Genomic DNA, 72,089 nt, shown 5'->3' with positions numbered 1-72,089 from the left:
ATGGGGCAGCGGTCCACACCTTTTTAGTGGTCGACGTAGGTATTTCTAGGATTTCCATAAGACAGGCAAACAATACAAGTTAAGAAATATGTTTAGAAACAAAGAATTACAACATAGAAGCTTTTGGCTGGACAGTTAAACACCCATCCCCAATTGGCGAGGGCTCCAAGCTTTAAACATGCGTACAACCTGATAGACATTAACAAAATAAAAATGCCCGCTTATAGCCTCATCCTATACGGAGATAAACTCAATGAGATGAGGAGCTGAGAGAGTGCGGTAAGTTGGGAGCGCCGAGCCCTGATTGGAAGGAGAGTTAGTTGAGTCAAAGGCTAGATCCCTTTATCTCTACGTCCTGTCCCCCTCCAATCGGAGCGAACAAAAGTGCATCTGCTCCTCTATCGGGCCTTGCTTTCAAACACCGGACGCCGGCGTTCTGCTTTCGAACGCCAGACAGTGCGCTAGGAGCACACGTCGCTCTTTCTGGCTTTGATTGGAGGAAGACAGTAGGTAGGGAAAAAGTCAGCTAGCCTTTGACCCTAATAACTGTCCTTCTCAGTAAGACTCAGTGCTCTCATATCGACGCACTCTTTCATCTGATTCTCTTTTTAGTTTCTTTCCTTAGGTAGCCGTGTTTTCAGTCCTGGTACCATCCCATCATTCTCCCCAGCATATCATTATGAAATTATACGACGCTTCCTCAACACGTCGAATGCAAACTCATTATAAGCTTTGTGCATACGTGCGGTAAACCCGATATCCTATCAGCTTCAATTTCACACGTCGCAGGCTGGTGCTGCGGTGTCAGGCTCCTAGGGATCTGCGTTCTCGACATCTGTCGAGGCACGGGAAACACGGCGCTGCCTCTATACATGTTCTCCATAATGTAACTTTATAGAGTGCCTTCTTCGCCGCCGCTGCGCCGGGGAGTCGGCACCCGCGCATGTGAATACGTCGCCAGCGCGGAGTGGAGCACTCGTTGACGAAATCGGATTGTGGACAAATCGCGAGAATGACTCAGAGTCGGGCTCTTCACAAGCGCCGCGTCGATCAGGTCTTTTGAAGGGGTAACGGTGCATGGGGGTTTGCGTGAGAGTGCGGCCAGTTTCATTTTGTTTAGGAATCACGTAGTGGGTGAGTTAAATCCATGGCGAGCTCGGACTGCCTGACACCCCGGCATTGCTTTGAGTTTCAGCTGGATCGCGATGACCGATGACAATTTCTGGATTGATCTGCTAGATTAAACCGCACTTTTGGATTACTCTGCGTAGGTAGAGTTGTTTAGCGGAGGGCTCATTCGGAGATGATTGAGTTATTTTGTTCTTATTACTTTCGTTTCTAGTCCCAATTCGCTCGTCCATATGTTTATAAGTTTGCTGTTGGTGGCGGGACGGACATTTAGGCATCTGTGTTCCGAGTCAATTTTGGGAGAAACAAAAAACATAATAATCAAGAAATTGGCGTTTTTTTGGCGGACTGAGTGTGAGCCCAAGTTGCTTAAGTTGCGTGATTAAAAAATTAAAACTGAAACATTTTATGCGTTATATCCCTTCGCCATATTTTGTATCAAAACCACATCAGTAAAAAGCAATAATTTTGTCAGCGATAGTTCCCATGGGCTTTTTTCTCCACTGTAAATGGCGTCCATTGTTGATGCTGTGGCAGTTGGCGTAGTAGGTTGTGGAAGTTCGTTGTTGATGTTGTCAAATTGTTGAAAAAAAAATCTTCCGCGGCCTGTGGTATTCGATCCGGCCATATTTAGTTAAGTACATTCCTGCGGCCAGGCACGTAGCCTCGCCGCACAAGTGTGAGTCGCAGCATCCTTTTAATAAATAACATTAGATGCACGTCACGATACGGATGACGAGGACAGAGTCCTTGGCGGTCGATGCCCGCCCAACCAGTCCGACATGATCTTCGGAGGACGCTCTCGATTTTACTTCGGCAGCGGCGGCGCATCATGTTCACGTCGCAGATCTGTCACTCGGCCGTCGAGGTGTCGGCGCAAGTTGCTTAGTTTCATCGGAAGAGCGCTAGTGGCACGCCAGATGCCCGAATCAGGCAATTAACCGTCGCCTGCTCGGTTCAGCGGGCTGACGCCTGGACAAAGTCTCTCTGGAAAACCTCATTTCAATCTAATGGGTGATGTTGCCTAAGCACTGTCGCGGCAAAGCTTAAAAAAAACGAAAAAATGTCGAGTATTGTTGAAAACGCATTGATTTTCTTTTTTTTTATGTGAAATTGCAGGAAAATTAATTCTACATGAATGTAAATTAACAATGATCCCGAATGGTAAGGGGTGATTCTTGTGGCATAGAAACTTGAGCAAGCGCTTCATTTCACCATTTATCTGGTCGCGCCTTCAACCGATTGGCGTACGAGCCAAAGGTTGGAACCCATACATCTACAAAAATGTCACAAATGGTTGGGTTGCATTCCTAATTTTCTAGACATATTCACTCATCGCTAATGCACACGCTTGAGTGCTTCTTTCTTCTTTTGCCAGCTCTGTCTTATAATCGCCAAAGGTGTATATGTTGTTTATGCTTTGCGATGCATTTTATTTTGAAGTTTGAAGCCAAGTTAAAAAAAAAAGGTGCTTTCAGCTTTTTTTTTTTTTTTACTTATCTTTGACGCCAAAAGAAAAACTGGCAGTTTCAAACCTTGTTTTTCTTTAAGAAAAACAAACAAACAAACGGATCAGGGAGGATTAGAACAGTAGTGCTGAAACGCCAAATTCGCCAATCTCCAGTACATTTTTTCTCACTTTTCTTTGCGATTTTGAGCCCAAAGCGGTAGGGCGGCAGCGGAGTTCGCTAAGCCGATTATCAATATGTTCGATCCATGGCTAGAAATAAGAATAGAAGCCGCTCTCAAGTTTGTTTTTGTGCTGAAGCGGATCGGTAGCCGCAGATTGAATAGAAAGAGCCGCCTCTGAAAATATTTGATCAAAGCGGGGTGCCTTTGTGTTGTTAAAGCATCGTGATTGAACCTTAATACAAGCTTGCTTTGTTCCTGTTGACTGCGCCCATTCTTGTTGAGAAATTAAATTTTCTTTTTGAGTTTTCTTTTCTTAGCCCTAGCCAATATTTACGTGATATAAGTACGACAATGTTTGAAGGTGCGAATTGTGTGTGCACCACTGTGTGGACCTTGGGTTAGTGGTCGTATTGCGATGGATGAACCGCTCCTCTACAGCGTTCTTAATTGAATTGGTTGATTTAGTTTTATTGGTTTTATTTAGACGCTAGGTCTAGGGTAACAGGGCAAAGGGCGCGTTAATCGTACCTGATGTGACCCTATCACCCGTTTACACAGTTCAGCAGGCGAAAACAAAAACAATAAACTTAAAGAAGTACAAGAAGACAAAATAGCATATCAACAACAATCAACGCAGCATATGTTGTACAGAGCTTATATAATCGTCAGTGGACTTCTTTACACATTGGAAATAAATTAACTAGGTAATACAACTCATACGCAATGAAAATTCAATCTAAAAGTATTTACTCAACGTTACATGACAGAAGGTTCCGCTTTACTATTTTAAAGCTGTGTTTTGATGCACAATCTCATATTATTTCCCTAACGGCTGGATGTTTATTTAAGAAATCAGGCATCAAGTATGCTAATTGGGAATGTCCATAATTCGTCCTAGACCAAGGTATTTTATAGGAGCCGTGTAGAAGATTTTATTGTGTATTACTAGGAAGAAGTGCGTCAAAAAACGGGTGGGGTCACTAATTATTTCGTTATAGACATGCATTGAAAGTTTAAGAAGGAATATGTAACTAATGGAAAGAAAACTGTGTTTAAAGTAGAACTATGCTGTGTGGTCAGTATGCTGAACGTTTTCTATTAAACGTATTGTTTTTATGGATTTTTTTTGCAAGAGAAACTGTTTAAGTTGTTGATTACGAACTAATACACAATATGGGAAATGAGAGTAGACTAAAGTATAGTACGACCTACGTTTTAACCAGCATTGAACCAGCAATACAATTTCGTATACAATACCACTAGATCAAAATATGCTTGCATAAACTTTATTTGCATAAGGTGTCCAGCTTAAAATTTCTTCAAAAATAACTCCTAAGAATTCATAAACGTGTAAACGCTCCGTCACAACGTCTTGCAAATTTAAAATTATTTCACGATCATCAGGTTCACCTCGTGGCTGAAAAATTATATTTTTTGTAACATTTAACTGCAGTTGATTAGAGTCAAGCGAGCCCGATAACTTGTTGAGTCACGTGTTAGCAGTAACCTCAAGATCACGTAAAAATGGAAAAAAAAAAACTTGTGTCGTCGACATACAAAAATACTTCAGGAGTGTTTGGTATACAAAAAATATCACTAATATAAATAATAATAAAGCAGAGGACCTAAAATAGACCCCTGTCGAGCCCCATACGAAATTTGTTCTGGCTTGGAACGGTATCCATTAGGACACGTATATGGTGGCCGACAAGATAAGTAACTACGTACCAAACCTAAAACAACAACTCGAATTTCATAAAACGGTAGTTTTATAGGACAATATATTATTTTTAATTGAATCAAGCGCTTCTCTAAAGTAAGGAAATATGTCAGTGGTGAATAGTTACTTTCAAAACTATTGCTTAATTTTTCTTTGAAACTAAGCAGCGCCATTTCTGTTGCCTTTTTTTCTTGAAAACCGTATTGCTGAATTAAAAAAAAAGGAAACAGGCTCCAACATTCAAACAATTTTTGAAGCATTTTTTATCAGATATTTTAATACTTTTGAAAACAAAGGAAATACGGATATAGGCCTATAGTTATTAATGTTACCAAAAGAACCTCCTTTGTGCGAAACAAACTTTTGCCATATGTTCATGCCATCTTGAGAGTCCGAGTTGCTGATGCAAAGTTACAAATATGGTGCAGAGAAAAACACAAAAGATGAGCGACAGCTATAATTGGTATGGCCTTAATATTTTCTGCTGCGGCTGCTGTATTTTTATTTAGAGATCTTAGGATTAAGTATATTGCTTGTTCATCGGTTGGGGCCAGGAAAATAAAGTCTTTGACCGCAGATGAAATATATTTGCGAAGCTCTCTTTTGACCAACGCGAGTGCAGTGACGAACCCGCACTTAAGAAATACGAATTAAAATTTTTAGAAAAAATGGCATCACTGTACTGAATGCCATCAAACGTTTGTTCACATTGTATCTTACTTTTTGGATTTTCAAAAAGGTTTCTGGTGTACTCCAAATTTTTCAGGCTTGATTTGATGCAGCTGCGAACTTGTTTGTATAGTATTCTTCTCGTGCTTTCTTAAAGGCTTTACGTAATTAGTTTCTTTTTTTTTTTTGTTGTTTATATTGGAAGTAATACTGCCCGGTCTCTTGGAGGGATGAACTTGTCGTATAAGTTGTTACGTTCGTTAATTAGTACAATACCCGTGTAACCCACGGTTTCTTAGATTTTGTAATTTCTTATTGATCGGAGAGAAAATGCTTCATTTTAAATGTGCTCTATCTTCTGCAAAAAAAATAATGATTCATAACATAAATTTTGTTTTTCTTCATTAGAGACGTCATCCCAACTCATATCTTCTATCATGTCACGGAAAGCAGTAACGGCATTTATACCAGAATTTCGTCGTAATGCAGGAAGATCACGATAACGAAAGTTTTGCTTCTTAATTATTGGTAAAAAACAGTATATTGGCAAATGATCATTTAAATCTAATGTAAGAATGCCCACAATAACATCATTCGGATTATGGCTAGTAACACACAGATGGATGAGTGTTTTACTTTCAGATGTTACTCTTGTGGGTGATTGAATAACGTTTGAGCAACCGAAATATTCAACATCAAGAAAACGCCGACAGGAACGACTTTATATTAGCAAATAAATATTAAAGATACCAATTAAAAGAACTGGTAAATTTCGAGATGACATGTATTCTAGGATTTTCTTTACGTATTTATGAAATTCATCGGATGTCGCCATACGGGAGACGATAAACTGAAGCAATAAGTGACCCAAAGCATTTGATAACTATAGACTCACAATGGTCATTAACGTGTCTAAACTCTACAGGACTAAATAGACAAAGTTATCTTTAAAATAAAGTGAAGTACCCCCTCCTCTACGGTCTCTTCTGTAAACACCCTCAGACTTATACTCCGCAAAATTAACGACATCTTCATTTGAAAGCCACGTTTCCGTGAATGTCAGTATATCAAATATTTGATCCAACGAACCTAAAGCTGTTTCTACGTCAAGCCAATTATTTTGTAAGTATCTTATATTTACATGTAAGATTGACATCCTATCCCATTCACGCAAAAAGGGACCCTGCACAATATGATTAAAAGAGGTGTCTTCATGATATCAGTTACATTTGGTTCTGGCATCGCAGAAGGAATATATGTATATATATATATATATATATATATATATATATATATATATATATATATATATATATATATATATATATATATATACACAAACCTTCTACCGTGCACTGATTAAGCGGATCTTATATAGATCAGCTTCACACTGGATGCTGATTGTGCGCTCTCCCGGTGCCTTACGCTCAAACATCTGACCATTCTTTTGCCAGGCAAACTGGTAGTGTTTTTCTCCGGCTTTAACCTTCATCGTCCGAAGTAACTTCTTTTTTGCGGTGTCAGATTGTCAAGTAGATACAGATTGGAAGTCTATGTTCTTTAGTAATCCCTTCTTTGACATCCACTTGTCACGTGTAATGCGCGACACGTAGCGAATGAGCACAGCCGGAGTTTCACCTGGTTTAGGAAACAGCCTGTGAGAACCTTCTTCGTTTTGGGACAGTTCCGGTAGCTGTAGTTCAGTTGCCATAGTATGTTGCTGGTTAAGAAGGTAGGGCGAAGGAAAATAAGGTGGGAGAAGAGGAAGCGGACCCAACGCTGGTGAGGAAGGGGTTTCCTCCTCCCCTGGCCAGTGTTGTGTCCGCTTCCTCCTCTCTGACCTTCCTTTTTCTCGCCCTACCTTTTTGAGTTGCCACCGACTATTGCACATTTATTTTCCTAAGTAGGTTTTCATTATCGCCTGGTGGCAGTCCGTGTATTTCTAGGTTTTGTCGCCTACTGTACTGAGCCAGGCTGTTGAATTATTGTTTTAATTTTTTTTACCTTCTGGCTTGTCAGCCTCGATTTTTTGCACTTTTTTTTTAGCGTTATGGTCTCAGCGAATCGGCGCTTCATCTCTTTAAGTACCTCATCATATTGTTCAGACATATGCTGAACGGATGCTTCCAGCTTGTTGACAGTGTCTTTGACCAACATCAGTTCATCGACTTTGCACCAAATTACCGTAGTTCTGCCAGTTTCTTGTTGATTTCTGCAAGTACTTTCTCAAAAGCAGCTTCTTGCACAGTTTTCTGTCTTACAGCACCCTCAGCCCCTCGAAAGTTTGAAGTTTCGCAAGTTTCGCATTTCCATTTACTCCGTTCAACCTCCTACCTGGCCTTGTAGGCTGTTTTAGAAACACCAGAACATGCACCCAGATTATAACTGTAATCGCATTCCGAGAATGTTTGGAACGCTCCGTTATGAGGGAGTGAACTTTTCAGCTAAATTTAGCGGAATAGTTTTCCCCCTAAATTTAACTGTGAATTTATCGGCTAAATTTAGCGGCAATATTTCCCCGCCAGATTTAGCGGGAAAAGTCCCATAATGCAACGCGCGTGGTTACACCGACGCCGACGCCGACGCCGCTCAACCCAAAAATGGTAGCCTAAGAGCTGCGCTCGAAACAAATTACGGAAGACAAACAATATTCTCCTTAACCATGCTGAATTAACATGAGGTTGGAGTAGAGAAGAAACATCAAAACGCAGAAGAGATAGAAAATAGACAGGACGCCGTCTCAGACTCAGCTAAATTTGAGACGTCTTCCTGTGTATATTCAGTCTGTTCTAACTTTTGATGTACCTGCTCTACCCCAGTCTCAGGTTAATTCAATTGGTTAATATTCAACAGCTCGCCTGCACCCTTACAATATTTTCAATATTCTTATGTTTCCGTCTGACATTTAAAATTTGATGGAATTTTACCTTTATTTTTCCTGTTAAGTATTTACCAACGTACTCCGGTTATCGCATTTGTATTGCAATTTCTGGTTGAATACGATACTGTGGCCGATCTCCGAGGGCGGTTCTAAAACAACGAAATAAATCTTCTGGCGTTTATAGGCAGGGTTCCGTGCTTTCGGAGTTTGTTATCCGTCAAATTTTAAGAGTGTTTTACAGAAGTTTTTTTTTCTTCTTTTTTTTTCTTTTTTTTTTTTTTGCCGGTGATTCCGTGTTTATCGAATTTGATTTGGTTCGAATTCCAATTATCCGAAATTCGGAGCTTAATTTAGCAGTGTTTCATATTAAAAATAATTAAATCAATATTAACCGGATGTAAACGTATGCCAGATAAATAATAAAACGCGCTTCTATTAATTAACATTTCCTCAGCTGAATTTGGCGCCGGCGCCATTGACATTGGCAATACTAATTTACCTCACGACAAAAGTTGCACAGAAGGGTTGCGCGATAAACGTCGATAACCTAAAGTCCATAAACTACCAGAAGTAGTCGCTAGGAAACCTGTAGCCATACCATCCCATTCCATCAATCTAGCCCACGGCCGCGCGAGGTGAAGTTGTTAAGGAAGTAATAGAAAAGTGTCAACTGCCCTATTCCCTATTATATACAATCTCTATGGTTCGGAGCTTTCTCTGTTAAAAAACATAACCTCTCCTTTCTGTAATGCACAAATTGCATGTCCCAAACTGGAAACACCGAAAGTGGCTTTTGTCGTGACCTAATACGGTGACTTGTTGCCCTGAATCCACCCTGACGAGATAAGCGGTGTGACCGCTTTCGACTACAGTCCGAGATGTGAAAGAGAATTATGGTGGCATTTTCCCCAAGACAATTGACCTTGCGCTGATCAAATTGTAAAAAAAAACGCCTTTTACACCTTTTTTTTTTTTGGGGGGGGGGGGGGGGGGTCGGCATTGGCACATAAAATTCGGAGTTTGTCGGATAAATCCAAATTGACCAAAATTTCACCAGCGGGTGTTTTTCGGAGTCTTTCAAATTTATTCGAAAACACGGAACCCTGCTTACTGGCAGCTGGCGACGCCTAAAGGGGGAGCGCCGATCCAACTGATGTGCCCGACAAATGATTGTGCTGGGAGCCGCACCGCAGCGCCACTGTCTTGTCCTCCTCTTGCGGTTATTACTCTGTAGCCAACCAGATTGCGCCGTCACTCATAATGAACGCCGAAGATCCAATCAGGCAGCGAGAAGCATGAACATGCCATCGTCGAACCACTGCGCACCATCTCAGACTAGTCATCCCTGGTATATATTGTTACGAATGACAATTGATAAGGTGATAAGTTGTTTCAGTTTTAAGTTTTAGTGCCGTTACATACGGCACTAAAGATAAAACTGAAACCAGCTGAACGTTTAATGGGGCGAACTTGGGCCCAAAACAAAAAAGAGAAAGGCTAGCGTCGGAGGCGTCGATAGCGGCGTGAGAGCAGGATCAAGACTGATTCAGGCTTGTCACGCAGAGCGACTTTTGTAGCCGCGTGGGTTTCTGGAACATTTGGCCCAGAACGTTCGGCGCGTAGAACATTCGTAACTCGATCAGACGAGAAAGTCCTCGAATTTCTAGAACGCCAAGTAGAACGAATAAATAAAAGAACATTCCGCTCCCTGGAACCGAACCGAGATCCTCCGTGGGACAGTTGAGCACGGTAACCTTCGGCTGCGAACGCGTTCGCTTAGCAACGCGCGTGGCATTAAAGCCCTGCAGTTGTTACTTTGCCAGTGGAAACGGCAAGGCTTATTAGCTTCATGCTTACCGCGGCATCTTCGTCGTTTTTAATGAGTAACGCCGCAATCTGATTGGCTGCTGGGTGATAATGGGAAGCGTAGAAAAAGACAGTGGCGCCGCGGTGCGGCACCGAGCACTCTTTTGGCGCGCACATCAGTTGGATCGGAGCACTCTTTGTTTATGTGCCCCACGCTCCCCATCGCGGAGCGTCGCTACAATGTGCTCGCAATGCCACAAAAAAATACGAGACAATTCTGCCTTCGGCGCGAATATTGCACCTACCAAGCACACAGAACGCCGATTCCGCTGTGTCGCAGACTTCTGTGTCTCCAGTCGTATTTTCTTTTGTTTTACTCACTAGCATAACGGAGGTGGTCGGGCCTTGCGCCGAAAAACGCTGTCGGTTGTTCCTACATTATTCCTGTCGTTTCTTTTTTTTTTTTCATTCAAAGACTTACTATTTGTTTACTCGTTGTGTGTGTGTGCGTGTGTGTGTGTTTTTGCACTAGAGTAAGGACGGCGCGTACTGCTTCGGGCGACCATGGAACGACTAGGGCTATGCGATGTGAGCCGTCTTCGGTCTTAGCTTGTGCACGTTAAGCGTTTTTCATATTTGTTAGCTCTGCTACTCGCTACCCAGCGGTGTGGTGGACAAGCTTGTCAGAGCTTTAGTCCCCCTTCCCCGATTTCGTTGCTTTTGAAGGTTAGGTAACTTTCCGAATGAATATTTTTGCGTAGTGGTAGCAGAATTTTCATTTCTCTAATTTCCCACATTGTGTGCTCTCTACAACATTGCTGTCCTCGGCTTAGATGCATTATTTGTGGCGTCGTTAAATAACACGATATGCACTTTCTTTGAAATATGCAATGTAATAGGTGAGTATTATTTCTTAATGACACCACACTTTGGATACAACAAATCGCCGAAAAGTGCAATCCCCCTCCCCTCCTAAATATGGGATGTTGGAGAATAATTAAGTTTCTAAAATGAATAAAATGTGCGTCAGTGCTGCATTTTAAACCTCTGCGGTAGATTTCTTTATATTACTATATATTTTATTAGCGAATTATAATAGCCCACAAACGCTGGATTACTTCGCATTGCTTCGTGTCAGTAGAGTTGACAACAAGTAGCAAGAATCAAGATTGTTACTTGGAGAATAATTGCGTATTGCTGAAGCACACCTATCCCCTAGTATGCGACTGTACGTTGGAAACAATTCGGGTCACTCAGGCTGCACAAATGTCAGACTTCTACTTTCATGAAACCCAGGTTAACAACAAGCGGAGGCGCTGAATAGCGAGAGGCTTTTCCCGTCCGCTGAATTCATCAAGACGCGAAGATGTTTAAAACTAAATTTTCTTTCTATTGTTTCCAGACAATTGTTACAAGCTCGGCGTCATGCCCTTGAGATACTGCCCGACGGCTTCTCCATAAACCGGAAGACGATGGAGGCGTCCAGCCTTGGGCGTGCCTATTTGTATACACAGGAATCTCCGCTGGACCCGCTAAAACTGTTTGCTTGGCTCTTGGGGGCTCGTGTTACTCCAACCACTTCAAACATTTTCGTCACTGGCTGCTTGTTCTTTCTTCGGATCCCTATACCAAACTCCCCGCCCCTTCTCTCGCTGCTTGTGGTTCTCTGCCGTGTCTTTTTATTTGGCTTGGCGGACAGCGTCTTCGTTTTCCGTGGTTGTCGGACACCAAGTATCCAGACACCAGCTGCTCGCGAAACGCGATTGACTTCTTTCTTTTCTTCGGTGCCACGTCTCGTCTCCTCTGGCTCCTTCTACTTTTGTACTTAGTCGGGGACAGTGCCGAAAACGTTGCCGAAAACAAGTAACGAAATATGTTACTCGTTATTCGCAAATAAAATGAACGCGTTACCGGCCTACGTTACCTCAAACTAAAAGGAGCGCGTTACCGTTACCGATAAAAAGAGTAACGCACGTTACTTCTGCGTTACTTATTTAATTATGAATTAACACGTTTAACTGTTTTTACTGTACAGGCTTGCATAAGCGTCATATTTCAAGAAACATGTTCATGCAAAAACTCAACATAATTACTTTATCTTTTCCACAGTTTCACCTAAAAACTGTAAAGTAAGCCAAAAAATCACATGACTTCGCGCTTAAAGAAAGGAAAAAATTTGTAGTTTTAATTTTTGGGGTTTGGGAAGAAGTAACTAGAAAAGCAACTACGTTACCCGTTACTTGAAATAAGCAACGAAGTACGTTACCGATTACTGTTACAGAAAAGTGACGAGTACGCTACTACGTTACCGAAAAAAGTAACGCCTTACCGGTAACGCCGTTACTTGTAACGCTTTGCCGCCGACACTAATTGAAAACTTAAAAACCTGTATTTTGTTTTCTTTTTTTAGATTTTCAGGTTGCTGTTTCAACCTCTGAATTTTCTCGCTTTTGAGTCATGGATCGTCTAGAGGTAAAAAAAAAAAATCCATACAAAACTGATCGCTAGCGCCACGTCCGCGACTAGTTTTGTATCGGTATTTTTCAAGACTTCTTGAAAATGAGCATTTGGGGGAGAGGGGCCCGGGGGGGGGGGGGGGGGGGGGGGAGTTATTATAAGGTTAGAATGAATGGGATTGGCGGTTAATCAAGTTTCCCATAAGGTTCACGATTTGTGATTTTGCTCGTCTGCGTGAATGACGAGTCAATGCTTTAGGAAGAAGGAAAGATATACATAACTTTCCCCACATAAAGAATAAATTTTAATTACTTAGTTCTCTCTCTCTCTTTCAAAAAAAGACAAAATGTATTACTTTGAAAGACATCGACGTGGAATATTACGTTTTTTTTAACTATATTTAGCACAAAAAAATTTCATTTGTTGGGATCACAATTTACTTACTGTTATTTATCAAAGAGAGACACCGCCGTCGCTATTTGTGCTGATACAAACTGCTACAATACGCTTCTTTTAGCGAGATTTCTGGACATCTAGAATGCAAAAATGTGACCTTTTCATGAATGAAGGTTTTACAGGAAGTATTGAACTTTTTGCTGAACTTTCGCTGCTTTGTTTTTGTCGGAAATTAGGGTTGGTAGGCCCATTCATCAGAACGAAGTCACAACATGGGATTAAGCGACGTTCAAAAATTAGGCATCTGGTAGACTGACGTGCAATCATGAATTATCTATATTTATTGTTGTATAATAAAATATACACTAAATAGCTTTCTGCGGCCAGCAGGCTTGTAGTGGTGTACTGCCCCGTAAAAAAAGACGACACGCCTTTTTTGTTTTTGTTTTGTTCCTTCAAGCGCTTGTATTTATATACGTAGTTACATATATTTATTTTATTTTATTTAGAGGTTGCGAAGGACATTCAATGAAAGCAATAAACCAAACACTTTTGTTGGGAGTTGTGGTTTTTTCTCAGAAAATAACAACTGAACATCATCAAACTATGCTAAACCGGTTGAAAAGCAAAATTACATTGGAAACTCCTTCCCATTTACTGTTTTCATCTGAACAGTCCACGACGAAAAATGTTAACTATCGGAATCCAATTCTTAACTCGCAAACTCTCCCCAGTTACCAACGCCCATTCAAACCAATATAGAGTTGTTTTTTAAGAGTTTCTGACAGTTTAAAGAAACAGCCTTTCGAACATCGTAACTCGCCCCTGAGTTAAAGAATTCCGACGCAAAGTCGATTCCGGTTCGGCCGACGAAACATAGCACGCGAAACTTTGCTTCACACTATGCTTCGCTGAACATTGATTAATTTCCACGCGCCCCCATTGCATGATATCATTAACATGTTTTTTCCGGAATACTTCTCTCTCTCTCTCTCTCGCTTTCTTTCTCCCGACAATCCCAATCCGGATATTTGTGCCTAGAAATAGCAACAAACAACTCGCCCAGGTCGCACAAACAAAAGAGTGCGACATCGTATCGAGTCGGAAACTTTAAAATTGGTGAGCTGTTTGTATTTTAAGATATGGATGGAGATTTTATAGTCACGTTCAACTTTTTAATGCTAATGCGTCACATTACTTGACTGACGGGCTTTGGTTTATCACGTCGAGAGCCACGGTTTGGACACCGCGCGCGCTTTTTCACCTATTTCTTCGGGATACACACGCTTTCAAAATACCTTCGCCGGAGACATATCTCGGTATTCAAAGATTAAAGCCTGCATGCAGTCTTAATTTTAAGGAATCCAAAGTGCACTGCTGTCTAAACTCCGTTCTTATAAGGTGCCTGTCGATTCGTCTCATATACCTCGTCTATTACGCCAACGCCAATTGGTTCGGTGTACCGAATGCGCTGTGAGAAACAGTTTACAGATTGATCATAGCGGCTCTACAGTTGGCGAGTAGCAGTGACCTGCACATGCACCCCGCAAATACGCGCGCAGAGAAAAACCCTCATTCCGTACAGCGGTACGGCGGTTCCTCGTATTTAGACGGATTCGCTGTAAGGGAAGGCAGGTCCCGCCGCTTGGAATTAAGGCGCATCGCCACCGCCACACAGCCCCGTTGTAAGGCCAATATGCGTGTCCGGGCTGCGACGGTGGGCAGTAACGGGGTGCCTCCTAATTTTACGCTCGCCCGCGCACGTTCAGGGAACACTGGTCCGCGGGCCGACTCCAAGGCAGCGGGAGGTGGGCAGCACGGTCGCTGCAGAAACAGAGGAAGCTGCGAGGGAGCGGGGCCGCTGTATCAGAAAACATGACTACATTGACCAGCAAACTGTAGTAGCTGCTACTATCTATGGCAGCGCCAAGTCGATTGCCTCTTTACCGTCTGTCGTTTACGCCAAAGCTTTTCTTTTTTTTTTTTTTTTGCTCTCACCGGTTTTTTGGGCATGATGAGTTCTGGAATTCGGAGAGTTTGAAGAAAGTTCTAAAGGTGAGACTTACTTGGCGGGGATGTTTGAGGGAAGACAGGTGAGCTGCTCATGCTAATGGGGAAAGAAGCAGCGGTCTCGAGAGCGAGTGCACTAGGAAAGCGAGTGATTCTCTTCCCCACCCAGGTTTAATTTTTGGCCGATTAAATCAATTAAAATGTTGATGAATGTTAACTTCGCACATTTGAGGAAAACCGCTCTTGCCATTTTTTTTTTTTTTTTTTTCAAAATATATTATTTTAAAAAAGCGCGATAACAACTTTTATTTCTTTTAGAAATGAGTTGTTTATTATTTCTAGTTTAATAAAAAAAAGAAGGTTTATTTTGGATTCTGACTTACGGTGTTTGTAGATCAGTATTAAATAAAGTGACAACTTTCAATTTAGCTAGTTTGTAGCAACGACCTCAGTGGTAGCTTTGCAATCAAGTTTACTTTGCTCAAATCAATGATCAATATAGTTGCAGTCTTTTTGTGGTGTCGCGGGAATCATCGCGTCAACATTTTACGCTGTTGCAGTTATATTAACAATGGTCGGCCGTCTCTCTTTTACTGAAGACAGAAACGTTGTCCTCTCTACCCTGCAATTCTTCGGTGTTGGCACCTGGTGACAAATGTGTGTGCAATTAGTAAGCCTGGAAATCCGAAAACCTATGAAGCCTGAGCATAATGAACCGCGAAATCTAAAAATAAAATGAGGCCATGGTGCAGCAAAAATAAGTGGCCAGGCCCAAGGACGACGCTTGCTCCACTGGCGTGACTAGAGTGCGTTTAGAGATTGTCCTTCCTCTTTCGCCGCCGTCACTGCAGTGGCAGGTTGTATCTTGTGAAATCTGCCGAGAGGTGCTTCGGATTGTTGTCACCTCGAACCTGCGACACATCTGCCTCCTTGGTACCATACTAAGCTTTTACGTCGACGATATAAATAGACACGCACACTTCACCAGATATAGAATGGACCACTAAAGCAGACCGGAAAGCTTCTTGCTAACGCGGTAGGGGCCCTTTCATCCTTTTCCTAAACAAGCTTCTTCCCACACTACTCAGAAAACGGTACGTGTTTGTAAAATGCAAACCTCATGATTCACAAATGAGCCTGAAACATTCCGTACAAAGTTTGTGCATGCATGAATTGGATTTGTCTGAAGACCATTATTTTAATTATACAGGGAGATGATACACCTTCATGTGTTAAATATATGCACTCTTACTGTTTAAGTTCCATGCATGGTCACGGCCGCCCATGCTGCTTAGACAGTGTGGTTTCTAAAAGTATTTTCTTTCTGTGAAAGCTTGATCCGCCCTCTTTATCCAGTCTGCCACTGGAAAAACGTCAATATGTAGACCCGTGGTATCCTAAATTCTTCGCATTTGAACAAGCCACTCAAAAAATCGCCGTGTTACGATAAAAAGAAAATATTTGCGTCCTCAACCTGCAAGGAAGCAGCCTGGCGTGCTTTTTATTCTACAATTTACTTTGCTCGAGCTTTATAGTTCAAATTTTCTTTCGAAATAAATAGTACTACAGTAGCACTGAGTTAAATAAATTCGATTGGACGTTCGGAGACTTTGTGAAGTATTTATTTGGGTCCAGTAATTTTTGTGGCAAGTTAGACTTGTGTCTTTAATTGTGCAGAATGCGATAGAAGCCTGTCAATGCGGTATACTGAAGGGACTGAGAGAATGGCGTGGCACAGAAAATACCTCTTTCCGAGAGAGCGATCCCCTTTGAAAACAAAGTCCAAATTTTCTCTCGCTCAGTGCCTCAGAGCGGAAGTCCGTTTCAAGGTGAAACATGTACTCGGTTGGCTCTTGTCACTTCCGTCATAAAGCGAAATGGATGCAATCTGCCCGCCATGCAATGTGTTAAACTCCTGAGGGTTTTTCCGAACGACGAAAGAGTTCGTATAAAATATACTAAAAGGTTCAATGTTTCTGAGTACCACATAAACCTGGTTAAAGCTGCTTATTGCTCGTCTAATAAAGCTGCATAAATTTAAAGAGCGAAATATATTGTCGGGTTGAGTTTCTGCCGTTGCTTACATTCACACGTTAAAATACACACTGGTGGTGCTTGGAACAGGAACGTCCGAGGACGCCGAACACCCAATGAAATGGCGCGATACCCTACTGACTCTGTGCGAGACCTAAATAGCGCCGATGTAATTGACGGGGGACCGCGTGTCTCGGGAGTTCCCGTGATGCTCAAGACACGGCCGCGGTACTCTCAGGGGGGTGTGAGCTCGGTCGCCTGGTGCGCAGCCGCAGCAGCCCCACCCTCGCGGTTCACGGCTCCTCGAACTCGCAGCCACGCGAAGCTCACCCGCTGCGTGCGGACAATGATGCAACCGGAAGAATCTATACCCAACTACAACACTCTTATGGAGCGTGGTTCTGGCGCCGCCAAAGATGACGGGTGCGCGTCTTTATTTTTGTGAAGGTGACAGTCGACTGATGTCGCCTGTCCTATTCTTTTCTGGAGATGACGGACGACCAATGACAGATGTCGACCGTTTTCCGTTAAAGGACGATATGAGAAAAGAAGAAAGGGTGGTCAAGTACCTTTAGGCATTTATTTCGTTATGACGTTCATTTTGTCGCCTGTGGGCTTTCGTCTTGTATTAGAAACACATATGTTTGCAAATTCGCTCATAAAAACTAACACGTGGCGCAACCTAAAACACATAAATATAGCCTGTGATGCTTGCATGAAACTGTATGACTTTGTCAAAAGACCGGTAGCTTATAGCTAGGGTTCCGCGTTTTCGGTTTATATTTTTTCAAAATTCCGCGTGCTTTTTTCGGTGTTTGTTTTAAAATCCAATTTTCGTTTTGTTTTTCGTCGTATATTTATGCCCACAAATGTTTATCGGATTTTTTCGGTGAATATGAAATAAACACCAACGGACACTGAATCAGATGATCCTTGTAGCTCTGATATTTGTGATCACTCAAAGAATAACGGTGCAGATGCATTGAAAAAGAAATGGACACTTTATCTCGCAAATGTGTGCAACTGTAAAAGAAACAAGAAAAAAAAAAGAAGTAAAGACAAGTTCCATATGGGATGGGGGGGGGGGGGGGGTCCTATGCCCAAAAAACATGAAACTTCACCTTCTGTACATCAGGCTTACGTGATCTTATTATAGTACAAACACATGTACTTTCCCAGCTTCTCCTCGTTGATCCGCACTCTTTCTTTCCTGGTAATATGACCCTGATCTTCGAGAATGCCCCCTCAACGCTAACACTGGACACTGGCAGGCTGATGAGATGGAGTGCTGCCTGAGCCAAAATCGGCCAATCAACCAATTGTGACCCCCAAAAGAGACACGGTGCGACGTTTTGAAGCACAACACAACATGCAGAGCTTCCATCAAGCCCTTACAACGCGTTTAAAAACACGCTCGTTCACGGCGAAGTCATGGGGTATTTCGTACATCTCATTCCGATCGATGATGCGCACATTAAACCAAAACGTCGTGATGGCATCCGTGTATTCCATACATTCGGACACGTTTCGAGAGACACTGTCGTTCCACTTTTTCGCCACGGATCTGAGGGAAGGAAGGTCAAAGTGGCCTTTCCCGGTTAAAACTGAATTTAAATAATAGATTCGACGTACTTTAATTGGTTTAAATCCAAAATGCCGAAAATAAAAACTGACCTTTTTCGGTTGAAACCGAAATTCCCAAAATGGATTCGGCGTACTTTTATCGGTTTTTTTTTTCGGTTTAAACCGGTAACTCCGAACCCTACTTATAGCCACAAATTATAAATCAATAACCAAAATTGCAACACATACATTATTGATTCCGCTAACACGGAGTTAAAAAACCTTAAAACCCGGCAGTGTTAAAATAACACTGCCGCTTCTGTTATCTGCTATCGCGCCGGTTCGCCATGTTCTTCCTAACTCACTCACCATGGCTGTGCTCAAAACCTTCATAGTTACTCCGGCTGCTAATCTTACGTTACAGTCCACCTAGAAAAACGCTGGACGCGGGAAGGCTTTTTGAACGTCAAGGTACCAAACCACTACTCGAGAGTGAGGTCGAGTCAAATCCGCCATGCTCTACCTAACCGAAAACGGAACGGTGGCAGGGAACAATGGGAGAGCGCGTCGGCACATCAATGGCTGTCGCTACTTAACAAAGCGTTAATCGAGGGAATTTACGGGCAACTATTCGCGCGCATTCGAGATTTCACTCCGCGGGTCATCCGGTCGGAGGCGCGAGGATCCTTCGCTTGCTGTTGGCTGACAGTGGTCCTGGTTTCATTACACGCACCTTCCATCGCCTGAGATGACCTCTCTGTATTGCGATATTTGATTGCTTTTTAATAGAAAAATTGGTCGCGTAGTGTCATGATTCATAAATTTCTAGTTTGCTCAGAGTCAATACAGTGAGTTATCACCATATTTTGACGATCTCAGAAATCTTCTCAGGGCCCCTTTAACACCACTTCCCTTACAGTTTTGTCTAAAGCAACGGGCAACGTACCGCAAACAAACCGAAGTAAAATAACTCTCAATCTTACTTTTTTTTTTTTCGCCGACAGCAGGATAGGTGATTGTGGTTGACTAAACCGTATTTTTCATGCCGCCTTTCTTACTCGGTTCTAGAATGGCAGGAATGATAACGGGGCTCCGTTAATTTGATGCTAAATTTTTCTGGTGTTGCGTTCCACTGGCGTTATTTGAATTGTTTTCTGAACTAAAACCTTTTGATTATAATATTTCGTTATCAAATTTGAAAGTGAGCACGAATACTGACACCGATTTGTCTATTTTCTTCACGATATCAGCGATAATCCAAGCCTATTTTGTGTCGGCTTTGTCATCGCGTTGCTTTCATCGGGTTCTGGAGGGAACTGACGAAATAAGATCAAAGAAGATATGTCCACACGGATGTAATGAGAATTCGTATTGTGGACGCCAAGAGAGCGTCTTCCCCCTGGCGAAATAAGTCGCTTTCTCCAATTTGACACCGTAAAGGGGAAACAAAGAAGGAAAGAAACGAAAGCAGGATCAAGGCGCGTAGACCGACAAATAAAAATATAACTCTAAGAACAACCAAAAACAAAAAAGAAAGAGGCGGATGTGTGTTTTTTCTACAGGAGAACGTCAGAGGTCCTTCGTCGAGGGACGACAAGTTTCGGAGGCGCTCGCGTGCGCTGTTTTCACCTCCGCTCGTCACAACCTCCGATGTCTATAAAACGGTGCTAGGCCCATTCGGCTCCTTAGCCTTCGAGGAAGCGAACTGCCTCAATCACATTATCGCCTCTCGTTAGTCCTTTGTTTTAGTTCTCCTATGTTGCTCACTCCGCGGTTCTGAACAAACAACAAAAAATGAATTCCGGGTTGCGACACGTGCCCGAATCCTTAAACAAGCTCACGCCACCCCCCCCCCCCCCCCCCTCAAATAAAAAAAAAATACGGGAAATTTTTTTTACATTCTGACGCGGCTCATTGACCGCGCAAATACTGGACACCGCGTTTTTCCAGCCGAGGGCCCTCCTCCGAATACCATATACGTGGTAATTCGCGAGCACGAACGTGCGACGAAAGGCAAGATATGTTGAAGAAGCTTGGAAAATTCATGGCATCGCGCTGGCAGAACGTATTTTCTCCCTTCCCCTTAGCCGATTGGGATGGCAAAAGCTCGTTCCCGTTGCATACAGATGCGCCCAGCAATGCTGTTTTACCGGCGGGGCGGGAGTGCTGCGCGTGGAAACTGGGCGGCGAGACGAACGATGGGCCTTCTTAGCCCGAGACGTCTAGACATGCGCATATATCGGCACGCGGGCGTCGTCAACGCGCTTGATGTTGCTTGTTTCTTTTTTGATCCTTCCGGCGTGGTGTTTGGCCGTGCAGGAGATGGCGAATGCTTATGTACGTTCCTCCTGCGCGGTTTTCTTGCGGCCGTTTGCCCCGTTCTTCTCGGCTGGCTGGTTCTTCCTTCCCACCCGGCGCCATGTTTGGAAGAGCGCTCTTGCCACTATGTGGTGGATGTTCTTCGGGCGCACACGCGAATCAGAAAGTGGAAGGACGATTGTATTCGTGTACCTGGATTCTTCTGACTTTGTGAGGAATGCAAGATGAGTGGAAGGAACCTCTCTTTGAAAATAATAACATGACACACTTTTTTTTTTGTAATCGAATCGCCGGAAAATTAAAACGTGGAGCCCCTGACTGTTGTAATTACACGAATACTTGCTTCAGGACTTTCTGAGTCGCGTATTCTACTACGTGTTTACCCGGTACATAAGAAATAACAGTTTTCGGCGGGTAAACATTTTACTGTACTTTGCCCTTTATTGTTAATTTGAACTATATCGTAGTGAATTTTCACGAAGAGAGGGAAGGTTTTAAAAACGGTTTACTGTATCATCAGAAAGCACAATTTAGGTTTTTGCGTTCGTTTGCGCATGTATAATGTGGGGTTGTTTTATTTTATGCAAAACAAAATGGAGAGCACCTACTTAAGGATGCTGTGGACACCAGCATTGAAGTGTAATTTCATAAATATACAGGTATAAATGGGTAAAATATAAGCTCTTGCTTCTAAGCACCCTACTCAAAGCAGTAGGGTGCTTAGGGTGCGGAGTAGGGTGCGGTACACGTTTCTCGAAAAGAGGAACGAAAGCTCGTTCCTCGTACTGTCTAATTTTTGGAACGCGTTCTCGTTACAAGTTGAAAGGAACTCGTTGTCTTTACCGTTAAAAAAAATGACACGTATCGTAATATACACGTTACTTTTGTATATGGCTAGTTTACCATATTTAGCTATTTTGAACCAACTATTTTTATATTCATCCCATCAAATGGCAGCATACGGATTTGTACGCCTTGATGGAAGGACACCAGGGAAAGAAAACAACCGGATGCAACGTTCTATTTGTTAATATATATTCATCTTTAAAAATCCCAGCGTTTTGCCATATCCCTGTATGTAGTGGGCGATTCAGACGAGCCAAATGCACTGTAATCCGGAAAGGAGGGGCGAAGTTAAGTTTATTGCTGTTTATTAAAGGGGTATCCCACATTCCAAGAGCGTTTTACAACAACCTCGCACGTTTCAAACTAACCAAGCCCGTTGTTTGACCTTAAGAAACGTTGCTTCTCGTAGTTGCTGTCTGCAAGAGGAGCAAGTTGAGAAGAGGGTAGGGCTTTTGGAATTAAGGTCAGTCCTATAAACTATCAGTTTTTCTTTGTTAAGGTCGGATTCGTTGTTGAAATTGAAAGGGGGGTAGAACGGGAGAGGGAATAAAGGTTATTCTTTTTGTATATTTTAAATGACCACTATTCGAGGTACCAGGGTGCGTTCGACGTCTGGTAACATGGTCTTTTGTTGTAACTCTAGGTCTATTTACGGAAGTTCAACGATGGCTGTAGTCGGTCTCAGATTTCTGTGTGTATGAGGATTCGTGGAAGCAAAGAAAGTAGCTGAGTTTGATATGTCCCTATTTTTTGTCTTTTCATTTGACTATTTTTTTTTGTTGTGTGCTGCAGTTTTATGCATTGAAAAAATAATCAATGTTCTCCAGCTTACCAGCACCCAACTGCTAACAAGCGAGGACCCCACGAAATAAATATTAAAATAAGTAACAAAAAAGTCAACAAAATGCTGCTCTTAGGAAAACAAAACGGGTTTTATACTTTGCTATTGCTCTCCCTTATAAATAAAATGAAAATTACCCCACTGGACGAAAAAAAGGGAACACCGTTTCTTTTTTGATTCGAGAAAAAATGTAATGAGTTCTCGTTCCAGTTCCACCGATGAAAAATGGAACGGCGGCGTTCCTTCGTTACTCCTGAAAGGCATGTGATCCAGGAACGCCGTTTCGTACAACACTGACTCAAAGCCGCAAAACATGTGTTAAGAAACGTCGTAAATATTATTTTCACAAGTTAGGTTTTAAGCGTCGTCTCTCAATTCTTTTTTCCTGTTGACTCGATATGTGCCCAGACAAATTCTTTAAATAATACTGTGAAAAAAATACAGCAACGACATTTGAGAGTTTAGCATTCTATAGACTGTTTGATAGATCTTGTAGTTTGGATCTTTTTATCTAACAAACGTCCGAGTGGTTTTCTTTTTCAGCAAACAATTTACCCCAAATATACGGACGTACGAAAAGGAATCTTCGAAAAAGTCTGAGTTGCTACCAAGCAACGTTACACCTTGCGGCACTTCGCATTCCAGCTCTCTAGCTCGACAGCATTTCTTCTTTTCATCAAGCACACAGGACCCTCGACTAGCTTTCCCAGGGAGGTACAGAAGCAAGCTAACCTTCCTCAAATCGAGAGCAAGCATTGCCAGCAGTGTTACAGCGCTGTCGTAGGAAGCCGGGAGCTGGTAGGGTTCCATTCTTCCATGTCCCCGACTTTCTCGCTCTAAGCGTTCCTTTCGCCAGCCCATGCACATAACCGCAGGGAAATCGCACTCTCATAGATGCGGTCTCCCGGTTCACCCCCTTCTCTGCTCCCGAACGCGGGAAGCTCCCTCCTTCCCAAAGTGACCAAAGCGCAGGGACGGTGTCGCCTGGGATTCGTACTCTGCTGCCGGCCTCCTCCTGCATCTTTTTTTCTTCTTTTCTGCCATGAATAATGCACAGAAACGCACTTTCCGCATTCTGCCCCTTCCCTTTCCGCACTCTGTCTGCCTACGTCTTTTCTCAGCTGTTTTCGCCTTTCTTGTTTTGGGGCCCAAGTAACGAGAAGAAAAAGTGTATTGGTTTTGATTAAGTGAATTACTTCAAGGGCCCTTTTTTTTCCTTGGTTACTGCTTTTTCCATTGGCCTTTCGTCTGAGTGCTCTTTCTCCCATAAAAAACTAGGTAAATTAATGAACAAAACGAAGTGAGAGGAGGAAAAACGGCGTCGATATCACACTGATTTTTGTTCGGTTAAATATATAGCTCCTGGTTTCGTTTTCTATGAAATTGCGCGCATCAATTTCTTTTCTTTTTATTCTGGACTTTGAGACGATTTTACTTAAGTCCGCGCTTGTTCCGAGAGCCAGGACAAATTTAGTTATTTCGTCATTTTTCTTTTCCAGCATCATATCGCACTCTACACTAGAGGAACAAAAACAGAGAAGAACGAGTTAAGGGAGAGTATAACGCAGTGTACAAAGTTCTCACGGCGCTGACACGAAGATCCATTGATGAACACGTGACACCATGCTTGATTTGTTGTCAGGGGTGCGTGACGTCAGTTAGAACACGGTGGAGAGTTAGCGAACGACAAGGCCAAGCGACAGTTTTCGTCCTAATGCGAGGCCGGTCCAACCCCGCCAAGTGTTTTGAGCAGTGAAAGTTGAAACACATCTCCACACGCCTTTCATGCCGCAGGATGTCTCTCCTCCCTCCCCAATGTGGTCGCTTCATATGAATCTCGGGTAGAGTTTAAAATGAGGTTCCTCCTCTGGGGTCCTAATCTGGACACTTGGCAAAAAAGTCGGCAAGACATCCGGCGGCTCTAATTGGCCGGCGCCAAGGTCATGTATGGCCTTGGAAAATCACGGCCGCCAGATTTCTCGCCGACTTTTTCGCCAAGTGTCCAGATTAGGGCCCCTGCGCATAGCTTAAAGGGGCACTGACACATCAAAATCATTTTTTTTTTATTATCCGAAACGATTGAAAACGATGCCGGGACATTACCCTCAAAATTTGAAATTTGGGAATTCAGTATTTGTGAAGTAAAAAAATAATTTCCAAATGCCGAATTCGAAGTTCCCGCGCGATCGGCGCCGGTGCCTTGACGTCAAAAATTGCGGAGACCTGAGAGTCCACTTTCTTTCACCACTCCCTGCTGTTGCCATGGCGACCCAAAACGAGGAGGAAAGGAGTGCGCGGCGGCGTTACGGCGGACCGGTTTTGAGCGGTGTCGCCTGTTTTCCGTTGGAGGATACAAATCCAGGAGACGGCACCACAACGAACTCCCGATTTTTGGTATTTCAAAAAGAAGGGCCGTAGTGCGTTCGCAATTGCGTTAAAAAAACATGTTTTAGGATTGCCGTAATTAAATGTTATAGAGATGTCGCCCACAAAGCTTCTAAATTTCATGATTCTTGACGTCACCGATCAAAAGAAGCGAGGAGGCGAGAGGCGGGAAAATCAAACGGCAAAAATCAAAAGGCGCGCGCGCGCGCGGGAAAATTTTTTTTTCGGGATGCGTTTTTTTTTGCGTGTTTATGACTGCAACTTGCATCGTTTTAGACAATAAAAATAAATACGACTTTTGGGGTGTCAGTGCCCCTTTAACCTCCGAACATATTATGTTCGGTACGGTATAATAATATCTTTATTGATCGTATCCATAAATACATATGGTATAGGAGCTGGGGAAGAAAAGCTGTCTAAGCAGTTTGACTGGCCCCCAGCCCCCTAACAGGTACGCCGAGGTTACATGAGTATACTGGAATCCTTTACAAAAACAAAAGAAAACAGTTTCTTCAGGTGCAAAAAAAAAAAGAAAAGATCGACGCAGAGTAGACTCTAGACACAACATTGTTTGGGCATTATACTCTCATGTATATTGCCACGCTCGTCGGCAAGCGACCGCGCGCGCGTGGCCGAGTGGTTACCGTGCTTGACCCTCGCGCAGAAAGTCTGAGTTCGATTCCAGTAAGTGGAATGGTCTTTGATTTGTTCTTTCAACATTGCGTTCTCGTGAGTTCGAGAACATTCTCGTCTGATCAAGTTCAGAATGTTCCAGTCGCCGAACAATCTAGGCCGATTGTTCCAGAACCCAACGCGCGTACATAAGGAACTCCGCGTCCTGATCTGCAGTCAGTTTCGCCCCAACGTTCGACTCTGCTGCTACGCCGAATTCGACGCCCGCGACGCTCTGTTATTATCTTTTATACCCTTTTATTTTTTGCACAAGTTCGTCACATTGAACGTTTATTTCTTTCTGTTTATTTATTGTTTATTGGTCACCACCCGTGATATTTTGGTGGAGGTGCGCGGTACCGCATGCCCGTGCAGCGTTCCCCTCCCAGGACCCGCAGCGCAAGTCCGTTTACCGGCTCGGTGAGAAGACCACTCAGCGCGGAACCTGAAACTCGAAGCAGCCGCCGCACAAAGGGAGAGGATCCTGAGTACGGTTTGCTGCTGGACAAACCTAAGCCGAAGAAGACGACGATGGCCAACCAGTCGCAGACTACCGCCGCTGCTGCCGTCGTCTACCTACCCGTCGCTCCTCGGACACCGGCTCCCTTCCACGGCGAAAGCCACGAAGACATTGACGACTGGGTCCAACAGTATGAACGAGTGGCCCGTCCTAACGGGTGGACACCGGAACAGTGTCTGCAGAACGCTTACTTCGCCTTGGAAGCAACCGCTCGGAACTGGTTCGAGAACCCCGAAGCATCGGTCACTTCCTGGGAGCAACTCAAGGCTGAGTTGCGAAGAACGTTCACGAACCAACAGCGAAGAGAACCCGCAGAAGAGCTTGTTCAAACGAGGATTCAAGGCCCTAACGAGAGCGTCGTTAGCTTCGTGGAAGATGTCCTGCGACTGAGCAACCGCACCGACCCTGAAGCATCCGAAGCAAAAAAGCTCAGAGTCTTGATGCGCGGCGTTAAGGAAAACATTTTCGGTGGTCGTGTGCGGAGCCCGCCCACCACCGTCGAAGGCTTCATGACGGAGGCCACCTCCATCGAACGTGCCCTTCAAGCACGAGCCGCCAACTATCACCGAGTTCCCGGCATCGGTTCCTTTTCACCTTCCGGTTGCAACACCACGGACATCCACGAGATAATCCGGGACGTCATCCGGGAGGAGATCAAGAAACTTCTACCTGCCGCCGCAAGCCCAGCTTCGCCCTCAATTGCCAAGATTGTCAGGGAAGAAGTCCAGCAAGCGCTGCAGCCTGAGGTTCCCGTCAGCCATGCTCTGCAACCACCGTCGTTGAGTTACGCCGCAGTGGCCCGACGGCCACCGCCTCCTCATCGCACCTATGTCGCGCCACCTAGACGTCAGTCTTCTGCGCCGCAGCACGACCGATGCCACGACGACCAGGTCCAGTACGCCTGCCCGGAGCCTCACGCACCCCGCAAGACCGACGTGTGGCGAACGCCCGACCGACGCCCTTTGTGCTTCCATTGCGGGGAAGCGGACCACACCTACCGCCGATGCCCATACCGACGACGCGGGCTACGCGGGTTTCACCCGAACGACCCGCGGACTGTTACGACTAGCTTCCTTGGCTCCATCCTTGAGTTCGTCTTCACCTGGTGCCAACGGTGCTGGACAGTCACGTTCAGATTCCCGAGATCGGCCGTTGAGTCGTCGGACGGGTGGTGGCCTTCGCTGGGGGCTTTAAACTCAAAAAGAACGTCTTCCTGAGGCCACGAGACCACCTGGAATCGCGGGCCCTCGCAAGGAGAAACACCGGCGTACGTGTGCGTGCCTGTGTCTGTGTGGGTCTGTTGGTGTTGGGTTTCAGCAAGAACGTCGATTCCTTACATCAGCCACTGGAGCGTGGCAAGAACGTCGAGAAATTACATCATCTGCCCTTCGCTGAAAGAAGACCAGGAAATTGCCTCAGCCGCCCCCGCACTTCGGACACCTCGTGAACACTCGAACACCAGGGATGGCTCCTCCCTCTAAGAGGGCCTTCTCGCCCTCGGAGGGCTATATAACTTGGGATTGGGGAGCCAGAAATCACCGACTGCAGACTGCCGATTGCCGATTAATCAGTCGACCATGCTACTTGTATATTCACTGTATATAAAAGTTCTCCTTTAGTACTCCCACTCCAGGCCTGTTTACTCGGGGCCATGCTAGCAGCGAGCCACAGCCCCGACTCTTGGTTCCGCACCTGAGGTCGGCACCCTTCCCAACGCAACAGCCCCCGTCGCGGAGAACGCCCTATTGAGATCGACGAGTACCTGCGACGACCTCAGTCCCCCGAGCTTGCGTCCCGCCGAGAGTTCCGGTAGCCGTCACCGCGACGTCCAGCTTCGCCGATGCACCGACCACGACGTGAAACCCTGTTCCCCCTCGCTCCTCGCCGGGGAAACTAGGCGCGGTAACCCCTGGAAGTGGAGTTGCCGAGGACGACCGACGCCAAGATCCTCCACGAACGTCGGGGGGCCCCCACTGGAACGCTACCAGAGACCAAAACTACGCCGCTGCAGTGGTGTCCAATAACCTAAACGTGTCATCGACGGCCACGACGCATCTGCACTCGTGGACACCGGAGCAGACTACTCAGTCTTGAGTGGGAGGCTCTCCCGCCGCCTTCGAAAAGCCACGACGCCGTGTAATGGACCTCAAATACGAATCGTAGGAGGGCACCTTATCACACCCATAGGGAGATGCACTGCTCGCGTCGAGATCCGCGGTGAGACGTTCCCTGTGAAGTTCGTCGTTCTACAAGTCTGTTCCAGAGACGTTATTCTCGGCTTGGACTTTCTGTGTGAATACGGCGCCGTCATCGACCTTGTTGAGAACAGATAGACGCTGCGCAAGCCTGTTCCGTCTTCAGAGGAATCTCAAACAGCGTCAGCCGCCGTCCGAGTCGCTGCCGATCACGTGAACCTGCCGCCGCGATCAAGTGTTGTCGTATCCGTAGTGGCTGATGCAGCTACCTGCGGCGAAGTTGTTCTTGAAGGCAACCTTCAATTACTCTGAGAAAGAGGAATGGGCGTCGCAAGAGGAGTGGCTTAACTTCAGGATGGGCGCGCCGTGGTCTTCGTGACAAACTTTCGACAAGAAGCGCAACACCTCACGAAAGGTGCCGTTGTAGGCCACGTCGAGGAAATTCGGAACTCCGCCGAAATCGCCGCGACTGCTGAAGAATCATTCCCACCTCAGCAACATATTACGGCGCCAGCGCAGCTCGACATTGACCCCAAGCTTCCAGGCCCGAAACGACGGCAGCTAAGTGACCTCCTCGCCGAATACAGTGACTGCTTCGCGACGTCGTCAAGGGTGCGCCAAACCGCCATTGCGAAACACCGCATCGTTACCGAGGACGACGCGCGCCCTGTGCTTCGATCGCCGTACATAGTCTCAGTTAAAGAAAGGGAGGTGATCCAGGAGCAAGCGCAAGAGATGCTGAACGACGACATAATCCAACCTTCAAGCAGTCCGTGGGCCTCTCCAGTTGTACTGGTTAAGAAGAAGGACGGAACGTTTAGGTTCTGCGCGGACTACCGGCAGCTGAACGCAGTGACGAAGAAAGACGTCTATCCACTCCCCCGCATCGACGACACGTTAGACCGGCTGCGCGACTCCCGATACTTTTAATCCATGGACCTGAAAAGCGGCTACAGGCAGATCGAAGTCGACGAAAGGGACCGAGAGAAGCCAGCTTTCGTCGCGCCAGATGGGCTGTACGAGTTCAAGGTGATGTCCTTCGGACTGTGCAAGGCTCCAGCAACTTTCCAGCGTGTCATGGACACCGTACTGGCAGGACTGGAGTGGCAGAGCTGTCTTGTTCACCTCGATGACGTCGTAGTGTTTTCCAACGACTTCGACGAGCACTTGCGACGACTCCGAGCAGTTTTTCAAGCCATACGGACCGCCGGACTCACCCTGAAGCCGTCAAAGTGTCGGTTCGCCTATGACAAACTGAAGTTCCTAGGTCACGTGGTTAGTAACAAAGGCGTTCGCCCCGTCCCAAAGAAGACTCGCGCCGTCGCAGCATTTCCAGCACCGACAGACAAGAAGGCCGTGCGAAGGTTTCTTGGACTATGTGCCTACTATCGGCGCTTCATCCGGGATTTTGCAAGGATTTTCGCACCACTCACAAACCTCACAAAGGACGCCGAGAAGTTCTAATGGGCCGAGAAGCAGCAGCAGGCATTCAACGAGCTGAAGCGACAACTGCAGACTCCTCCTGTTCTAGGACATTTCGATCACGATGCGGAAACCGAAATTCACACGGATGCAAGTAACGCTGGACTTGGCGCGGTACTGGTTCAAATGCAAGACGGGACCGAGCAAGTTATCGCCTACGCAAGTCGGACACTGTCCAAGGCGGAGAAAAATTACTCCACGACTGAGAAAGAATGCCTTGCCGTCGTCTGGGCAATCACCAAGTTCCGTCCGTAATTGTACGGGAGCCCGTTCCGTGAAGTCACTGACCACCACTCGCTCTGCTGGCTTGCGAACCTTAAGGACCCGTCAGGACGCCTCGCTCGATGGAGTCTACTACTACAAGAGTTCAACATGACTGTGGTCTATAAGTCAGGCCGCAAGCACAGCGACGCCGACTGCCTGTCCAGAGCCCCCATCGAAACACCTTCCGGCAGCAGCAACGACGATGACGACGAGTGCTTCCTAGGTGCAGTGAACACCGACGACATGGCACGACGTCAAAGAGACGATCCTGAGTTGCGCGCGCTAATCGAGCACCTCGAAGGACAAGGGGGTACTGTCCCCCGTGTCTTCTCGAGAGCCCTGCCGACTTTCGTCCTCCGACAAGGTGTACATTACAAGGAGAACTTCGGAGACAACAGCACACCATGGCTGCTGGTAATCCCTACCGACCTTAGAGCGGAGATCTTCCAAGTCTGCCACGACGACCCGACGTCCGGACACCTTGGTTACAGCCGTACGCTGGCCCGAATTCGTGAAAGGTATTACTGGCCCAAGCTGCCAAAGACCGTTCACTTCTACACACGATCCTGCCACGAGTGCCAGCGACGCTAGAAACCGCCAACGAAGCCGGCAGGTCTCCTGCATCCGATCGCTCCCCCGACCGTACCGTTCCAGCAGATCGGAATGGATCCACTTCTCCTTTCCCACCATCGACGCAAAGAAACAGATGGATTATTGTCGCCACAGATTATCTCACACGGTACGCCGAAACGAAAGCCCTTTCTGTAGGGACTCTTGTGAAGGTCGCCAAGTTCTTTATCGAGTCTATCGTCCTCCGGCACGGCGCTCCCGAAGTTTTGATCTCAGACCGTGGATCATTGTTCATGGCGCAGCTGACGCAAGAAATCCTTCGTCTCAGCCCCACCAGCCATCGGCGCACAACGGCGTACCACCCGCAGACCAACGGGCTGACGGAGAGACTCAACAAGACCATCGCCGACATGATCTCCATGTACGTGGAGGTGGAGCACAAGACATGGGACGAGGTGTTGCCGTACGCCACATTTGCCTACAACACGGCCGTGCAAGAGACCACCGGGGTGACACCCTTCCAACTGGTTCATGGTCGCAAAGTAACGACAATGCTGGACGCGATGTTACCCCACGAACCGGCTGTCGACGGAAGCGACGACGCCCAGGTGGTTGCCCAACGGGCAGAAGAAGTCCGCCAGCTCGCCAGACACCGTATTCGAGCCCAACAACGTGTCGACACTGGCCGCTACAACCTCCGTCGTTGGGACGTCCACTTCCAGTCCGGAGACAGGGTGTGGGTGTGGACACCGATCCGCCGCCGTGGTCTCAGTGAGGAACTCCTAAAGCGCTACTTCGGACCGTACAAAGTACTTCGCCGACTCGGGGATATGAACTGCGAGGTGATGCCCGACGGAACACGGACTTCATCACGCCGCGCTCCACGACCGGAAGTCGTCCACGTCGTGCGCCTCAAGCCGTACTACGAGCGATAAGACTGCGACATGTGATCTTGTGCACCGCTTGATAGGATTGTGTTTCGCGAGCCTCCGTATGTTCCCATTTTTTTGTTGTTTCGCTCTGTTTTGTTGCCTTTTACGTGGCATCGAGGCGATGCCTTTTTAAAGGTGGAAATAATGCCAGGCTCGTCGGCGAGCGACCACGCGCGTGGCCGACTGGTTACCGTGCTTGACTGTCGCGCAGAAAGTCTGGGTTCGATTCCAGTCAGTAGAATGCTCTTTTATTTGTTCTTTCAACATTGCGTTCTCGTGAGTTCGAGAACATTCTCGTCTGATCGAGTTCAGAATGTTCCACTCGCCGAACAATCTAGGCCGATTGTTCCAGAACCCAACGCGCGTACATAAGGGACTCCGCGTCCTGATCTGCAGTGAGTTTCGCCCCAGCGGTTCGACTCTGTTGCTACGCCGACTTCGACGCCAGCGACGCTCTGTTATTATCTTTTATACCCTTTTATTTTTGGCACAAGTTCGCCACATTAAACGTTTATTTCTCTCTGTTTATTTATTGTTTATTGGTCGCCACCCGTGACAATATACAACAGTGTCTCAAATATGACGAATTATGCATACAATATAAGATCATTAACACCTAACGAATTCGGAGCAAATACACACGAGTAAGCATACAATTGTTTTAAAAGAATGTATTCACGAAGCTCACCTGCGGTACAATCAGTGTTGTACACGTTTCTCGTTTCTTTGTTATTTCTGGAAAACGTTTCATTACAAGTTCCATCTGTGAGAAAGGACCTGACTCCCGTTAGACTTTAGAAAATGAAACGCATTGTTAGAATATACATTACAATTGTATTTTGCAAATTAACATATTTAGTTCTAGCGAGCGATGTTTTTTTATCTTTTGAGTTCATCAAACGGCAACATATGAATTTGAGTGCCGTGATGGAAGGACACCAGGAGAAGAAAACAAGTGGAAGGTTTCATTTCTGAATTTAAGCATATTCATGCTTCTGGCGGGCGATCCAGACGAGTCAAATGTATTGTTACCCCATCTTGCACGAGCGTTTTACAACAACCTCACACGTTTAAATTTAACAATATCCCTTATTCGAACTTAAATGACATAAAGGGACTATGAAATGACCCTTTTACTTCTGCTAAAAAATGTTTATATTATACCTTCAATGTTCGCTGAACGCCGAAGAGGCGTCCATTTTTTTATTTGGTTTATTAGCTTCGACACGAAAGATTATCGAAATATAGAGTTTTTCTTCATCTCCAACTCACTAAAAAACAAGCCCCGGGGTAATTTTGACGGTCATGACGTACTCTGTCAAGGGAACCGGAAGTTATCTTGGCAGTAGGAGAATGGGAGGGGTTAGCGACGAGCTGGTGGTGTGCCGGTAGGTTTTACCACAGTTATTTGCTGAGCTGATGACGCCGATGCTACAGACATATATTCTGAATCAGCGCCTTTCACCACCGCGATAGCCATTATTTCGTAGCTGAGCGAAATTCAATTAGATTTGTTGCGCTTCAGCGACAGCATGGGACTGGTCCCATACGCCGGTCCGAAGCGGAGCAGGTCATCAGCACGACAGCCGCAACTCCGCCGCCGTCAGCCATTTCCGCGGTATCTCTAAAAAAAAGGGACGCGCTGGCACTCACTGGCGTAGCAGAAAATGCACAGAGTTTTCTATGGGCTCAAGCTTTATTAACTTTTATTTTATCAGAATGGACTCGCAGGCCAGAGTGGATGAAAAAAGAAAAGAAAAGTATGCAGTATACCGTCTTGGACGATCACGACTTTAAAACCTGAGTTTACTGATAGTACAAATTTCGCCACACGCAGTTCTCTACGATTGCGAAAGACAATGTAATCCTAGCAGAGATATAGCAACGTAGAGATATGATTTCATTATCACATAGATGTGGCGATCGTTCAAGGAATGCTAAAACTGAGCACGTCTCTCGGGTGATGAAAACGCGTCAAAATTCGCATCCTTCATACACCCCTTTAAGTACAGCACGCACCAGTCATACGTTGAATTTGAGCACACGCATGGAATACACAAAATAAGAAATCGGGGCGATGTTCGAGGACACAAACGCTAAGAAAACACCACTGTAGTCAAAGTAAGCAAAGATGACGGTACGAGCATTTGTGCTGTCTTGAGGGTGCCGTCACAATATCACCGCACGAGTAGATGGATCTCCCCTTCTAGGACGTGCTGGGTTATTATCGAAACATGCCACGTGAATTCAGTCAATAATAGCGCTCTACGTGGAACGATGAGCTTACACCACGACGACAACGTCGATCATCACAACCGACGCCATGTTTTTCAGCAGACAGGTGGCTATGCTCGGCGCAGTCTGACCTTTTTCTTGCTTCGTTTACCACATAATACATGGCGTATAGCTCCGAGCATTCCAAAATTCGACAATTTCCGTCTCATCGCTAATTGTTCAACACAATGTGGATAAGAATATTCTTTAACTTTTATTAAACATTCGCTGGCAATTTACTGTTTAATATTGCAGTGCTGGTGAGGTAGGCTCTGGTTGAATAGGCGATGTAGACTTGAATGATGGGCCGTGGCGCCACGGATGCATCGCAGTGAAAGGAAAGAAAGCTTTTGAAGAAAAGAAGGTATAAAATGGTCCGCTTTTCTTATAAAGGTTCTATATCGATATTCGTTTTGCCTCTCTATTCTCTTGTTTTGGTTTTCTATTCACATCTTTTACGACGTACGGTGGATGAAATTCGATTTCAAATCATTTCATGGTCTTTTTAACAACAGTTGCTGCTCGATGTTGCTGTCCGCAAGATGATGAAGTGGAGAAGGGGGTTGGGCTTTTGGAAGGTGAGTCTTAAAAAATTCTAGTACTTCGTGAAGGTTGTATTCGTTGTTGAGTTTGAAGGTGGAGGAGAAGGGGAGAGGGAATGAAGGTTAATTTTTGTGTCGTTTAAGAGTGCACTCGGTGTCTGGTACCTGTTCATTTGTTGTAGCTGTAGGCTCTTTTGTGGGAGTTCAGGGATTGCTGTAGTAGGCCGTAGTTTCTGGGTGTCTAGGGATTCGTGGAAGTAAAGAATGTAGCTGAATTTGAGACGTCCCTCTTTCTCCGTATTTTCCTTCGACTAAAACGTTTGCTTTTAGTACCGCAGTCTGGGGCACTGAATATGTCTGTGTTTGTTCATAATTCCTACAGATTTACCCAGTTTAGAACAGAGTTTTTCTACGTGGTTGTTCCAGAACATTGTATCACAGAAAATAACTCGAAGTGGTTTAACACTATCTACAAATTCAATGTGCGAAGACCCAAAGTTGAGAGGATTGTATAATCTATCACTCGAACCACGTAGGCGAAATATTATTGTTTTTGTTTTCAACACATTAGTATTTAAACAATTCACTTCAGTTCATGTTTTTTAACTTTATAAGAAACGCATTAGCTTTATTTATGAGAGCCGCTTCGGATGAATTTGAAAAAAAAAAAAAAAAAAAACTTTTGTCGTCCGCCTAGATAATATATTTCCAACTTGAATCGATTTTTACCATGTCATTTATATATAACAAAAAAAAAAAGAAGTCGTCCGAGGATGCTTCTCTGGGGAACTCCTGATAATATACTTCATCGTCTAAAAAGTGAAAGAAGAAATATGCAACCTGCGAAACCGCCAGAGATACTTCTCCTCGTGTATTTTCCGTTTCAGACGGAGGTACTTTAAAGTTTTTGCTATTTTTATCTTACTGTTTTGTCAGAGACGTAATGAACTCAAGAATCTCGGAAGCTATTTTTGTACGCGACTGCATTGTACAACACGCTGCGACTGAAATATTTTCTATTACGCACGGGTGAGCACCATCCGCTTCGGCGATGCACAGCAGTAGAACTCAATCCTTGATGGTCAAAAGCCCATGAACTCTAGCATAAACTAAATCAAATAGATATTGGAGCGGAATATTACTGAAACTAATGACAGGCTCTCATCTACTGAAACTAAAGTTGAAGCAATTAGGGATTCTGTTCTTTTTTTCAAGCTCGAAGCGTGTGAGAAATTTGTTCAGCACCTCAGTAACCAAGTTTTGACGTATAGTGCAAGAATTGATAGCTTAGATAACAACAGAGAAAGTAGTATAATATGCACGGACTTGACGAGGCCGCGTCTGAAACCCACGCTCAGCTAAAAGAAAAAAATAATCGTAGAATTCAAATTTTTGAAAAACAACTGGGTGCAAAGGTGTCTTCTACTGAAAAAATTTATTGGCTTGGGAGACAAGAAGGGAAAGCTCGGCCGGTACTTTAAGAATTTCCTTCTCGTAACGCAAAAAACTGAAGTCATGCGGAACACGTACAAGCTGAAAGGCTCCGTTTTGTCTTTATGGGATGACTAGTTTGTGGAAGTAAGGGGTAAACGTCGTCACATTTAGGTACACGCGAAAACTAAAAAGGAGGATCCCAACCGTGAGCTCAAATTAATTTATGACAAACTTTTCAACAGTAGCCTGTTACTTGGGATGCTCAAAAAAAGGAAGTTGTCGCTTTGAAGTGTACTTGACGCCCAAATGCTACCAGGAATATTGATCGGACAAATGTTATAGTGCTTTGAACTGAAGAAGTGTGAAATATAAAATTGTAGGGCCCTTCCACTTCACGTGAAGATGGAGGACCAGTGAAGCTGTTATCGTCGCGACGTCTAGGACGACCTCAAGGACGACTTCTAGGACGACCTCAAGGACGACCTCGAGGACGACGCTTAGAGGACGACGTCTAGGACGACCTCAAGGACGACTTCTAGGACGACCTCAAGGACGACCTTGAGAACGACGCTTAGAGGACGACGTCTAGGACGACCTCAATGACGACTTCTAGGACGACCTCAAGGACGACCTCGAGGACGACGTTTAGAGGACGACGTCTAGGACGACCTCAAGGACGACTTTTAGGACGACCTCAAGGACGACCTCGAGGACGACGTTTAGAGGACGACGTCTAGGACGACCTCAATGACGACTTTTAGGACGACCTCAAGGACGACCTCGAGGACGACGCTTAGAGGACGACGTCTAGGACGACCTCAAGGACGACTTTTAGGACGACCTCAAGGACGACCTCGAGGACGACGCTTAAAGGACGACGTCTAGGACGACCTCAAGGACGACTTTTAGGACGACCTCAAGGACGACCTCGAGGACGACGCTTAGAGGACGACGTCTAGGGCGACCTCAAGGACGACTTTTAGGACGACCTCAAGGACGACCTTGAGAACGACGCTTAGAGGACGACGTCTAGGGCGACCTTAAGGACGACTTCTAGGACGACCTCAAGGACGACCTCGAGAACGACGTCTAGGACGACCTCAAGGACGACTTTTAGGACGACCTCAAGGACGACCTTGAGAACGACGCTTAGAGGACGACGTCTAGGACGACCTCAAGGACGACTTCTAGGGCGACCTGAAGGACGGCTGTCGACCTCAAGGACGACCTCGAGGACGACGGGAGAGCGTCGCGACTCGAGAGCGCCTGCCATTAGAGCGCGCGTCACGAGAGCGCATGTGCGCGCCTTGTTTTCTCGAATCGAACGCCTTACGTCATTTTATTGGCTGAGCACGCAGACCTGTGGGAAGTCTAAAAAATACAATTTCCGCAAACTAGTAATGAAGACGCAAGATACAGAGTTTCGGAAATATAGTTGTTTATCAATTTCCGTTCCATAGTACTAAAAAAAAATTTCAAAGACTGAATGATTGCGCGACACCGCGGAGGTACTCTATTCGTTGTTGAGTTTGAAGGTGGAGGAGAAGGGGAGAGGGAATGAAGGTTAATTTTTGTGTCGTTTAAGAGTGCACTCGGTGTCTGGTACCTGTTCATTTGTTGTAGCTGTAGGCTCTTTTGTGGGAGTTCAGGGATTGCTGTAGTAGGCCGTAGTTTCTGGGTGTCTAGGGATTCGTGGAAGTAAAGAATGTAGCTGAATTTGAGACGTCCCTCTTTCTCCGTATTTTCCTTCGACTAAAACGTTTGCTTTTAGTACCGCAGTCTGGGGCACTGAATATGTCTGTGTTTGTTCATAATTCCTACAGATTTACCCAGTTTAGAACAGAGTTTTTCTACGTGGTTGTTCCAGAACATTGTATCACAGAAAATAACTCGAAGTGGTTTAACACTATCTACAAATTCAATGTGCGAAGACCCAAAGTTGAGAGGATTGTATAATCTATCACTCGAACCACGTAGGCGAAATATTATTGTTTTTGTTTTCAACACATTAGTATTTAAACAATTCACTTCAGTTCATGTTTTTTAACTTTATAAGAAACGCATTAGCTTTATTTATGAGAGCCGCTTCGGATGAATTTGAAAAAAAAAAAAAAAAAAAACTTTTGTCGTCCGCCTAGATAATATATTTCCAACTTGAATCGATTTTTACCATGTCATTTATATATAACAAAAAAAAAAAGAAGTCGTCCGAGGATGCTTCTCTGGGGAACTCCTGATAATATACTTCATCGTCTAAAAAGTGAAAGAAGAAATATGCAACCTGCGAAACCGCCAGAGATACTTCTCCTCGTGTATTTTCCGTTTCAGACGGAGGTACTTTAAAGTTTTTGCTATTTTTATCTTACTGTTTTGTCAGAGACGTAATGAACTCAAGAATCTCGGAAGCTATTTTTGTACGCGACTGCATTGTACAACACGCTGCGACTGAAATATTTTCTATTACGCACGGGTGAGCACCATCCGCTTCGGCGATGCACAGCAGTAGAACTCAATCCTTGATGGTCAAAAGCCCATGAACTCTAGCATAAACTAAATCAAATAGATATTGGAGCGGAATATTACTGAAACTAATGACAGGCTCTCATCTACTGAAACTAAAGTTGAAGCAATTAGGGATTCTGTTCTTTTTTTCAAGCTCGAAGCGTGTGAGAAATTTGTTCAGCACCTCAGTAACCAAGTTTTGACGTATAGTGCAAGAATTGATAGCTTAGATAACAACAGAGAAAGTAGTATAATATGCACGGACTTGACGAGGCCGCGTCTGAAACCCACGCTCAGCTAAAAGAAAAAAATAATCGTAGAATTCAAATTTTTGAAAAACAACTGGGTGCAAAGGTGTCTTCTACTGAAAAAATTTATTGGCTTGGGAGACAAGAAGGGAAAGCTCGGCCGGTACTTTAAGAATTTCCTTCTCGTAACGCAAAAAACTGAAGTCATGCGGAACACGTACAAGCTGAAAGGCTCCGTTTTGTCTTTATGGGATGACTAGTTTGTGGAAGTAAGGGGTAAACGTCGTCACATTTAGGTACACGCGAAAACTAAAAAGGAGGATCCCAACCGTGAGCTCAAATTAATTTATGACAAACTTTTCAACAGTAGCCTGTTACTTGGGATGCTCAAAAAAAGGAAGTTGTCGCTTTGAAGTGTACTTGACGCCCAAATGCTACCAGGAATATTGATCGGACAAATGTTATAGTGCTTTGAACTGAAGAAGTGTGAAATATAAAATTGTAGGGCCCTTCCACTTCACGTGAAGATGGAGGACCAGTGAAGCTGTTATCGTCGCGACGTCTAGGACGACCTCAAGGACGACTTCTAGGACGACCTCAAGGACGACCTCGAGGACGACGCTTAGAGGACGACGTCTAGGACGACCTCAAGGACGACTTCTAGGACGACCTCAAGGACGACCTTGAGAACGACGCTTAGAGGACGACGTCTAGGACGACCTCAATGACGACTTCTAGGACGACCTCAAGGACGACCTCGAGGACGACGTTTAGAGGACGACGTCTAGGACGACCTCAAGGACGACTTTTAGGACGACCTCAAGGACGACCTCGAGGACGACGTTTAGAGGACGACGTCTAGGACGACCTCAATGACGACTTTTAGGACGACCTCAAGGACGACCTCGAGGACGACGCTTAGAGGACGACGTCTAGGACGACCTCAAGGACGACTTTTAGGACGACCTCAAGGACGACCTCGAGGACGACGCTTAAAGGACGACGTCTAGGACGACCTCAAGGACGACTTTTAGGACGACCTCAAGGACGACCTCGAGGACGACGCTTAGAGGACGACGTCTAGGGCGACCTCAAGGACGACTTTTAGGACGACCTCAAGGACGACCTTGAGAACGACGCTTAGAGGACGACGTCTAGGGCGACCTTAAGGACGACTTCTAGGACGACCTCAAGGACGACCTCGAGAACGACGTCTAGGACGACCTCAAGGACGACTTTTAGGACGACCTCAAGGACGACCTTGAGAACGACGCTTAGAGGACGACGTCTAGGACGACCTCAAGGACGACTTCTAGGGCGACCTGAAGGACGGCTGTACGACACGAGAGCGCACGACACAAGAGCGCAGACAAGAGAGCGCGCGACAGGAGAGCGCTGCGACACGAGAGCGCACGACGGGAGAGCGCCGCGACACCAGAGCGCACGACGGGAGAGCGTCGCGACTCGAGAGCGCCTGCCATTAGAGCGCGCGTCACGAGAGCGCATGTGCGCGCCTTGTTTTCTCGAATCGAACGCCTTACGTCATTTTATTGGCTGAGCACGCAGACCTGTGGGAAGTCTAAAAAATACAATTTCCGCAAACTAGTAATGAAGACGCAAGATACAGAGTTTCGGAAATATAGTTGTTTATCAATTTCCGTTCCATAGTACTAAAAAAAAATTTCAAAGACTGAATGATTGCGCGACACCGCGGAGGTACTCTAGCATGCACCTTTGGTCGTACTCTTCAACCAGCTTGCTCAGATTCTTTGCTACGCGGACGTAGGTGGCCTTGCTGCTCCTTTGAGGCTCTCCGCGAAGTACATCTGCCAGCTTCTGCTCTGTCAAGCTCTGCTCCCTTACGAATGCGGCCACTAGCTTGTACGTGTCCGGATGATGCAGCCCCAAGGACTTCTGGAATGCATTGTGCCAGGACTCGACGTGGTTGTTGGTCCTCGGGAGCCCTTCGGTGATCCGTTCGTAGCAGCTCCAGAAGTCAGGCGGGAAAAGTGCTGGCCTACGCGAGCGGCTCCTTCCGATGCTGGAGCCCACGTACGTCCTCTCGAAGTAATCGAACATTTTGTTGAGGCCGTCGTCTGTTGAGGGAGCATCGTCTTGGAGCTCTTCCAGTCCTGGACATAAACAAACGCAAAATGCTGATAATTACAAAAGCAATGTACATAAATTCTTAAACTAAGACCAGATTTAACGAGAACCAATCCAGACAAGTAACGGAAATCAGTCTTGCACGACGTTGATATGACAACGAGGCTGGCAACGCACGAGGCCTTGCCCGCCAGTACTAAAAATTCTCTTTACCTCGCGCAATGTCACCGGGTCGAACAAACGCCAGTGCCGGTATCATGCTCACTCTTCTTCGGAAGTCACCGTCCTCACGATATCTGCGTAGAAAATTTCATACCTGAGAGGTCAATAATTACTTGTTATTTTGACTGATTTACCTGACGATGAGGTGCTCCTCCTGCATCCTACGAACAAACGACTGTTTTAGGTGGAAGAAGCAGCCCGTCACTTTGGCTGTCGGGAACACCGACTGAAAAGCTCGCTTGGCCGCCACTTCAAAATCCATCATTAACGTCTGAGGTGACAGTCGGGGGCAAAGTTCCTTGAGTGTCCTGAAAACGCGCCCGTAGGCTTCCTGGCTCCGTTTGGTCATCAGGCAGTAGACTAGCGGTAGCACCTTGCCATGAACAAGTCCGTGGATGGTATAGACCTGCAAAGTAAGGGCGCACTATTTTGGAAGCGACACGATGAGATGGAAGCGTCACACTGTAGTCACATACAAATTTTTAGAACAAAAATTTAAAGCCGCCAGGTCTTACATATGTAGAGCAACATAGGCGTGCGTCGTACCTGAAGGAAGAGCGACGGCGAGACGTCGAAAGTGCCATCGGCGAACCAGTCAGCGTACTGGCTGAGGAGTCGAAGGTTCTCGTCCGTCGCAAACATGAATAGGCGATCTTTGTTTTGTGCGCCAGAGTCATACAGCAAGAACGATCGCCCGTCTGGAAGCGATTCAAGCCAGCTGGGGAGGTCGATCTCGTGAATATGCTGTGGAGCAGGCAGCGGCATGTTTAAGGCGCGGCGTGCCCTTTGTGCTGAGCGGGCCAATGCGCTTACCGAGGGAAGCTTCAGCCGCTCAGAACCTGTAATTAAATCGTCAATTTTCTGCACTTAGGAACACCACGAAAGTATTTGGGGCTGCTGGAGAGAGAGAGTGAGAAAACAAACTTTTATTTTTATCCTTTTTAGTTTAGGTCGTTGTCTATAAATTTATAGGATTCCTTGCGATGACGACGACCACGATTATCTAAAGAACTTGTTTAGTTAGAATCCTGGTGAAATATCTCTGCTTACTTGTTAGGCCACTGGTAGCTTGCGCAATCATCATTCGCGGTTGATAATCGGTTGTCCTGGCTTTCTCCTTGACCGCAGCAATCACTTCCTCTGCCCGACAGACATCGGGATTCGGCAGGTGACCCTGGTGCTCGCCGGTGGTCTGCGCAAGTGTGCAGATATATTAAAAGTATGTTATTATAAAAATGGCACACTGAAGGCGACTCGGTGGTGGCACTCTGAAGGCGGCGTCGTAATAGCTCAATCGCATAATCGAGTTCTGACAAATCAAAAATTCTAGAGACAGAAGTTTTATGGTACAATAACCGTTTGCTTACCTTGACGAGGGTCAGTGCATTGTCCCACCCCGCTGTTGTGGCTCGACCGCTGCAGCTTTTTTTCGAGCACCTCCATGTCCTCTGTCCGGTGTTCTCGTTCAGTCTATCCAGGCGATAGGAATAACCATTGTGTTGCAAAAGTGGATGATCTTTCTTGGACTTTGTGATCGATAGCATTTCCACGTCCAGAACAGCACTCCGTTGGAAGATCCGACTTAGTCGTCACGAACGCCCGCAGTGCCCAGCTCCCCTTTTATATTCGCCTCTATACCCACGGTTGACGATTGATTAACCTTGGAAGGGTTTCTCCCAATAACGATAGGTGTTATTGGTGGACAGTTTGACCTTTGTTACGTATGAACAAAGGCCGACCGACATGGAAGTTGTAACCCCTTTCACCGTATCTCCAGAATCGTGTCCCGGAACTTCGCGTGTGCCTCCTTAGAAAATTCGGGTTAAACCTGAACGTTTAAATTAACCCGCTTTCCAGTGAAAGAACACACAGGTTGTCCTCTCCAATGCTTGTATTTCTTTCGTTCAGGTTTAGTGCGACGAAGAGATCGTCTTTCCATTGTTCTCCAAAGTTATTTTCGAACCTGTGAAAAGAAGCAGCCCTTTGTTCAGAGATAAGTGGAAAGGGAAAAAGGTCTTAGGGTTCACGTTCTCATGAACTGCATTCAATTTTTCAGTGTCAAACGTTCTTCAAACAATACAGTTAATGTCCTGGCGAGCTGGGGATAGTTAATCATGATGTGCAAACGCGAAAGTGAGGCGGAAAATTTGGATACCATGAAGCCGAAGAAAAACTACAGAAGAAGACGTCTCTAACGCAGCTAACCCGTTTTTAGCAGGACCAAAACGTTTTACGGAATATGACCTTGTCCTTTTTGTTTTTCTGTGTGTCCGGTAATTCCAAAGGGTATGTCCGCGGAATGTTTGGTTACATTTTACGGCGTTTAGCCGTACAATTGTATTTTTTAAACTTCCCACAGGTCTGCGTCCTCAACCAATAAAATGACGTAAAAATCGTTCTATTCGAGAAAACAAGGCACGCACATGCGCTCTCGTGACGCTCGCTCTAATGGCAGGCGCTCTCGTGTCACGACGCTTTCCCGTCGTGCGCTCTGGTGTCGCGGCGCTCTCCCGTCGTGCGCTCTGGTGTCGCGGCGCTCTCCCGTCGTGCGCTCTCGTGTCGCAGCGCTCTCCTGTCGCGCGCTCTCCCGTCGGCGCTCTTGTATCGTGCGCTCTCGTGGCGCCCTTCCCTGAAGGACGACGCTTAGAGGACGACGTCTAGGGCGACCTCAAGGACGACTTTTAGGACGACCTCAAGGACGACCTTGAGAACGACGCTTAGAGGACGACGTCTAGGACGACCTCAAGGACGACTTCTAGGGCGACCTGAAGGACGACGCTTAGAGGACGACGTCTAAGGCGACCTCAAGGACGACTTTTAGGACGACCTCAAGGACGACCTTGAGAACGACGCTTAGAGGACGACGTCTAGGACGACCTCAAGGACGACTTTTAGGACGCCCTCAAGGACGACCTCGAGAACGACGCTTAAAGGACGACGTCTAGGGCGACCTCAAGGACGACTTCTAGGACGACCTCAAGGACGACCTCGAGAACGACGCTTAGAGGACGACGTCTAGGACGACCTCAAGGACGACTTTTAGGACGACCTCAAGGACGACCTTGAGAACGACGCTTAGAGGACGACGTCTAGGACGACCTCAAGGACAACTTCTAGGGCGACCTCAAGGACGACGCTTAGAGGACGACGTCTAGGACGACCTCAAGGACGACTTTTAGGACGACCTCAAGGACGACCTTGAGAACGACGCTTAGAGGACGATGTCTAGGACGACCTCAAGGACGACTTCTAGGACGACCTCAAGGACGACCTTGAGAACGACGCTTAGAGGACGACGTCTAGGACGACCTCAAGGACGACTTCTAGGACGACCTCAAGGACGACGCTTAGAGGACGACGTCTAGGACGACCTCAAAAACGACTTTTAGGACGACCTCAAGCACGACTTCTAGGACGACCTCAAGGACGACCTCGAGGACGACGCTTAGAGGACGACGTCTAGGACTACCTCAAGGACGACTTCTAGGGCGACCTCAAGGACGACGCTTAGAGGACGACGCTTAAAGGACGACGTCTAGGACGACCTCAAGGACGACTTCTAGGACGACCTCAAGGACGACCTCGAGAACGACGCTTAGAGGACGACGTCTAGGACGACCTCAAGGACGACTTCTAGAACGACCTCAAGGACGACGCTTAGAGGACGACGCTTAAAGGACGACGTCTAGGACGACCTTTAAGGACGACTTCTAGGACGACCTCAAAAACGACCTCGAGGACGACGCTTAAAGGACGACGTCTAGGACGACCTGAAGGACGACTTCTAGGACGACCTCAAGGACGACGCTTAGAGGACGACGTCTAGGACGACCTCAAGGACGACTTTTAGGACGACCTCAAGGACGACTTCTAGGACGACCTCAAGGACGACCTCGAGAACGACGCTTAGAGGACGACGTCTAGGACGACCTCAAGGACGACTTCTAGGACGACCTTAAGGACGACCTCGAGGACGACGCTTAAAGGACGACGTCTAAGACGACCTCAAGACGATTTCTAGGACGACCTCAAGGACGACCTCGAGGACGACGCTTAGAGGACGACGTCTAGGACGACCTCAAGGACGACTTCTAGGACGACCTCAAGGACGACGCTTAGAGGACGACGCTTAAAGGACGACGTCTAGGACGACCTCAAGGACGACTTCTAGGACGACCTCAAGGACGACCTTGAGAACGACGCTTAGAGAACGACGTCTAGAACGACCTCAAGGACGACTTCTAGGACGACCTCAAGGACGACGCTTAGAGGACGACGTCTAGGACGACCTCAAGGACGACTTTTAGGACGACCTCAAGGACGACTTCTAGGACGACCTCAAGGACGACCTCGAGGACGACGCTTAAAGGACGACGTCTAGGACGACCTCAAGGACGACTTCTAGGACGACCTCAAGGACGACCTTGAGGACGACGCTTAAAGGACGACGTCTAGGACGACCTCAAGGACGACTTCTAGGACGACCTCAAGGACGACCTCGAGGACGACGCTTAGAGGACGACGTCTAGAACGACCTCAAGGACGACTTCTAGGGCGACCTCAAGGACAACGCTTAAAAGGACGACGCTTAAAAAACGACGTCTAGGACGACCTCAAGGACGACTTCTAGGACGACCTCAAGGACGACCTTGAGAACGACGCTTAGAGGACGACGTCTAGAACGACCTCAAGGACGACTTCTAGGACGACCTCAAGGACGACGCTTAAAGGACGACGTCTAGGACGACCTCAAGGACGACTTTTAGGACGACCTCAAGGACGACTTCTAGGACGACCTCAAGGACGACCTCGAGAACGACGCTTAGAGGACGACGTCTAGGACGACCTCAAGGACGACTTCTAGGACGACCTCAAGGACGACCTCGAGGACGACGCTTAAAGGACAACGTCTAGGACGACCTCAAGGACGACTTCTAGGACGACCTCAAGGACGACCTCGAGGACGACGCTTAAAGGACGACGTCTAGGACGACCTCAAGGACGACTTCTAGGACAACCTCAAGGACGACCTCGAGAACGACGCTTAGAGGACGACGTCTAGGACGACCTTAAAGACGACTTCTAAGACGACCTCAAGGACGACCTTGAGAACGACGCTTAGAGGATGACGTCTAGAACGACCTCAAGGACGACTTCTAGGACGACCTCAAGGACGACGCTTAAAAGACGACGTCTAGGACGACCTCAAGGACGACGTTTAGGACGACCTCAAGGACGACTTCTAGGACGACCTCAAGGACGACCTCGAGAACGACGCTTAGAGGACGACGTCTAGGACGATCTCAAGGACGACTTCTAGGACGACCTCAAGGACGACCTCGAGGATGACGCTTAGAAAACGACGTCTAGGACGACCTCAAGGACGACTTCTAGGACGACCTCAAGGACGACCTCGAGGACGATGCTTAGAGGACGACGTCTAGGGCGACCTCAAAGACGACCTCGAGAACGACACTTAAAGGACGACGTCTAGGACGACCTCAAGGACGACCTTGAAAACGACACTTAGAGGATGACGTCTAGGACGACCTCAAGGACGACCTCGAGGACGACGCTTAGAGGACGACGTCTAGGACGATCTCAAGGACGACTTCTAGGACGACCTCAAGGACGATCTCGAGGACGACGCTTAGAGGACGACGTCTAGGACGACCTCAAGGACGACTTCTAGGACGACCTCAAGGACGACCTCGAGGACGACGCTTAGAGGACGACTTCTAGGACGACCTCAAGGACGACCTCGAGGACGACGCTTAGAGGACGACGTCTAGAACGGCCTCAAGGACGACTTCTAGGACGACCTCAAGGACGACCTCGAGGACGACGCTTAGAGGACGACGTCTAGGACGACCTCAAGGGCAACTTCTAGGACGACCTCAAGGACGATTTCGAGGACGACGCTTAGAGGACGACGTCTAGGACGACCTCAAGGACGACCTCGAGGACTACGCTTAGAGGACGACGTCTAGGACGACCTCAAGGACGACTTCTAGGACGACCTCAAGGACGACCTCGAGGACGACGCTTAGAGGACGACGTCTAGGACTACCTCAAGGACGACCTTGAGGACGACGCTTAGAGGACAACGTCTAGGACGACCTCAAGGACGACTTTTAGGACGACCTCAAGGACGACCTCGAGGACGACGCTTAGAGGACGACGTCTAGGACGACCTCAAGGACGACTTCTAGGACGACCTCAAGGACGACCTCGAGAACGACGCTTAGAGGACGACGTCTAGGACGACCTCAATGACGACTTCTAGGACGACGCTTAGAGGACGACGTCTAGGACGACCTCAAGGACGACTTTTAGGACGACCTCAAGGACGACCTCGAGGACGACGCTTAGAGGACGACGTCTAGGACGACCTCAAGGACGACTTCTAGGACGACCTCAAGGACGACCTCGAGGACGACGCTTAGAGGACGACGTCTAGGACGACCTCAAGGACGACTTCTAGGACGACCTCAAGGACGACCTCGAGGACGACGCTTAAAGGACGACGTCTAGGACGACGCTTAGAGGACGACGTCTAGAACGGCCTCAAGGACGACTTCTAGGACGACCTCAAGGACGACCTCGAGGACGACGCTTAGAGGACGACGTCTAGAACGGCCTCAAGGACGACTTCTAGGACGTCCTCGAGGACGGCGTCTCGGACGACATTAGGGATGACTTCTAGGACGAGCTCAAGGATGAGGCTTATGACGACCTCGGACGACCTCGAGGACGACTTCTAGGACGACCTCGACGATGACGCCTAGGACGACCTCGAGGGCGACCTCAAGGACGACTTCTAGGACGACCTCAGGGACGATGCCTAGAGATGATATCAAGGGATCAGGACCTCACTATCTAATAATTCCAAGGAAGGCTGACGCACGCTGGTTGACCCCTCTTTTTGTTTTCATTTATTCATACTTGCCACAACCAAAGGGGTGTTTTCTGTCGACATGTGAGGACGCATTTTTTCTCAGACCGTAGCGTATAACAGCTTCGCTGTAAAAGTGGAAGATCTGTTCGGAATGATTAGCTCCGTGCAAGCGGATATAGTCCCTGGAACAGTCTTGGTTAGGTCGTCCTATATCAAACCACATGGTATTTTCTAGCTCGGTTAACGCCTATAGATAAATAGGTCATCACAGAGAGGAAGGGGCCTGATACCGGTGCGAAGCTCCTTGAGAAGCTATCGACTAGATATTCCAGGTAATACCGTAATACAACACTGTGGCGTAGGGTTGGCTTGACCGATAATAACCATTTCACTGTTGGAGTGTTCTACAGACCTCTTAACTTACGTCCTGCTGCCATTGAGGCGCTTCACGACCTTGTATTTAGCATTTGCATGGATTGCGTCGTAAGTGGTGGCGATAATAATTTACCAGATATGGCATGAAGTGATGAAAACCCTTAATGTAGATCTCCGAGTCGACTAAATTTTGATCTAAGGTGCTTGGTGGACAGATTAGCTCTTACGCAATATATACTTGAACCTACACGAAACTCAAACTTACTTGACTTGTCCTTTTATAATTGCCCAACTGTTGTTGAAAAAAAAACAAAAACGATTTTAAACTTCGTATTTTTGACCTCATTGCTGTTGTTTCGAACCTTAGCTTTCGGCTTGCCCGTTAAAGGAAAAAAAATATTAGTACAAATAGAAAATTCAGTTTTACGAAAACAAAGATTATGAAGTGATGTGTTCCGAGCTACACAGTCATTTCATCTGATTGTGCAGGATGGATCGGTGTTGTTTAAATGGTCGATTGCAGTTTAACAGAAAAATACGTTCCTAGCATAGACTCATCGAAGCTAAAAGGAGGGAAACCATGCATCATCGGTTGCCTGCTGCGTCCGATAAGAAGCGCAATCGCGTGTACGCGCTGTATAAGAAGAACAACTCGGAACACAGCCTAGATAAGCTAAAATAACTCCCGTTGAAGTATGATATTACAGCAAGGCAAGCAAAAGAAGATTACTTACAACGGCTAAAGGACGGGATAAAAAGGAATAGCAAACAGTTTTGGAAATATCTGAGGCGCTGCGGCAATGATCAGCTAAGTATAGCAGATGTCGTGGTTAAGAACGAAACAATTACCAATGACCAGTAAAAAGCAGAAGCCTTCAACAAATATTTTCAGTCATTATTTTACCTACCGATAATGTACCCTATGATAGATGCTCGAACTCGTTCAGCATTATGAACCAATTGATAATGTGGAGGCTTGCGCTAGTTCGTCGGCAGTTACCTGGGCAGAAGTAGAGTAAAATTAAGTCTCCAGTATCACTGCGTAACGTAAAAAGAACACGGATGCATGGAAGTCAGGATAACGTCCACTTCGATTAAATGAAACGTGCTTTCAGAAGAGCGTTGATAACCTTGCGGTGGCGTGCGTCGCCTACAAGGCGGGCGCCTAAAGGCAAGGTCGGAGGGGCTTATCTCTAAAAAAAAAAAGTTCTCAGCAACAAGGCGCACTTTTCTAGTTCTTTTTATATGTTGAACAGATGAGATTAATTGAACTTTCGTCTATTTTGATTGCTTCCGGCACTTCAGTCCAAATTACTTTTTATGGCTCTAAATATGGTCGTTTCTGCAGAAACATGGAAATTGGTCATTTATTTAAAACGCAACAAAACAAGGCTTTCCAAATTTAATATAAAAGGTGACTAAAAAAAATCCCATAAACTCTCCTCTTTTTAGAGCTTATTTTTAGACTCAAAATGGTGTCTTCCAATCTTTGTACTTTAATATAAGGTCGGGCATATTAATAAGTAATTAGGTTCCCGCCTAAATTTATGTGGCACGGGACCGTCTGTTTACAATTTTCTCTTAACTACGTAGGTTTTATGAAAATTCCAGAAATTTAGAGCATGGTATCAGCAAAAATAATTATTTTTCTTACAAAGGAAAACATTTTTATAGAGTTTAGAGCTTTTCTTTTATCTAAATGATTGTTTAGTACAAATCCCAGACATAAAAAAGTTGTTGCGTCACCACAGAAGAACGCAGTTGCAGTCACCATCTCGCAAACACAAATTGTATGCATGTTTATACAGCCAGAAGTGAGCCTGCCTCAGTGGGCGTCTGGCGTCTCATCTGTGGATGAGCATTTTAGCCAGTGCAGTACAACCGCTAGCCATGGGGTCTCTAACGTGCACCACGCAGAAGTGATACACGACCGCACGCCGGTGCGATGCTTATCCAGATCGAAACGGGCAGAGGTGGGGATTGAACCCAGGATCACTGGGTTCTGCAACGCAAGCTTTGGATTCACGTGCTCCGAGCTGGTGTGCGCTATATCTCGCGAACCACTATGGAGGTGCTTCTAAATCCTACGCTTCCCCTCACTGTATCTTTCCTTGAATTATTTTTTTTTAAGCGCTGTGGTAGACCAACGTCAGTTCTCCTCGCGTCTCAGCCAGCCAATTTGCCGTTTTCGATAGTCGTTGTGAATATCGCCACGCACGAATCCGAGCAAGCGCGCCCGTGTCCGACTCGTTATCGTGCTTGAATTCCACGCGAAAGGGCCAAGGTTAGATTCCTGGTAGCGGACGCACTTTTTTGTTATTTTTGGAAATGTTGCATTTCGATAAATTCGAGAACCCTGTTGCTTATTCGAGTTTAGAATGTTCTACGTGCCGAACCTTCTACGCCGATGGTTCCAGAAGCCCATGCATGTACTACATAAGAGGGTCCGCGTGGCGCGCCGGAGTCAGTCTCGCCCCAGCGCTCCATCCTGCTGTTTCGCCGACACCGACGCCAGCCGACGCTCACCTTCTTCTCTTTTGTTTTGGGCAACTGTTCGCCCCCTTAAGCGTTTAGTTTCTCCGGTTATTTGCCGTCTCATCATTTGTGAATATGTAACGAATGACAAATGAGGAGACAGCGAATAGCTGGAGAAACTAAACGTTTAATAGGGCGAAATTGTGCGCAAAACAAAATAGAAGCCGAGCCACGCATGCTTCGAATTCGGCGAAACAGCCGGATCGAGCGGTGGGGCGAGACTGACTCCGACACGCGTGACCCCTATTAACACGCGTGGGCTTCTGGAACAATCGGCGTAGAAGATTTGGCTTAAAGAACATTCTAACCTCGAAAAAGCCCAACAAGGTTCTCGAATTTTCCAAAATGAAACATTTACAAATATAACAAGAAGGTGCATCCGATACCAGGCCTCAAACCCTGGTCCTTTGCGTGGAAGCCAAGTACGATAAAGATTCGGCCAAGGGCGCGTTTGCACGGGGACGCGCGTGGCAACATTTCGTTATCCATAAAGAAAACAACTCATCAAAGCGCCTAAAACCTAAAAACAAAAAAAAGCAATTTTTTTTGCAACGTATTATGCGCACCAAACCCCATTGCTAGGGACAAAATTCAGTTTCCCGTCGCGGGATTGTTATTGCTAGTCCCATCATTTTCTTTTTTTTAGACGGAACAGCGCCGCGGGGAGAGAATTCGAAATACTCGACGTCGCGCACTCGGCTCCTTGAGATGAGAAGAGATAGGCGAGGGATTTCTCTCAAGGGTTTCCCGATAGTTTCCCCGATTTTCGGTAAATACGGAAGCACCAGATCGAGCCTGAATCAAAGTGCACGCCATAGATAAATGTGGCACGGGACGGGGGGAAAAGATGTGAAGTTGTGTTTATCCTGCAGCGACCAAGCAAACATCCAGCAGTCAAATTCCGTGGATGATGCTGGAATGATGATCGATCCGAAGCAGGAACGAAAGTTGAACAGGAGGGGAGGGCCTGCAATCGTCGAGAGGTGAGTGTCAGAATGTCACGAGTTTGATTGCCAACGACGCGACGGGGCAAAGTTTTTTCTTGATTTTCTCTGTACATCATAGATTCAGCTTGCGAGGGGTGAGCTGTTATCTTCCCGGAGCTTCTGCCGATGGATGCCGGCTCCTCCTATTTCTTGGGACCGCGTTTTTCTGCGCGATGATACCGAGGTGACGCGTTCATCCTGTCGGTGCAACTTTTAGCTTATTTGCCTACCTGAGAGCGAAACCGGCTTTTCGAACGTGGCGCTGACAAGACAATACGACATCGAGCGTGTTTGGCTGGGAACACTAATAATTCGCTTCGTTGCAGTTGATACTTCTATATCGGGGAAAGCCCCAAAACGAACGAGAATGTCACCGAGGTAGGTGAGGAGGTACGAAGAAACTGAATAGCTCATGCTTTCTTTCATGGAGATGCGAAAGGTTGTGGTCTAAGAGGTGCATAATCATTTGTTGTCTGCGGTTTCTTGATTTAGGTAATTGCTTATTACGTATGAAACAATTGATTGCTTTTAGTGATGAAATATTTCCTTCGAACGATGTTTTGTGCTGTTGTCTGGAGAAAATATTTGATGGCAACGTTTATGTGAATCAACCTATACAAGTGTACGACAAAGTGACTGCATTCGCAAACCAGTCTTTTGTTTTATTCCGTAGAGTGACCTATCGGTACCTGCAGCAATATATTGCCACCCGCAGAGCCGAGAAGGCAACGCTCGGTCACGGTCTTCTAGAAGATTCCCGGTCATTCTCGCAGCAGACGTAACTTTCCTTCTGCTTTGTTATTCTCGAAAGTGCCAGTTCATCCTCGCCCCGAGCGCGCGACGCTCGAACCTTCTTTGCCGAACTTTCGAGATAGTGACGCAGGGTAGATAAGCGGCTCCCGCGACCTTGTCGAGTCAGTCCCAGTCTCGCTAGCGCTCTGTAGTGCCGCCGAATCGCCGCCCGCTTTTCTGCTGCCTCGACGCTTTTTCGTTACTTATTTTGTTTGGCACAAGTTCGCCAATTAAACCTTTATCCTTCAGTTCACTGTTTGGCTTCTCGTCGCCTCAATTCGTGACATTTCTGGTGGAGGTGCGGGGTAACGCATGTCCCTGCACCGTACTCCTCCGAGGGCCCGCAGTGCAAGTCCAACACCAAGCCCACGAAGACCCAACGAAGACACAAGCAAGACCCGATAAAGTCGCCGCAACCAAGAGCTAACCCGGAACTCGGATTTCTGCCAACCAAGATCAAGCAACCAACGAGGTCAACGATGGACCCCCAGACGACGCAGACCTCGACCACCGCCGGACCACGGCATACCACCTGCAGATTGACGGGCTGACGGAGAGACTAAACAAGACCATCTCCGACATGATTTCTATGTACGTGGACGTGGAACACAAGACGTGGGATGAAGTGCTGCCCTACGTCACGTTTGCGTACAACACGGCGATTCAAGAAACTACCGGCGTTACACCCTTTCAGCTGGTGCACGGCAGAAAGGTGACGACGATGCTCGACGCCATGCTGCCCCACGACCCGACGGATGGCGGCCCTGACGACGCCCAGCTGGTCACCCAACGAGCAGAAGAAGTACGCCAGCTAGCCCGTCTTCGAATAAAGGACCAGCAACGTGTGGACGCTGGCCGGTACAACCTTCGCCGCCGCGACGTGGAGTTCCAGCCCGGAGACAGGGTATGGGTGTGGACGCCCATTCGCCGCCGCGGCCTCAGCGAGAAACTGTTAAAACGCTACTTCGGACCCTACAAGGTCATCCGCCGCCTTGGGCACTTGAACTACGAGGTGCTCCCCGACGGAACTCGCCCATCAGGACGCCGCCAGCCACGACCCGAAGTCGTCCACGTAGTTCGACTCAAGCCGTTCTACGCGCGTTAGGATTTTGAAACTGCATGTTTGTTTTGTTTCGCCGTAATTGTTTTAGCCATTTCCGTTTTCCTTTCGTTTTGCATCGGGGCGATGCACTTTTAAAGGGGGGATAATGCCACCCGCAGAGCCGAGAAGGCAACGCTCGGTCACGGTCTTCTAGAAGATTCCCGGTCATTCTCGCAGCAGACGTAACTTTCCTTCTGCTTTGTTATTCTCGAAAGTGCCAGTTCATCCTCGCCCCGAGCGCGCGACGCTCGAACCTTCTTTGCCGAACTTTCGAGATAGTGACGCAGGGTAGATAAGCGGCTCCCGCGACCTTGTCGAGTCAGTCCCAGTCTCGCTAGCGCTCTGTAGTGCCGCCGAATCGCCGCCCGCTTTTCTGCTGCCTCGACGCTTTTTCGTTACTTATTTTGTTTGGCACAAGTTCGCCAATTAAACCTTTATCCTTCAGTTCACTGTTTGGCTTCTCGTCGCCTCAATTCGTGACAATATTTCCTACATTATAGAATGCATCGTGTTACTTTTAAGCATCACGCACAAGACTTACTGGAATGCATTAGACGGGATTATTTTTAACAGATTGCTTTTACAACGAGGCTAGAAGCAGTGTTTGAAGATAAAAAGTTAGGTATATACAGATGATTTCACTAAGCTTAGGCTCGAGTTTTGGGTCGAATTTTTAATTTTTGCGAAAAATTTATGTCCTCGGGAAATTCCTATAATAAAATAAAACGCAAACGGCGTGTTCGTCGGATTTTTTTATTTTCAAGTTATGGGCCGCTGAAGCGGCCAACGTAGAAACTGACGTTTTTTCAGCTTATCGGGGGGCCATATTTCACTCCATCCCTTTTCCCTACTTCTTATGCTACACCAGTACAACTTTTTGTGAACACTCTCCAGATATACTTTTTAATGCTAATTAAGCTTCTAGGTCATAAAATCCTTAATGTTTTTTTTTTTCTTGAATTGTCACACCGAAGTTCTGCGACGATATTTGACGAAGTTCAGCAGGCTGTGGGGTGTGACCTAATCAACATATCTTCATGATCTTTACATCACCGTAAAGCTCCAATTAAGTTCTTCCTTCTAACTATAAATTCACTGTTTTGCGCTAAATATATAATCCAAACATCTGCCTGAAAAACGAATATTTCAAAAAACTTGCAAGTTTGGAGTCGATTTTCTAAAACAACACCTTTTATTTCTTTCAACTTTTATTCGCAGTTAGGTAATATAATAGTCTTTCGGGGAATACCAACAGAAACTGTAATCTATTGTTTGTATGGCCGCTACTAACACTCGAATATTGTGCTATGAGCTTTTTGAATGGGACTTCCCATGGGCGCTCTGCTGAGCAGAATTTTGACCTATGTAAGGTTTTCTATTTATCGTTAGCAGTTGCCTCCATATCCAACCATAAACATTAATGAAATTTCGAGTAGTGCACTTAAAAAAAGTTACTTAGAAGTTCGTATCCACGAGTGTGGGCACCCCCCCCCCCCCCCCCCCCCCAGCGGTTACTTCCTCCCAATACGGGGGAATGCGGATCGTTAGAAAATCCCGCTGGGGCCTTTTGCTTTCGGCTTTAAGTTTAAAATACCGAACTTGATATGTAATAATCATATTTTCTCATGTCGAGCAGATATGAACTGCATATACATATATACAATTTAGTATCGGACGCTTAGGAAGTTCGGTTTGTTTTGTGAGCATACGGACTCTTTCGTAAAAAAACGAGCATATCGTAGCCTGTAAGGCTTCAAATGTGTTAGACATGTGTTTAGGTTTTATTTATATCTTCAGTAATTCATGACGGGTTACTTAGGCTTTTTCCTCTTGGCTTAAGTTTGTCCGAGAGTCTAGATGTTGCGTATCTTCTCCGTCAATGCATAGGGCGAAGCTCACACGCCTTGCAAATCACCCCATTGCAAATAAATATTGTTTGGATAAATATTGTTGCTTCACTGTCTTTTACGCTCAGATATTGAGGTAAGTACTAACATTAAGCATAAAGCCTTACATAAATCCAACTTTCGCTCAGCTGAGCATCTATGCGAAGTGCTTGTGTAAACTCTCATAGCACGAGATTCGAGTCCTAATAGCGGCCATACAAACAATATATTACAATCTCCGTCGGTAGTTGCTGACAGGGTACTATATTACCTAACTTTGAATAAAACATGAAAAAAAATAAAATCGACCTCAAGCTGGCAAGTTTTTCTAAATGTTTGTTTTTGGGCAAATGTTCCGCATTTATCTTTCGTGCAAAATATTCAAATTATACCCACAAGAAAGAGCTTAATTGAAGCTTTACGGTGATGTAAGCATTATACAAATATATTAAATAGCTCACACAGCACAGCTTGCTAAATTTCGTCATATATTGTTGTAGAAAGGCGTTTTGACAATTAAAAAAAAAACATTAAAGATATTATTACCTAGAAGCTTTCTCAGAATATTTCGGGGTTTGCATCCTCTTTTATTAAACGAATTTACAGGTAGCTACTAAAAAGTTCGGAGGCGTTGTGAGTCACTCGTATTACTAAGTGACAAGTGAACAAAACTCAAAATTTAAGCTTTGATAGCCGCCATACAAACAAAATGTTACATTTTCTGTTCTCTTTTGCTTTAGAAAGCACTGCAATACGCATCTAGATAAAACCAATTAGCCAAATAAAAGGTGCGCTCTTTAGAAAATCGACCTCCGGTTCGCAAAACGTCTGAAATAGTCCTTGCTTTACGAGAAAATACTGCCTATCATTAGAAGAATTATACTATAAGCTTTCTGAAAATACTAAATAGTAAATATGTTAAGACACCTCATATATGGGTCACACGGAAGAGCTGATAAACTTTTAGAAATGTCGTCCTAAAACGTCATAATGGCAAATTTTCTAAATATAATTCATATAAATAATCGTGTTAAATTATTTATCTCAGAATAAGTGTGGTCCCGGGTATCTATTAAAAGAATAAGAGGCGCCAGTTTTGAATTATCGTATTTTTGCGAGGAAGTTGATTTACCGACAAAACAGTCAAACAAAATCCGACTTCAAGCGTTTACAGCTGCCATACAAACAAAATATTACATTTTTTATTTAGATTACCTCATAAAGCACTGCAATAGCTAGCTAGAGAGACAAAAACATTCAAATAAATGTGGGGCGTTTTTTAGAAAGCCGACCTCCAATCTGCAAAAATTTTGAAATAATTCTTGATCTACAAGACTACACTGCCCTTTTTCTTTTACACACATTATTAAATTGGCTATCAATAAAAAGAGTATACTCTTAGCTTTCTGAAAATACTAAGAATATTACGATATCTCAAATAGGTCACGCAGAAGAGCAGGTCAAACTTTGACAAATATTGTCAAAGGGATACACCAAAAAAGGCTAAATGTAGAAAGGAGCCGAACATGACACCTCCGAAAGGCGAGAGAAAGGTCAGTTTGCGCCTCGGCTACTTAAAATGTTTATAACTCGACAACTGGTCAGTCTGTACTAGTTGATCTAAATTGAAGCCGTCCAAAATCGTTCTGTTAGATTTATATTTTCCAATTACCATCGGACAGCCAGTGTAATCACAATGAAGTCTAATCTTTCTCTCCCTGAATTATCTACCAGTAGAAAAGTAGACGTCTAAGTTTGTTTCATAAAATTGATTTCACTAATGAGACGCTGCGTGATAAGCTAATTATACCTCCTCTTTACGTTTCACCTAGACTTGACCATCAACACAAAGTTGGCATCCCATATGCTCGCACCAACGTGTTTCACCATTCCTTCATACCGTCTGCATCCTTTGACTAGAACCACCTGGCTGCACCCGTAGTCTCGATCATAGATCACGTCCTTTTTTAAAAAAAGCCTTGGAACATATTTTTTTCTAATCTACACTGATTGTATTTCCTGTGTATTTGTGTCTGTGTTTTTTTTATATTTCATGCAACCACTTCCCCCTCTGTAATGCTCACGCCTTGAGGGTAAAATTAATAAATAAATAAACGAATCTTGCGGGAACTAATCTGCCCTATTACTGGTTTCAAGAATCATTTGTCTTGTTCCAAGTAACTGCGATAAGGAATAAATAATATTCTAACTTCTTTCAGGAATGAAATTCATAAGCGTTCCAAGTCCTGAAAAACCTGGCTTGTATCTTGGAGCGAAATAGGACACAAAAATAATTAGCACTACCTCCAAAAAAAGATTCAGGGGCTTTTGCGTCAGTTTTTATTTTTGTGGCAGCGCTGATGTGTAGCTCTTTGTTTCCCTTGTACAGAGTCACGTTCGAGGTGCCAGATTCTGTCATACTTATGAACCGTGAGAAATAAAACGACTCTACATACGCTCACAGGTTGAGGCCTTGGGTATTAGAAATAATAATCACTGAATGACCCGCACGGAGCTCTGAAAATAGGTGCAATCAGAAAGTTGACAAAAGAGAAAAGAGCATGTTCCAGGCCACCCCCAGCATGCCTCTGAAGAAGCTATCATGTGGGCTTGGGCTGCACCTGGCATCTGAGAGTTCAATGCTTTTTGACGAACTCAGTCACAGAGCATCTTGCAGGCAGGGCAAACGTAGCTCCAGATCGAATCACATGTTTATTGTTATTCTGCAGAGGTTTACGTCATCTCCATATATTGATAAGTGTAAATTTTTAAGGTGTAATGCAACCGCTACATGAACGCGAGAAAGGATGAGTTCCCCTTGGCAGCGAATGGGTACATTGTATTAGGAAAACTTCCTCTAGCGGGTCGTACGCTCATTGGCTTGGTTCATATGTCGATTATGCCTTGTTTTGCGTCAGATAAACATTACGAACACCTACCGCATCATTGCGAAAGACACGAGACACGTGCTCCTAGCCTGCTATTATGAAGAGGATGTGGTTACGTGCAGGCCATCAAGAGCCTTACTTGCTTCCCTAAAATTTAACTTCTGTTTCCCAATTCCTGAAGTTTACCCGCTGACAAAAGTTCGTGTCCTACTAAACGTTTTGTGAGAGCCGGGTCTCAACCAACGTCTTTGAATGGAAAACAGATCAAAAGCATGAGCAAAAGTGTAACGTTGAAGCCAGTCACCATAAATATTTCGTCATGAATATAAGATCAGCCAATTTATCCTTCGTTCATAGCAGACATCTCTATTTTTCTCATTCTCGTCGCTTGGTAGCCAGTACGCCACTATATATGTTGGCTATCCCAACAGTATCTAAAGTTTAAAAGAAGAAAGAACGCAGATATTTGGATCAGAATGACTCGTGGAATTGCACATGAGCAGTTTGTTTAGTTTAATAAAATAATACTCGTAACGAACAAAAACACGCTCCGTAATTTGCCAGGTGTTTACGCCATTAGCGCTCGTTTAGCCTTACTCACACGAACTGTGTTGTAGATAGTATTTGTTGCAAGTTACCCCGACACCTTCTGGGTCAGCAATGCGGGAAGCCTAATACCATGTTTGTTAAAACCTCCCAGGTGTATCCGAAAAGTCTGAGTAACATGTTCCCCGGACTTCTCTCAAATCCGTGGAAACCACAGCAGGCGCGTAAACCTTTCATGTGTCTAAACTGTACGAGGCATCATCTGCTCGACATCTTCACTATAGACAATGCACTGCCGCGTATCCAGCATGCGATCCACGCGGTGCCTTATTACTCCCTTCGCCGAGGCCGCTCTCGATTCACAAAGGAAAACAGAACGCTTCGCACGACTTCTAGCGTAGCTGCTGAAATCTCGTTCCCAGGAGTCCGCCTCGCCTTCTTTGCAAGGGCTTATAAAAGGGGCCCGCGAGAAGCTCGTCGGCCCATTTGACCCGCTGGAATCAAATTTCGGACTCGCTCAGTGCTAACGTATTCCTTCTGCGTCTTCCACTCTTTCTCCCGTTGCTTAAGAGCTGCGCCCCCTCTTATAACTGCTGTTTCCGAGAACTGCGTCCAAAAATAATGTGCGTCGCAAGCCTTCTGCCTCGTTCGTTCCCCGGTATCTTTAAGAACAACTGACGCGTTCCTCGGTCCGTTTAGTTGTCCTAAGTTTAAAGAGCCGCGATTTCAAGCATTTTTTAAGCTCAAGAAAGTTCACCAATATCTAGTACGATGCTTGTTATATGACACATATCCCTTTTTTTTCTAACTGTTTGGGTTATGTCTGTAGAGGAAGCGGCTCGTGTCAACCATTATTTTGGCTGACTATACCAAATAAAAAAGGGCGGCCGTTTTTTTTTTCTTCTGTGACCCATCAAGCAAAGATGGAGGCTAAGTTTGAGAGATCTTCTCTCTATCACATCTGCCTCCGTCTTCCTTTTTCTTTTTTTCTGTCTTACTTCCTATCATTAAATCTCATCCCTGAATGGAGACGAAGGTTTAACGTAAACTAAGATACACGCTTGTATTGGAGTGGTCAAATATAAAAGGCATAGTTGCGCATTGCTCAATCACAAAGGTTACATATGCTGTATAACTCTTCGCACAGCCTTGTGCTAGGTTATCTTATGCAGGGAACGCGACGGATCTTCACCGACTCATAGCCACCGCTTGGAACGTTCAGAAACACCTGAACAAGTAGAAAAACGCTTCAAATATCAGGATAATTTAAGAACAGCTCAAGAAACAAGTCTCTGATCTGATACTGGATTGGTTACCCGGGCCATGGACCCTCGAATTGCTGCCCGGGCACACTGAAATTCCGAGTAACGAGAGAGCAAAGTTGTAAAAGTTACTTTAAAGAATGTACCTAAGATACAGTTAGAGTTAGTCATACGAAAAGGTACCTAGGTAAGCACCCAGGTTAACTTTTGTACGTACCTAGGTAGCTGAGAGAGCCCTCACACACACCGAAAAGCAGCCTTTAGCGAGACGGTTAAAATAAAGGAGGACGTTACATTTGCTATGTGCAAGACATTCACCGCAAGAGCATTTTTGACAACGCTGCATGTGCTCTGAAACTGCAAAAACATAGAGGACGCCAGAGAAGATGCGTGGGGCTTACTATCGAGGAAGATGAGATCGCCGAAGATTGAAAACTAGACACACCTCAAGGGAGACAAACATTATTCCCTGATGAATGAACCAGGAACTCCAAGGTTCACAATTTTATGAAACTAAATATTAATCATAACATACTCTCCCCTCCTTACCCCACACAACCCCAGTCCCTTCCGCCTCAGAACAACCAAGCCAAAAGCAGGTCGAAATTATCGATACAAGAAATACGTAGTCATTTTATCATTCTCATGTTGACGCCGGCTTACCATTTGCCTTCACGTTATTGATATATCGAAGCAAAACAAAGCAAAATACTGTCGCCTTTTTTTTTCTTTTAGTCTGTTCAATATTTTTATTTATTTAAATCCCAAATGTACGAGTCCTGCGCACCAGTCGGCTCAAGAACAAATAAACGCTACTCACAACTCAAAAAAAAAAAAAAAATAGTTCGTCGAAACCTTTTTTTTTTTTTAACAGCTGTTATTTGGCTACTAGATAAAGACAAGGTGTCCGCGAACCGGGGGTACTGTTAAAAGCTCGTCATGTCACCAGCAAGCTAATTTGTTATTATCGGCGGTCAAAATGTTTGTTGTCCTCCGCCATTATGCGCCGCGGGACTAGTTCTGATCACGCACAAATCCGTTCCAGTTGAGTCATGTATTGTGTGAGATTGGCGGGATTGTCGCCTCGCTCATAGATGGAAAAAGAGAACGAGATCAGTGAAAATAAACAATTTAATTGCGTAACCTAAAAACAATGTGCATAACACGACACATTCAGCACGAAGAAGGTGTCACAAGTTCTATTGATATTGTTTTTGTTCTTAAAATTGAAAGGGTACCACTAAACTTCTAGCAGGGTGGAAAGTCCCCATTCAGTGCACCAATTTAAGCGAAAAACATTGGTTCCTGCAAGAGGCCTGCCTGAGCAAAATGCAGAGAAGGCTCAATGACGTCTTTGCGCGAACGACATGACGCAGTTTTCGAAAGGAATTAGATTTGAGGAGCAAACTACCAGGCACATATGAAGAAGGTAAACACTCACAATTTAACGCACATGACGTGAAACACTCGCTGTGTCTACAGCGTTGCGTAAGGTGTGTGAGTGTGTGTGTGTGTGCGCGTGTGCGTGTGTGTTTGCATGCGTGCGTGTGTGCATCCGTGCGTGCGCGCGTGCGTGTGTGTCTCTGTGTGTGCGCGCGCGGGTGCGCGCTTGAGCGCGTGTGTGTGTGTGTGTGTTTCTGTGTGTGTGTTCTAATAAATGAAATTAGGCGAAACAATAACGAGGCTTACCGTCAACGAAAAAGAAGTCGCAGCACTCTCCCGGCCCTCTAATGTTTGTCGTGTCATTAAAACGAGGCATTCCGTGATCAAGGGATTGTCGTGAGTACCTGGCTGATGATATTTATTGCCTGTGCCGTTCCGATGACACCGGTGGATATAGCAGTGATTTGCAGGAATTGTGTTTTGCGAACAGTGGGCATGTCTTTTTTAGTCTGACGGCTTCCACTCTCTTAATTTTGCATCAATTGCAAAGGAAATTCTCTGAAACGAATCACTTTAAGAGAAATAGAAAGAGTCATAGGCGGGTTTGAGTTGACCCAAATCTCGAGCAGCGTTAATTAAGCGATGCACACGACACCACCTTTGAAACACTCGTGCTTTCTTTTGTTTTTTTTATCTCACTTCGAAATATTGTATGCATGTTAGATTCGAGCAGAAAAAAAATAAAAGTAATCCTATCACAGCATATATGTCAAGTAGCGCTTGCGAAGATGTCTTCATTCTCCCAGTTTTCGCAGAGGCAAGAGCCGATGCAGTTATATTTTATTTAAAAAAATAATAAGAAGAATTTCTGCGTTTGGTTCTCCAAAATATGCCTTCAATAAATCACCACCGTCCTTCACCGTTGCGTCGTATGATATTTCATACATCTAGTAAGGGGTTTCCGCAATGATTTTAAAGTTTCATGCAGTTCCTGATAAAAAAAGCCTGATGACTTGATAAACGTTTCTGTAATCATTAGTATAACAAACGCTGGGTCGGGAACCTTCTTGCTAATAGAAAATATAAAAAAGAGAGTTCTTGTTTGTTGAAAGTAAGAAGGTGACTTGCCCAAAATAATGTAGGATCTACAAATAGCTACGAAACTCTACTGATCATACCCCTTCAACTCCACTCTTATTCTTCGCTCAGTACGGCCTGAATGCGACTGAAGACACCTCGTGTCACAAGCTCATGTGTCCGCAGACCCTTATCTTTAATCACGAGGGTCGAAGCCTTTGCCCACAAAAAACGAACTTCTCTTTATATGCGAAAAACAAAGATCAAGAAGACAACGCCTACTCGGCGTTTAGCTTTCACCGTTGAGGTGGTGCCATTTCTGGTGGACCCTAATTCATTGTACCTTTTCGCGATCACATGTTACGGCCATTGGGTGCTCCGAAGAGTATTACATACCCAAGAAGAACATTGATGCACCAGAGTGGTCACCCGACGGAGGAGCTATTCCATACGACCTTATACTGCCAAGCAGGAGATACGGCCGAATATCCATGAACGGATAAGGAAACTTTAAACACCTTGAAAGCACGAGACCGAGGGTCTCTAGTTTCAAGATGTCGAACGTTCACCAGCTAGCCTACATGATCCCTCTTATTTCTAGACCTGGGTGTAAATTAAAACTTTTAACCCGATTAATCGACACGCTTTAATTGAATAATTAATCGATTTAACGGTTTCGTTCATTTCTATGCATAATATATAAGAAAACAAAACAATTTTTTGTGCCTTTGTTGAATATGTGACGAACGGCGCAATATAAAATTTGCTTTCGAATTAACCTCAATGTGCAGTTGAGAACAGTTCCAAGAAACTCGCACTCACAGATTTTTAATTCATAATTTTCATATGCATGAGGCAAAGAGGTTCGTTGATATTCTCAGTCAAGAGCGACCTCCCTTCATTGTTCACAACAGTTTTTGCTGCGCTAAACGTACGCTCGAATGGCGTTGAAGTGGCCGGGACACGTGTAACCTTCCGCACTTGTTTGGAGTTACAAATTTTGTTCCCACAGTTTATTATAGGATGAAATTCACCTCAAGTGTGGCCTTCATGCAGGTGTATGCGTCAAGATCTGCGTGGTGAAAGCGTTGAATTCCTATTTTCTTTTGATTACGCGAAATTTTACCAATTAATCGATAAAAATATATCGCAATGAAAGCATTAATCGATTAATCGGCAGGTTAATTGATCAAATGATTGCCCAGCCCTAGTTATTTTCATTAAGAAAATTTTCTGAGAATCGTGATTGCATTATAAGTTTAAGCATCTGCTATGTTTTCACGTTTAGAGCTGACAGAAGGTTCAAATTTAAATAATTCAATTGAAAACCGCTTTGTATGATGTACGATTAAAGCATCAAATTATTTCCAAGTTGTCTTTACGAAAAAAAACAGATTATCTTCCTTCATTTTTAGTAGGACAGAGTAGTGTCAATGTTCACGGTCACAAACTTGCAGTATTGTAGAACGATTGACTCAGAACTAGACATCCCGCGAACTTTTTCCGAACCCAAAGTTCGAAGGTCGACCGGGGGTTCGAAAGGTCGAGACTTTTCGTTTCGTCGAACTTTTGCGCTTAAAAGTTTTATCGTTTCGAACTTCCGAACTATCAAACTTATTGCATTAAGGAAATCGTCAACTTACGAAATTACGAACCTAATAAATTGAAAAATTCGACGATTTTCGACATTCAAGTTTGTTTTCTAAAAAGATCGAAAAGTATCATATTTCCGAAGCTGCCATCTTGAAAAGTTCGATGAATTGCGAATCTCATCAGGAATAAAATATTGCGCCGAAGCTATTATTCGGTGTTCCTAGGTGGAGCCACCAATCGAGCTCCTGCCCTGCTCTTGCCTATCTTTCCTGTTGTCGGCGAGCCCCAAACTGGCGGCAGCCCCGACTTCGTTGCTGCCCGTCGCGGAGTGCTTCGAGTTTAGTTTGGCTTCACGAACGATACTTTGTGTCATTTTGACCACTTCGGCGAAGATACAACGATCAAGCATGAGGCAGGCTGACATACATGCAGTCATTATGATCCCATTAAAGGAGCCAGGATGCAGACTCTCAAGATAATGAATCGTTATTATCCCTAATCTAAAATCAGGGATAATAAACACGGACATAAGTGACCATCTGGGTATGTTTATTTCTTTAGAAAAAGAAAAAGCCAAAACTACGAGGAACCAATTTCGTGAATCCTTTCACAATATAAAAAGCAAGCAGCCTTTGTGAATTTAGATCAAAACTTTAAGAGCTCGATTGGAATAAGGTTTACGATGAATTAGACGCTGATGAAGCATAGAACTTGTTCTTAAACGAATATCAGCGCACATATAAAGAGTGTTTTCCCAATAAACCTGTTAGGTTGTTGAAAAAGAGTCGTAAGCCCTGTGTGTCTCAAGAACTTCGAGTAAAAAATAATAAAAAAAATGCTTTATATAAAAATATTTATTGTAACAAGGGACGCCGAGAACCTTAAAACTTTTAAAATATACCGTAATAGACTTACAGAAGAACTAAAGAGTGCTAGAGCAAGATATTTGAGTAATTACTTCATGTCTTCTACAATGCAAACTGACGTGACATGGAAAAAAACTGAGCAATGTTTTAAACCATTCCCACGGTACAAAGCAAATTGAAAAACTTTACCTTAGTGGCATAGAATGAACAGAACGACCACTAGCAAATGCCTTTAATGATTATTTTGTAAACTTAGTCAAAGTAACAAGAATGATAATATTACCAGCGATATTACGCTAAATTAAAAAATAATAGAAGTTATTTCTAGTTTTAAAGGACTTGCTGTCATCTTCACAGATCGAATGAGATTGGACGAGCATGTGAATTATGTATCGGTAAAGCTGTCACGCGTGGTTGGCGCGATATACCGTCCCCGCCATATTTTGCCAAAGCATGTGAAATTACTATTTTATAATTCATTATTTCTTTCCCATGTGGACTGTTGCCATCTAGTCTGGGGAAATACAACAAATTCTATTTAAAATAAAATACTTGTCCTTCAAAAAACGTTTTTAAGAAACATTTGTTATGTTCCATATGGCCACCCTAAGCCTAAGACTAAGCCTCTTTTTAAGAGACTTAGTCTGATGCCTTTGACGTGTCTCTATCAATATCGACTGTGTATAGCCTATAAAGCAGATGTAGAAAAAAATGCCGGTAAATGTTTGGAACTCGCGTCCCTAGCACCAAGAGTGACCGCATATCCCACCCGTAACACGGAGTACGGGGTGCTACAAGATTACAAAACAACATATGGCGAGCAAATGACATCAAGTACACCCCTTAAGCTACTCCAACTTACTTCATACCAAAAACATCCAATTTTTAACCATGTCATTTAATGACCTTCGAGCATACTTTTCTTCGAATATGACTGTGCAGCAAATGTATGATATACACCTCTTAGATAATACTACCATAAATGTATTGTCGTACTTTGCTGTATTGAACTGTGCTTTGGGTGTATGTATTTTTTTTCTGTGGATATTCTTTTACATTAATTTTTGTCTTTTTGATTTGTTTTCTGTACCACTGCTGCCAAATGTAAGGATGGGGGGCCGAGGCCTTGTTAGGCTGCATCAGGCAGCCTTTTTCCTCGGTCTCCCTCCGTCATACACTTTTGATGCAAAATAAAACACATTATTATATTATTATTACTCTACTGAGTTGTCTTGTGTGACCGAAATGATGTGTGCTCATTTTACCTCGCTCCTTAGGGTAGATATCTGCAATGACTGTACTGTTTATTTTTGCGCGTGTTTCTTGTCATTCCTCAAGAAATCTGCTTTCAGAAAGTGAAGATCTCACAACAAAATTACACGTTTTACCTGTAATAGTTTTAAATCATACAAAAAAAAAATTCAAAATTAGCAAGAAAATTGCGCGGATTTTATAAATGTCTGAACTAATTCTCTTTTGCAGTTCCACACACAGAAGAATGTGAACCCTGTAAGAGCTCTAAAAGTACAGTGTACATGCATGCAAACAAATTTTGTGATGAAGGAGGAAAATAGTCTCGGTTAAAAAGCCTGGCAATTCGACTGAACTAAACTGCAAAAGCGTTACCAATTTATGAAAAAATTCACATGGAAGAAAATGTTAAAACTTGGAATTAAGATGCCCAGCTCTTCGGCAGGAACCTCGGGCTTGCCTTGTTGTTGACTCTCCTGCGTCCAGCTCTCAAGATGGCAGCCGACAGAAGCTCTTTATTAGCTATACTGTCTGTACATCTTTGAAAGAAAGTCTCTTGAATGTGCCATGTAGAACGTTATTGCATATGGCACGTATTTTTTTCGCTTTCTCGGGCGACGCACACGCGCGTGCTGGGCTGTGGAGCAGTGCATGCTGGGCTGTTTTTTTTTTTTTTCAATAGAGTGCCTTCATCTGCATGTGGCTTAGAGAGATGACATCTCACCATTTTGTTCCAGACGCTTTTTCTTTTCCTGAGCACGAGCAAGCGCTACTTCCGGCCGGCACGGACTCTTGGCATTCACAGCGATACGGCGGCAGTTTGTAACCGGCTGTTTGTATTTTTCTCAAGAGCGCGTGTTGTCGGCTTAGGTTTCTAGAATGTCATCACCCTAAGCAAAGTTCACATGAAGGCACCCTAGCTTGGAATGGCGTATATATACCACTCCAATATTTACAAAACCACAGCCCAGCGTGCGACCTCCACAGCCCAGTGCGCGTGTTTGGCTTTGGAAAGCAAGCAAAGCGCGCGACGCAACCGCTGAGAGAAGCTCCGCCTTCAGCGCTCGCTCGCTGACTTCCACGGTGTTTTGGTTGCACGTGCAGGCTTGTGTTAACGATTACAGAATAATCACGCTGAAGGCAGAGCAGTGACTGGAGTTTATCTGGGGTTCCCTTCTCTCGAATCATAGCCTCCTCTATACTAACAAAGCCTGGCAGTTCCACGACGGAGCCATAGAGTGCCCGGTCGCAGATTTGGAGCGTGAGGATCTGGAAGCACAAGAGCATTTCACAGGGAACCTGGATGTCAGCACACGGCTTTTGCAGCGGCGAGGACCTGAAACATGGTTTTCAAACCCGACGAAAAAAGAAGCGGTAGCGCGAGGAATGCGAGGAGCACGAGCGAACATTCCGCCGCTCGGGACAAGTGTGTTACAGCGTCTCGCCGCAGCGGGGCGCCCGTCACGTGGCCCTCCTCTCATGCGTTGTCTGCCGCTCTACCTTTTCAATTTAAGCGGCCGCTTCTTGTGGCGAGTTGCCAGGCTTTGTCAGTATAGAGGAGGCTGCTCGAATGAACGACACGCGAGACACCGTGGAGAAGGCTTTCGACTCTGGAGCCTGTGCAGCGCCGCTCCATCGGAGGAAAACGCGCACAGACACACAGCAGTACAAAGCGCTCGAGTTGAGAACCGAATTTCATAACCAGTGTTTGGGAATGTGCACTTAGGTTGACTCTACGCCATCCAGTGTACATCAAAGCCTTGTTTATGTTTGAAGAAGTAGCTTAAAGATAAACAAGGTTAGCATGCGGCCGGGGAGCCCGTTGAACCGCGTTGGCGGGGCCTCGAGTTTAGTCGTTGAGTGCTCCGTGCGCTCTCGTTGAGTCAGGTTCCTTTTTATCCGTCCCGCGATCCATGGACTTCCAGAGTAATAGCCTGCCTTAAAATGAGCGTTGTCTTTCCCACCAGTCAATGGTTGCGGCCCGTATCCAGTAGTATCGAAGTAGCTAAATTAACTTTAAGGCACGTGCAAGATTCGCAGCAAAATTTTCCGGAGCTCAGCTCATGATTTTTACAGGAACTTCGGACTTCGTGAGGTCCGAAGGCTTCGAACCTCGCAAGCTTAGCTCCGAAAAATTTTCGATCTTTTCGTAGTTTTCAAACCTACCCTATTGAAAAATCCGGCAAAAGATTTCGGTGGAAACGGTGGACATTCGGTGGAAACGGGTTAATTTCCACTCATTTTCACCAGACACCAGCGTAGTTTACCAGTCTTTAGTGGAAATATTACCGGCCGTCACTTTCAGTAACCGGATTTCGCTGGACCTTTTAGCGGAGCCACTTACGGCTAAAATCCGGCAAAAACTTCCCGTGACATCTGGCGGAAACGGGTTAATTTCCACTCATTTTCACCAGAAACCAGCGTAGCCACTTTCGCTGGAAGTTACATCAGAACCACTTTCGATTACCCGCCGCTGGAATCGTACCGGAAGCCACTCTCGTTTGCCGGACACCGAACATCACTGGAAGCCGACGCAAGGGGAACGGCTAAAGTCAAGGAAGCCAAGACGAGCAGGGGGACTGTGTTTGTAAAGGCGGCCGCCAATGCAGCAGCATTCTCGTGAGTGCGTGTTTTAGCTCAAAACGACGTTGCAATCCTCAAGAAGTGCGTGCAGTGAACTGTTTTGACGATCCAGAAAGGTGGGCACTTTCAGCCGTTTTCATCCGAAACCAGTTTACCATGTCTTTGGTAGATTATTTGCCGGCAAAGAGATTTCATGGGAACGTCACCGGCAACCCCTTTCGTTTACCATGCAGACGACTCGGTTTTCCTAGAAATCTTACCCGAAACGGGTGACTCGCTTCCCCGTTTACCGACCTTCGTTCGAAGCCGACGCGAGGGGAGGGGGAAGCCGAGACGAGCCGGGGACTGGGTGTGTAATTATGGTGCCTCGCCCCAAGGACGAGTCCCCATGGACCCTCTCTCCCTCGCATTGAGTTCGTGGGGAAAATGTGAGAGGGTCATTTTGCTGACTTATTTCTTTATTTATTTATTTAAGAAAACCGGTTTCTTTGTAGTCAACGAGCAACGGCCGGCCAGGAACGAACGCTCAGTCTCGGCTTCTCGTTTCATGTGTGCGACCTGTATCTTCCAAAGCAGCCGGGTGTGCAGATGAAAAGAATAAATTTTTCAGTGGCCTGTTTCTTATGCCTCTTTGTCCGTCCGTCTTCAGAAGCATCCAGTGAGCGAAAAAGACTGTGCCCAAGATTTCTCAACGTCGTCGGATGTTCGTTTCGCGCGTTCGTGGTTTTCGCTAGGCGTGCTACTGACGCCTGGTGCACCCCCGGCGACGGCATCAGGGACGACATCGTGAGTGTGCCCGGGATTTCTCAACGGCGGTGGATGTTCATTCCGCGCGGTCGTTGTTTTCGCTAAGCGTGCTACTGACGCCTGGTGCACCCGTGGCGACGGCATCAGGGACGACATCGTGAGTGTGCCCGGGATTTCTCAACGGCGGCGGATGTTCGCTCCGCGCGTTCGTGGTTTTCGCTAAACGGGCTGCTGACAGTATACGTGTGTGTGTCCGTGTGGTACACCTGTGCGGTTTTATTAGTTGAACTACCGTGCGTTTAGGAATTTACCCAGCGGCATTGTGAGTACCTTCAAAGATACCCTAAATCCCGGGTTCTTTGCCAGGTTCTTTGCCACACTTTTAGAGTGTGGCAAAGAACCTGGTTGTTCCTATTTGGTCTGATTGCTTTTGTCTACAGCTGTGCAAATTGCTTCACTGGTATCGACCCTGTTAAATAAATACATAGAACCTTCAGGTCTATGTGGAGTAACCACTTTAATTGTTACCGAATCGTCCAGCATCTGGTAAACATACACAAACCACGATTCACAGGCTTCCTCCTAAGTGCCTTCTGTTGACGTCCGAAAAAAGAAAGGAAAAACACGGTAAATTCTGCCCAATCTGGTGATCTTCTGGTAAATTCTGGCTTTACTGGAAGTGAAAAGAGTCCCATAATCCAGTAAAATAGATTTTTACTAAAAATAAACTTCCGGTTAAAATCCGGTGACATTCTGGTAAAATAGCTGGTGACATTCCGGTAAACATCCGGTAACATTCCTGTAAAACAACCGATAACATTCCAGTAAAAAATCTGGCGACATTCCGGTAAACTATGGATTTACTGGAAGTGAAAACAGTCCCATAAACCAGTAAAATAGACTCACTGGAAATGACACTCCGGTAAAAAATATTTTTCGATAGGGTATAGCTCAAACAAATTCGAAATTATCAAATTTTATGAACCTGAATCATACAAAAATTAAAACCGTGAGATTTTGCGACCCTCAATCTAAATTAAAATAAAATCCGTCGAATTCGAAATTTTAGAATTTCGATAAGTTCCAAATTAAAGGGGTAGTGAAACGAAATTTTAGCGCCGATCTTGTTGCATAAATATGGGCTAGGGACAGGCACCACCTCGAAAATATAAATATTGCGCTGTAAAACGCAGGAGAACTAATTTTAAACATAATTAAACCATTCCAAATTCTCATCTGGTGGATGGGGGGAAGTTCTCGTGACATCACTTGTGCCAAAATAGCAGCGCCGTTCTGCGGCAATACGGCGTGCCGGCAGAATTCGCCTAGGCCTGAACACGTTTGCAAAGCCTTGGCGGAGAAAGCCAAAGCGTAGTTGGCCACAGTGAGCTCGTTCTCGTTGCGGCTCTTTGCACGACACGGCCCGAGCATGCTTCTGGCACGGGCCGCACGGTCGGTAGTTGCTGCGAGTCGCGAGCTGCAAGCCGACGTTAAAAAGGATATGTTTGAACTACGAGGGTGTCAGCAAGAGCCACGCAAATACCTGTTCACACTCGGAGCGGACAGGCGCGTTTGATCGAAGTGCTGGATTCGCTCTGTTAGACCGCGTTTCGGTAAGCGCTCCTGGACCGATCTTTTACGATTGCAACTCGATACTGACATGACACTCGGCAAAGAAAGGTTAGACCGACATCGCGTAGCTCCCACGAACTGCTATAGCTCGACAGTGACGTAGCGTCGAGTCAGAATAAAAATGGCATACTAATAACAGAGTGTACATACCGAGTTGCGAAGGTAATCCGTATGGCGTTTATTTGAGCTCTATATCACACAAAACAAGGAGATAGAATCAATGAGAGTCCCTTTTCGACGACAGCGTTCGTCACCGCTGTCTCGGAAAACAAGGAGATCGAGATGACAAGGGGAAAATATTGACCTCTGAAATTTAGTTCAGGGATCAAACTACTCATCCGGTAAGGGTCTACAAGGGTCGCGCGGGCATATTCCATTCAGCAGGCCAGCCGGTCATGGACAGACGGTCTTGGCCAAGGACCGCCGGAGCAACGGTGCGCCGAGTCGATGTTGCTGCTAGGCCTACTATATTCTGCCGAGCTCTCTCGGTCGGCAGAATCGTGGCCGTTGTAGCTCTTCTCGTGTGTTTGTGGATCCTGCGTTCTTGATCGTCGTGGTCTGTTTTAAGTACTCCTTCCTTTTTTCTTGCTGGTTGAAGTCGGGACGCACGAGAAGAGCACGAAGAAAAATAAATGTCCGTTGATGGCCGATACCAAGTAACTGAGCGACGCTGTCGGCCTTGTTGATTTGATCGTAAAAAGTGCGTAAGACAGCTTCGGAGCTGTCGTAGGATTCTGTCGTAACCTGCGCAAAGGTTACGACAATTTCGTTTCGAGAGTACGGGTTTTCTCTCAAATTTGTCGTACGCACTTTTTTCGTCGTGAATTCGCTTTGAGAATAAGGCCTCAGAGCTGGTTTTGTCAGTGCTGCCGTGGTTGCCGACTTGCCGTGGTGCAGCGTGCGTGCAGCCCTTGCACATCTCAAACGGCCACGTTGTCACAGGTCGTAAATCGTCGACGCGCCACCAAGTGGCAACGCTCGTAACCACAACATTCACGCCGTAGCCTTTCCCGACTGCCACAAGTGACGTTACGAAT

The 72,089-nt window shown here is 45.5% G+C and overlaps 1 protein-coding gene across 1 annotated transcript; it reads right to left on the bottom strand.

Annotated features, from left to right (window-relative positions):
* Positions 1-39,946: 39,946 nt before the first annotated feature.
* LOC115325480 lies at positions 39,947-41,078 on the bottom strand. The gene is made up of 3 exons (XM_040215498.3): positions 40,785-41,078; positions 40,642-40,724; positions 39,947-40,454 (listed from the first exon to the last, which is right to left on the bottom strand). Exons 1-3 carry the CDS (start codon positions 40,997-40,999, stop codon positions 40,006-40,008), a joined length of 747 nt encoding a protein of 248 aa, XP_040071432.2. The 5' UTR covers positions 41,000-41,078; the 3' UTR covers positions 39,947-40,005.
* Positions 41,079-72,089: the final 31,011 nt, after the last annotated feature.

The sequence above is a fragment of the Ixodes scapularis genome, unplaced genomic scaffold, assembly GCF_016920785.2.
Source record: "Ixodes scapularis isolate PalLabHiFi unplaced genomic scaffold, ASM1692078v2 PGA_scaffold0__279_contigs__length_252992795, whole genome shotgun sequence".
Taxonomy (NCBI): Eukaryota; Metazoa; Arthropoda; class Arachnida; order Ixodida; family Ixodidae; genus Ixodes; species Ixodes scapularis.
Note: the sequence above shows the minus strand (reverse complement) of the source record. Positions and strands in the feature narration are given on the sequence as shown.

Coding starts and splice junctions, on each gene's coding strand:
- LOC115325480 (XM_040215498.3), bottom strand. CDS start 40,999: ATGACCAAACGGAGCCAGGAAGCCTACGGGCGCGTTTTCAGGACACTC. Junction 40,725..40,784: donor GAGGAGCACCTCATCGTCAG/GTAAATCAGTCA, acceptor TTTTCTACGCAG/ATATCGTGAGGACGGTGACT. Junction 40,455..40,641: donor ACCCGGTGACATTGCGCGAG/GTAAAGAGAATT, acceptor GTTTATGTCCAG/GACTGGAAGAGCTCCAAGAC.